The sequence below is a fragment of the Prionailurus bengalensis genome, chromosome E4, assembly GCF_016509475.1.
Source record: "Prionailurus bengalensis isolate Pbe53 chromosome E4, Fcat_Pben_1.1_paternal_pri, whole genome shotgun sequence".
NCBI classification, from domain to species: Eukaryota; Metazoa; Chordata; class Mammalia; order Carnivora; family Felidae; genus Prionailurus; species Prionailurus bengalensis.
The window spans coordinates 25,648,130-25,719,160 of record NC_057360.1 but is presented as its reverse complement, the minus strand read 5'-3'; the positions used below and the strand labels follow the sequence as shown (position 1 = coordinate 25,719,160).

General features: G+C 43.9%; 3 protein-coding genes and 1 long non-coding RNA gene across 6 annotated transcripts; 1 reads left to right on the top strand and 3 right to left on the bottom strand.

Annotated features, from left to right (window-relative positions):
• Nucleotides 1–5,659: 5,659 nt before the first annotated feature.
• On the top strand, nt 5,660–6,257 carry LOC122476239. Its single transcript, XR_006295427.1, has 2 exons — nt 5,660–5,924; nt 6,102–6,257. It is a non-coding gene; the product is annotated as an uncharacterized LOC122476239 (long non-coding RNA).
• Nucleotides 6,258–36,619: 30,362 nt separating this feature from the next.
• GLUL (glutamate-ammonia ligase) lies at nt 36,620–46,963 on the bottom strand. Of its 3 annotated transcripts, XM_043568787.1 has the most exons (8): nt 46,842–46,954; nt 45,701–45,820; nt 44,122–44,300; nt 41,990–42,151; nt 40,231–40,377; nt 39,713–39,840; nt 39,105–39,304; nt 36,620–38,536 (listed from the first exon to the last, which is right to left on the bottom strand). In XM_043568787.1, the coding sequence occupies exons 2-8, from the start codon at nt 45,805–45,807 to the stop codon at nt 38,218–38,220; spliced, it is 1,242 nt and encodes a 413-aa protein (XP_043424722.1). In that variant the 5' UTR covers nt 45,808–45,820; nt 46,842–46,954; the 3' UTR covers nt 36,620–38,217. The 3 variants fall into 3 exon arrangements, with proteins under 3 accessions (XP_043424722.1, XP_043424720.1, XP_043424723.1); XM_043568785.1 differs by lacking the exon at nt 45,701–45,820 and having other exon boundaries at nt 44,122–44,295; nt 46,842–46,963; XM_043568788.1 differs by lacking the exon at nt 45,701–45,820 and having other exon boundaries at nt 46,842–46,955.
• A 6,139-nt stretch (nt 46,964–53,102) lies between these two features.
• LOC122476286 (transmembrane epididymal protein 1-like) lies at nt 53,103–55,760 on the bottom strand. The gene has a single exon (XM_043568789.1). The coding sequence runs from the start codon at nt 54,928–54,930 to the stop codon at nt 54,025–54,027; it is 906 nt and encodes a 301-aa protein (XP_043424724.1). The 5' UTR covers nt 54,931–55,760; the 3' UTR covers nt 53,103–54,024.
• An 11,828-nt stretch (nt 55,761–67,588) lies between these two features.
• Nucleotides 67,589–69,674, bottom strand: LOC122476590 (transmembrane epididymal protein 1-like). The gene has a single exon (XM_043569468.1). The coding sequence runs from the start codon at nt 68,554–68,556 to the stop codon at nt 67,651–67,653; it is 906 nt and encodes a 301-aa protein (XP_043425403.1). The 5' UTR covers nt 68,557–69,674; the 3' UTR covers nt 67,589–67,650.
• Between the last annotated feature and the right edge of the window lie 1,357 nt (nt 69,675–71,031).

Below are 71,031 nucleotides of genomic sequence, written 5' to 3'. Positions count from 1 at the left end.
TACTCTAGCCTCAGGATTCAGCATATATTTGTGGAACGAATAAATGAAGGTGTAAAAGAGGGTTCCTCAAGACAGGGGTCACTGCACATCTCTGTCCAACTCCTCATCTAACGAAGGCATGTTAAAACCTAAGTTTTCTACCCTGGAAGAATTTGCACCATGGAAATAGGCAAATGCTACAAATCAATGCTTGATTTATTGTTTTGTTGACCTTCGGACTTAAGTAATGGAGAAAATGTTAATAATGCATCAGAAAACTCAAAGTGTATCATACCTGTAGCCACTATATTGTAAATGACAAGAAAATTGAGAGGCGCTTGGGTGGCTAGGTAGGTTAAGCGTCCAATTTCGGCTCAGGTCATGACCTCACACTTGGTGAGTTTGAGCTCCTCTTGGGCTCTGTGCTGACAGTTCAGAGCCTGGAGCCTGCTTTGGATTCTGTCTCCCTCTCTCTGCCCTTTCCCCCACTCGCACTCTCTCTCTCAAAAATAAACATTAAAACAAATTTTTGTTAATGTCACAGAAAATTGAGAAAATATTCATATATGTGTGTGTATCTATCTATCTATATATATCTATATAGATAGATCTATATCTATCTATATAGATAGATATGTGAAAAGCCAATTAGTAACCATTTAGCAGAACACTATTGGCTTGGATGCTGCCGGTTTGCAATATACTGTGACAAGTGCTGGGATGATGTATGTGCACGGGAAAGATCTATCAGAAAAGGGGGGACCAATAACTTTACCTGGAGCCATTCGGGAAGGCATTACAGAGGAAGCGACTCAAGTTTTATTCTTACGAAAGAAATTTCCAAGTTAAATAAAATAGGGATGGGAATTCCAGGAAAAGAATCCACAAAGATTATAAAACATTGTTTTGTGCAAATTCCACACCCTGCTTTGTTTGCTCCGTTACTGGCCCTTAAATCAGGGGAATCGTGGTGTACATATTCTTCTGTGACTTGTTTTTTTCAATTAGTATTATATTGTTGAATTTCACCTGTTGATGCACGACTATAGTTCATTCATGTTTGCTGCTTACAGAGTTTGATATTGTATCTACTTAATGGTCGATTTATTCTTCTACTGTTGATGTACATTTGAAAACTTACATAAACTTACAATGAAGTAAATATACAAATAAAGTAGTATTCTTCTTAATTAGTTATCATTTCATTTTACTATTTTGAGTTGCTCGTTTCAGGGTTTTGCCTATGAAACAATGCTGCCATGAGAATTCTTACAGTGTCTTTTTTTTTTTTTTTTAATGTTTGTTTATTTTTGAGAGAGAGAGCACGAGCTGGGGAGTGGCAGAGAGAGGAGGACACAGAATCCAAGGCAGGGTCCAGGCTCTGGGCTGTCAGCACAGAGCCCAACACAGGGCTCGAACTGAGAAACCGCGAGATCATGACCTGCGCCGAAGTCAGATGCTTAACCAACTGAGCCACCCAGGATCCCCTATATCTGTCGTGTGGATGGGCAAGCATTGAATAACCCTCTAGGAGGGAACTGCTGAATCATAAAGCATGCAGGCACATTTACAACCCTGCTTCGGGTGCCCCCTGTTTTTCAAAGGGGTTGAACCATTAGCAGTCTACCGGTGTCTTTATTATATACCACATGCTATTGTTGACACTTGCTATTGTCATACCTTTTAATTTTTGCCCATGTTGTAGGAGGATTCTCGCACAGAGAGTGGTGACACCGAGGCTTTTCTTTCCAGGAAGCAACTTTGTGTCGACACGACTCAGGTTCCTACCCAAAGAACTAAGCCTAGAATGCCATGTGGCATAGTTTTTTATATATATTTTTTACTTCTTTGTCTGCCATATATGGTAACACACAAACATGCAGTCTGATTAAGTGGTCTCATGTTACAAGGTCTTGAGGGATATTGTCATGTATAGTCAGATTGCCTTGAAAGGTTTTTTTTTCTTAGGGAGGGGATCCTATCACAATCTGATAGATGTAAATGGTTTTGCATTACCAGGTTAATTGCTATTTCTTTGTGTTTAATGGGTTTTGTTATTTAGCAAATTTTCCTACTGGGCCAGATGTTCTGGCCCTGGTTTAAAGGGAAATAAATTACCCCATGTTTTCTTATTACAATCGAAATTGTATGACTGACTTTATTGTGCCCAGGTGATATGTTTGTCATGACCCTGTGTATCAAAAACACCTTCATGTCCCAACCTGAATTTGGTTTCTAATCATACAATGGTGATTCTATGTTAGTTTGAATCAGATATTTGGGGAAATAGGGAGTTCCTTCAGACAGGGGTAGGTCTACCTCAATGGGCTTTCAAGTCTTCTCTCTCATCCAAGGGAGAGAGAGAAGTAGGTGGTGTCATTAACGTATTCAGCATCTTCAGTATATATCAGGTGCTGGGAATAATTAAGAATATGGCCCCTACTTTTCTGAAATCTGCATTCCAGCGACACATATGAGTCGTTAATAGTCTAACCCAACTCCCCTTCCCACCTCTCCAAGTCACTGGGCCCTTCATTCATTGAACCACCATTACTGCGCACAGGCTCTGGGCCCTGTGTGAAATGTTGGGGCCACATCTGAGGAGGCATTCTCATTATAAATGCTGTCTCCAGGAGCCCCACCTGACAGCCGGCTTCAAGGCTGGCTGAGGAACCATTAGTCCTGTAAGGGAGGAATTCACTGAATTGCTTTCTGGTGGTAGCCACTTTAAACAGCCATGTTTTTCAAACTGTAGTTCACTTGCAATCAGAAACTCTTTTCAATGCCTATTGATAATGCAAATTCCTGCACCTCTACTCAAGGAGCTACTGATTCAGCAAGTGCAAGAATCTGCACTTTCACTAGCTCTTAGAGAATTCTGAAGCCTGCCGAAGTTTGAAAACCACCGTCCTTCTAAAGTCATGCAGCTACAGAATGTTGGAACATAGAGGGCATAACTAACAGATAAAGCTACAGATCAGGCCCCATGCCTAGGAGGTGGAAATCCCGATGTTGTGGCTCCCTGTCCAGTGTTCTTGGCTCTCAGGAAACGTGCCCAGGGAGAATCTAAAGCAGTAGGCCCTGCTGTGCCCACTGTGCTGAGGCTCAGTTGGTCTGTCAGCAGACTTGGATACTGGGATTGCCGGAGGGAGATGTGCTGCATGACCATTCCACACACCTATGCTGAAACCTTCCAGCCCCTAGATGGCCCCTCTGGGTGGTTAATGGCATCAATTTACAGACACAGCATGCTTGGAGCCCCGCTGGCCCCCAAAAGGAATCTAGCCAAAGAGCACAATAGGACTGTAGCCAACATGGACCCAAACATGAACAGCTGGGAGAAGTGACCTCCTTAGGCCTAAGGCATGTAGAAGGGGGTGTTACTTCCTGAGTTCCTGCTTGGAGGAGGGGAGGATCCCTGTCTCTTAGCAGGTGCTCCATAAATGCCAGCTGCATGCTGGAAGAAGGGTGACAAAGAGCTGAAGCATTTGGGGACAGGAGGCTGTAGGAGGAGGAGGGCCTCTGTATAGATTGGATGCATCATGTCCTCAAAGAGAGCAGACCTCTCAGACATTTATCTTTTTTTTAATGTTTACTTACTTATTTAAAATGTTTATTTATTTATTTTGAAAGAGAGAGCGAGTAGGGAAGGGGCAGAGAGAGAGAGGGAGACAGAGAATCCCAAGCAGGCTCTGCACTGTCAGCATGAAGCCTGACGTGGGACTTGAACCCATGAACCATGAGATCATGACCTGAGCTGAAATCAAGAGTCGGAGGCTTCACTGACTGAGCCACCCAGGTGCCTCTATTTATTTATTTTGAGAAAGAGAGAGGGGACGGGGCAGGGAGAAGAAGTTGGGGAGAGGGGTAGAGGGAGAGAGAATCTTAAGCAGGCTCCACACTCAGCAGGGAGCCTAATGTGAGGTTCCATCTCACAACCATGAGGTCATGACCTGAGCCAACATAAAGAGTCAGATACTTAACCGACTGAGCCACCCAGGCTCCCCAACACTTGTCTTTCTACCGCACCCTCCCCCCGGGAGCCCTCTCGCTGGCCTCCTGTATGACTTAGCTTGTCCTAGAGCACTGCTTTCCAGGCACCAGCCAGTCGTGCGAATTCTAGACCCTGGTCCAGGAATGTGGGGTAAAGCCACAGATAATGAAGGTGGTGTAACTTGTATTAAACTGGCTATCTGTGTAACATTATACCTTTTGTAAAGCTTTTTTACTTTTCGTTAGCCCATAACTCTGCTTGGAAGGCTTCTGCCGGGTTGACAGCTCTAGCTTCTTCTCAGCTTGTAGGTGGAGGTTTTTAAATAAATTTCACCCCCTCCAGGTTCCTCTCATATTTCATCATGCTGTTTGTCTCCCTCAGAGCACTTGTCACATTCGGTAATTATCGTCTTTCCCTGTTTCCTTGCTAATCGTGTCCTTACCTGGGATGGAGGGAGGTGCCACGAAGGCAGGGACCATGGCTGTCTTGTTTAGCACCATATCCCAACACTGGACAGACCTGGCACACAATCTTTATTAATGCATACCAATCCTGGGGCGCCTGGGTGGCGCAGTCGGTTAAGCGTCCGACTTCAGCCAGGTCACGATCTCGCGGTCTGTGAGTTCGAGCCCCGCGTCAGGCTCTGGGCTGATGGCTCGGAGCCTGGAGCCTGTTTCCGATTCTGTGTCTCCCTCTCTGTCTGCCCCTCCCCCGTTCATGCTCTGTCTCTCTCTGTCCCAAAAATAAATAAACGTTGAAAAAAATTTTTTTTTTTTAAATGCATACCAATCCTAAGGCAGGTGTCATTTAGATGAGTCCCTGAAGCAGAGAGAGAGAGAAAGTTCGCTGCCCTTCCCTGAAAACCTGGTTAGTGGCAAACCCTGTACTAGAATCTAAGGTCTCTGGCTCCTCGTCCAACGGTTAGCAGGATGCTAGCACCCATCTTTGTCCTGCAAAGGAAAGAAAACTCAAAGACATGCCTGCAGGAGAGAGAAATGAGGCAGAGCCAGACACAAAACCAAATCCAGTGCCAAACAAACCCTGTCCTCTCTACAACCAGTGTTTGCAGCTGATTTCCTACTCTGTGCTGGGGACCTGGGGTGGAGGAGAGAGAGTTTGGGTCCAGGTTGAGCTGCACCCAAGGGTGCATCCTCACACACCAATATCGCCTCCTTCCTGAGCCCCGCTAGGACCTGGAGGTGAAGGCTCAGGTCAGTTGAGACTACCTTAGCTTGGGCTGCTTTAACAATATACTGCAGACTTAAACAGAAATTTATTTCCTCACAGTTTTGGAGGCTAGAAGTTGGAGATCAGGGGGCCAGGATAGTGGGGTTCTGGTGAGGACCCACACTTCCTGGCTTCCAGGTAGCCACCTTCTTGCTGGATCCTCATAAGAAGGAGGGCGGGGGTAGGACATTGGGCTCTAACTTTTAAGAGCACTAATCCCATCATGGAGGCTCTACCTTAATAACCTTATCTCAGTCTACCTCCCAAAGGCCCCACCCCCTAACACTACCACCCTGGAGGGTCAGGGCTTCTCCATATGAATTTTGGAAGACCACAAACATTCCATTTGTAACAGGGACCCAGGAAGTGGCAGCCTGGGGGCAAAGAGGAACCAAATGTGAAACTTCTGTGATCTGTGGCCAAAGAGACAAGGGGAGGAGAGAACAGGAAGTGAGCAGGGAGATGGAGAATTCCACCCATGGGTTCATTGCCAACAGTCCTCCAACGGTTCCCGTGGGTTTCCTGGGCTCGCCAGACACCACCGGGAGTGAAGGCGCTCAGCTGGACCTCATTAGCAGGCCTTGTTTTCCATTCCGGTTTGCCGCTGACCTGGCGCCGGTTAGCATGCTGCCCCAGGCTGGGAAGGAGCGGGGCACCACCTCACGCTGAGTCACCCAGCTCAGGGACCGGGAAACTTACATAACGAGCCCCACTCCGAGCATTGGTACATCAGGCTCAAGGTCCGGGGGCGGGAAAGAAGGAAGCGAGCCTGGGGGCAGCACGGGGGCACGGGAGGTGGAGGTCCTGGGGACCCTGAGTCTGTCCGGGACAGGAAGACACTGCGCACCCAGGCGCCCGAGAGGGCTCATGCGTGACACGGTAGGATTCCTCGTGATTACAGATGCAGATTCAGGAGAACAAGGACAACATGGAACATCGGCTTTAAATCCACACAGCCCGGTTCCCGTCAGCCTGTTCTCGGCGGCCCGGGAATCTGAAGCTGGTCCAAAAAGAACACAGGTGGCAAATGAGGAACTTAATAAAAATGTGAACTCCTGAACTGTCTAAGCTATGTCTTCAGGGTATTGTTACAGCCACAGGAGATAGCCCTGCAGTGACACAAGACGATGTTGTTTGCGTAGGGAAACAGCCCGTGGGCTAGAAAAATGTGAGTGGGCGGCCGTTTGAACTTTGTTGCAAAGCTCCTTTCAGTGGAGACCCCTTTACGGATGAAAATGAAGACACTGGCTATGGTAGGAGACATTCCTGAGAACTGGTGAAAAGGGGATACTTGCCTTTGTAAGAATTTTGTTCCACCCTAGCCCTTTGATTCCTTCTGAAAAAGCAGCCTTCCAGAACGCTGCTCACCCCAACCCCCATGCGTACCCCTATAAGATGTGTCAAAGGAAAATTGTCTACCGAGGAAGCAAATCACTCTTTCCCACCAAAAACTGAGTATCCGTTGCTTCAGTGGAACTTTTTTCAACATGCACACAATTTCTTGGCAGTCTGGGGGGCACGGTGCTACACAATGTCAGCTCTGCATAGAGAGGAGAATCACTCCCAGAGTGAGAAAGACCTCAGTCGAATCTTAGATCCACCTTCGATCATTTTCCTGCCTCTCTGAGCCTCAGTTTCCTCCTCTGTAAAATGCAGTGGTCAGAGCACTTAACCTCACAGGGTTTCTCTGAAAGCTTTTAAAGGAGCTCTCATTGGGGCACCTGGGTGGCTCAGTCGGTTGAGCGTCCAACTTTGGCTCAGGTCATGATCTCGCGGTCTGTGAGTTCGAGCCCCACATCAGGCTCTGTGCTGACGGCTCAGAGCCTGGAGCCTGCTTGGCGTTCTGTGTCTCCCTCTCTCTCTGACACTCCCCCTCCCCCACTCATGCTCTGTCTCTTTCTGTCAAAAAAAACAAAAACATTAAAAAAAAAATAAAGGAGCTCTCATTGAGAGCTTTGGATACTTGACATTTCTGGACAAATATTTGTTAATGCTTTTTGTTGTTTTAATGGTTACAAAGTGAGAGAAAGTTATCACAAAATGAAAAGAGAGCATGTAAAGATAATAAAGGGATATATCGAAAGGGCAGTGTCATTATTTTCATTAATAACTTCTTGGTCACACACACACACAAAAGAATCTGGTAAAAACTACAGCCAAAGTCTCTAGGAGAAAAATACATTCATCGAATTTTCACACAATTACAGGTTTCTAGATATGCTGAGGGCCAATATAAAGCTCAAAATAAAAGTCCTATAATGTAAAAGGATTAGTGCTCACAAGTGCCATGCCTGCCTCTTGGGAATCTACGGGGGGCAAGGGGACACTGACAGTGAAAATCTTCAACACAAACACTCTCCCCACTAGGGGACAAACACCCTTGCATCCTCCTCTCAGAGGAGGGAACTCCCTCATCTCTGGGAACTGAACAGTGATGCTATGCATAGCAGAAGGCTGGAGCTTGCAGGGGGGTCTCCACTGGTCCCCTGGCTGGACCCACCTTCTTGCCCATTCGCTTGGAGAGAGTGTTAGGGAGTATGGGCGCTGAGTGCAGATCTCTGCTTGGCTCAGAGAACCGAGGCTGGGTGCTAAGGAGGGAGCAAGGAAAACACAGGGGATGTTTCTATCACCGAGTGCTCCTGCTGCCCTTCTCTGTGGGGTGATGCAGAGGTTACAGAGACAGAGAATTCTCCTCACACACCCATGACTGAACCCTGAGTCCAGACCAGCCCTGGGAGACAGTGACCAGGTAGGTCCTCCAGATCCCAGAACAGAAGACTCTGCACCTTTATTCTGAAAAATCCCTCAGAAGGTGGACTCAGTGCCCTTTCTCCATCGCTCTGTGCTACCTTCTCCTTGCTCAATGGCTCAACAAGAAAATAACAGAGCTCAATCTACTAAGGCTAAGAGAAACAAAGGGAGGTCTGGGTAAGGGTTGAATTGGAGCAAATACTTTTGCTGTCTACAGGGCATTCATCGTGAGCTTATTCTTAGGGCAAGACTGAAGAGAGGACTTTCATTTGGCAGAGAATACAGGGCTTCCTGTATCAGCACTGTGTTCCCACTGCTTCCCCTGGGTGCCAAATGTTTCCTTCATGATTTCCTCCTTTAGATTGTGGCCTCAAAAACATTTGTGAAAATGTAAGCATTGATCATGTCTAAACAGCTCCTTAAATACCAACACTAATGGATTCAATTTTATCTATCACATGAATAGCAAGAAACAGAGGCTTAAGAAAATGGAACACAGAATAGGTAGAAAACAAGGAATAAACTGGGCGGTGGAATGCTATCTAGAAGAGATGATTGGGGTGGGGCTCTTGAGGGGCTTGGGGCATTGAGCAACGTTCACTGGATGCCTGGGGCAAGCAGGCTGTGAGGTGAGAACACATCATCACATCATCACATCCAACAATTACTGAGACTTTGCTATGTAAGAACTCCACCAAGCAGTTGACATACTTTCTCTCATTTCAAACTCACAGCGCCACAACCTTATGAGCTAGGGACCATTACCATTGCAATGAAGAAACTGAATGAGTAACACAGCCATTAAATAATTTGCTAAGGATGGCACAAGCTAGTAGGAAGAATTAGCCTCACGTCATCTGACTCCATCTGACTTTTACATGCACACGAGTACCATTTCTGTGCTATTGGCTCCCAAAGATAGAACCTCTGGCCCAGGCATCTCTCCTGACTGTCAGACTCCTGATTTTTTAAAAACAAACAAACAAACAAACAAACAAAGTTTTCCAGGACTCCTGGAATAAAACACTCAACACTTGCACCTCCAAAAGCCAACTCAAATTCAACATGGTTAATTTGAGCTCCTGCCTCCTCCCTCACACAAAACAAAGCCCTCTAATACGCATGGTGGTTCTGTTTCAGCTAATGGTAACTTCATCCTTCTAGTTGTTCAGGCCCAAATCCCCAGAATCATCCTTGATTCCTCCCCTTTCTCTCAGATCACACATCGAAACCATCAGGAAATTCTGTTGACTTATCTTCAAAATACATTCAGAATCGGACCATTTTGTACCACTTCCCTCTAGTATGACACATCATCTTCTCTCTTATCTAAATAATAGTCAGAGCCTCCCACTTGGTCTCCCTGCTTCTACCCCTGTAGCTCCACAGTTTATTCTTAACACTATAGCTAGAGTGATCCCCACCTTTTGGAGTTTTTTTTATTGTAAAAAGACAAAACATAGGTACAAAAAGCTACAAATGTCTAGTTTAGTGAATTCGTGTGAGGTAGACACCCTTGTAACTACCACCCAGATCAAGAAACAGAATGTGACACCATAGGACACCCTCTATGTGTCCCATCCCCATCACACAGTCTTTTTGTGCCCCCAACAGTAAGCATTATCCTGACTTTTATAGCACTCACCTCCTTGTTTCTTCATGGTTTCTCATCCACATGGGTATCCCCATGTACTACAGCTCAGATCTGTCTGCTTTTAAAAACTTGATACGTTTTCTAAGTCTCTTTTAATCTATAGGATCCCCTCCATTTCTTTCTTTTCCTTTTTTTTTTCTTTTTCCTGTTGAAGAACCTGGGCTGTGTGGCCTGCACACTCTCCTGTAGTGTGGGTTTTACAGACTGAACTCCATAACGTATTCAACATGCTCCACTGTCCTCTTGTACGTCCTGCACACTGAAAGCTGGATCCAGAGTCCGATCAGAGTCTGGTCTGATCCCTTTGGCAAACCGTGGTATGTGTTTCCCATTGAAAGTCTGGTGTTCATTCCTTTTGTTTTATTGTTTTTAAAAAACTTCATTTGTTAGCTTTCATTCCTTTTGATGTTAGTGGCCCATGATGCTCATTGCCTAGACCCATTAATTCATTAGAGTTCGAAAAATGCGCATACTCTAATTGCATGGTTTTGTTTCCACTTATTAGCTGGAATAATTGTATGAGGAGATGTTTCCTTCTGTTAGTATTACAGAGGAAAGGCAGGAAATGTGCTTGGTTCTTCCCATTTATTTCCTCAGTTTTCAAGATAATAAATTGATTTCCTGTGATTATCAAAAACTGACTAATTTTTGTGTCATATGTGTGTGTGTGTTTAATTTTGAACTCATAGATTTAAACATATATGATGAGTTTCAGTTCTTTGCATTTCTTATCCTTACCAAAGCTCCAAAAAGCATATATTTATCAGAAACTCCAACCAAGGTCACTGAAATGAACAGATGTTCATGACCCTTTAGTTTTCATCTTAGACTGTGACTTTCTTTTTTTCCATTTATTTGTCTGCCAATAATTATCCAAGTTGAAGAGTCTCCTCTGGAATAAAATACTTTATTTCATCCAGATTTTGGCCAATGAAAGCCTCTTCAAGTGAGTTATTTTGACGTGATCATAGCAGTCCATACTGAGTTCAATAGCATCATCCCAAAATTTGTATCCATCCAGAACCTATGATCATGACCTTATTTGGAGATAGGGTCTTGGGAGATGTAATCAAATTAAGAGGTCGTGTTGGACTAGGGTAGGCCCTCAATTCAATATGACTAGTGCCATTCTAAGAAGAAGGACATTTGGACACACAGACACACAAGAAAAATGTCACAAAATAGAGGCAGAGATTGGAGTAATGCATCTACCAGCCAAGGATTGCCAGCAACTACCAGAAGGTAGGAGAAATTCATGAAACAGATTCTTCACAGAGCTTCCATGAAGAACCACTCTTTCTGATGCATTGATTTCAAATTTCCAGACTCCAGAACTGTGAGAGAATAAATATCTGTTGTTTTAAACATTCCAGTTTCTGGTACTTTGTTAGGGTAACCCGGGGAAGCTAATACATAGTCTTTGATAATTTTTTACTCTCTGGTATGAAAAAATATTTCAGGCTCCTCTTGACCATATTATGACCCAGATATGGAGTATTTTCTTGGCCATTTTAGTAGATAGAACTAGGGGTAGGGTGAATAAAAATATTTGAAGATAAAATGAAGATAAAATTCTCATGAATGCATAATGGTATTTCCAATTCAAATTCTGAGTGTCCTAATTCTCAAGGACCTAGAGAAAACAGAATATATTAAAATAACTTGCTTTATCCTTTGTTATAAATACAACAGTCTCAGAATACCAATACTGTCACCACCAGTTATGATTAGTAAAACAATTTAAAAACTGTTGCTTGTGTTATTCCTATTCTCTTACTTTTTATTTTTTAATGGTTATACTACATTTACATTGTCAGAACATATAGCTATTACATATAGTAGGCCCCGTGCTTTTTAACTCTCATTTAATCTAATTCTACAGGTAACTATATATTTAGTACTCAGTAACAGTTCTTAATGCTGCTGCTTCTGAAGTCATTTTGTTGTCCGAAGCACATTTTTTTTCAGAAAATTCATAGAGAAGCCCTCATGGGAACAATGTTCCTTGAGTCCTTGCATGTTGATACATTTGTCAGGCTCCTTTCTACTTTAAGGTAAGTTTTGCTGGAAATAAAATCTTTAGTTCACATTTTCCTTCGTTGAAGACCTTAAACATGGCACTCAATTTGCCTCTGGCATCAACCATGGCTGTCAAAAATCTGATGATAAAGTAATTTTCTTTCCCTTATTAAGCAACATGCTCTTTTTACAGAAGTGCCCAAAACATGTTTCATTTTCTTTAAAATCTAAAAATCTATTAGCATGTGTTCATTCCAGCACATTTTATGCTCTTTCAACATGTTGTTTCAAATATTTTTCTTTCCTTTTTACAATTCAGGCCAGTTTTCTTAGGTCTTACGATTTAGTTTCATTCTGTTTCCTTGTTTTGGTGTTCTTCTTCAAGATTCCCATTATCTTTACATTGTATCTTCTTTGCCAATATGAAATACTGGTCATGTTTTCTCAAATCCTTGTCATCTTCATTCCTTTTTAGTATTTAAGAGGCTGTGACTTTTTTCAGAATAGCTAAAATCAAAAACACAAGAAACAACAGATGTTGGTGAGGATGGGGAGAAAGAAGAACCCTTTTGCACTGTTGGTAGAAATGAAAACTGGTACAGCCTCTCTGGAAAACAGTATGAAGGTTCCTCAAAAAGTCAAAAATACGGGGCGCCTGGGTGGCGCAGTCGGTTAAGCGTCCGACTTCGGCCAGGTCACGATCTCGCGGTCCGTGAGTTCGAGCCCCGCGTTGGGCTCTGGGCTGATGGCTCAGAGCCTGGAGCCTGTTTCCAATTCTGTGTCTCCCTCTCTCTCTGCCCCTCGCCCGTTCATGCTCTGTCTCTCTCTGTCCCCAAAATAAATAAACGTTGAAAAAAAAATTTAAAAAAAAAAAAAAGTCAAAAATACAACTACCCTATGATCCAGGAGTTGCACTCCTGGGTATGTATTAAAAAAATACAAAAACCCTAATGTAAAGGGATGCATGCACCCCTGTGTTTGTTGCAGCATTATTTACAATAGCCAAACTATGGCGGCAGTCCAAGTGTCCATTGATAGATGAATGGAAGAAGAAGATGTGGTATACTTACACAATGGAGTATTATTGAGCCGTAAAAAAGAATGAAATCTTGTCATTTGCAACTACAGGGTATAGTGCTAAGTGAAATAAGTTAGTCAGAGAAAGACAAATACCATACGATTTCACTCATATGTGGCATTTAAGAAACAAAACAAATGAGCAAAGAAAAAAAAGAGAGAGGGAGAAACCAAGAAGTAGACTCTTAACTATAGAGAACAAACTGATGGTTACCAGAGGGGAGGGGTGAGGGGGTAGGAGAAATAGGGGATGGATATTAAAGACTACACTTATCATGATGAAAGAAATAAAATAAAATATAAAGTAAAATAAGAAAAAAATGTTATGCCTTTTTACTTTCTATTTCAGTTAAGGTATTAGTTTGTACGTCTGCTTGCTTCTGTAGTCCTCATTTGATATTATTTTGATTTTTTTTCCTTCTGATTCCAATTCTTTCTTGAGTTTAGTCACCTCATTTCGGAACTTATCTAATTTTGATATAAGACATTAAAAAAATTTTTTTAATGTTTACTTTTGAGAGAGAGAGAGACAGAGACAGAGACAGAGCACAAGCAGGGGAGGGGCAGAGAGCAAGAGGGAGACACAGTATCTGAAGCAGGCTCCCGGATCCGAGCTGTCGGCTCAGAGCCCTACAGGGGGCTAGAACCCACGAACCGTGAGATCGTGACCTAAGCCGAAGTCGGACACTTAACCGACTGAGCCACCCAGGTGCCCCAAGACATATTTTTAGTGTCTTATTTCATTTTGAAAAAACATATTCTATTTTTTTTTTTTTTTTGGAGCAGACCTTTTTGGCATGACTTCATGATCTGTAGGGATATTATTCATTTTTTCCCATTTTTCTTATAACATTTTTACATAGATTTAAATATGGCACTTTTTGTTGCTTACTGTTATGTGAATTAAACTTTCTCAAACTGCTAGAAGGAGCCTGGATTTAAGGGAACTTCTCTAATTTCACAGAGCTTCCTCCCCCGTTCCTTTTGTGAAAAACAAACGAAACGAAATGAATCGAGGAAACGAACCGTTACAGCTCGCTGTCTCAGATCTCCTGGTTCTGTTCCCCTCCACCGCTTTTGTTCTGGGGGCTCCTCTGCCCACGCCTCTTTTGTCCTCTTTTGTTCTATTTTGAGTCCACCCCAGTAGCTTTTCCTTGGGGAGGACAGTGCCCAGGAAGGGAGCCTGGAGTGAGCCATTTCAAACGCTCAGGGGGCTGGCGTGCTTCAGGCCCCTACGTTTCTCCCCCAGTGAAATACCCTTCTCGTACTGGCCTCCTGAGCCTTCCAGTGAATGACTAACTGTTGACTATTCTGTGGCTGTCCTGTCCTCAAGTCCCATTCCTTTCTTCTGCTGAGATGCCGATACCAGGCCGGTCTTGAGGCTTTGAGCAATTGGTTTCTGTCCACTTCTTCTTTTTCTTTTTTTAGGTTTATTTATTTTTGAGAGAGAGAGAGAGAGAGAGAGAGCAGGGGAGGTGCAGAGAGCACGAGGGAGACCCAGGATCCAAGGCGAGCTCTATGCTGACATCAGAGAACCTGATGCTTAGCCCACTGAGCCACCCAGGCGCCCAGGTTTCTGTCCACTTCTATTTTGGTGTTTGTGAGGATACCCCGTCACCTAGTTTTGAGCAAAATATTGGCCAAAGGTTTCTAGTTTTCATTCCAGTCTCTCCATCAGTTGTGACGTCGGGATTCAGAAAGGTCCCAGAACAATGCTGCCACCACCATTTCAGAGTGCTCCTTCTGAAACACGTCAGATCATGCTACTTGTCAAAAGTGCTGAAACAACTTCCATTTCACGCCCAGGAAAAGCCGAAGTCTTTGCAATGGTGTAGGAGGCCCTGGAGGATCACGGCCCCTCTCCTTAGACCCTTTCTGGTGCTCCTCTCCTGTCTGCTCTCTCTGCTCCGGCTACACCTCCACTGGCTTCATGCTGTACCTTGAACATGCCACACCTCTTGCCATCATTTGCCTTTGCTCTAGCGGTTTCCTCTACCTCAATCACCCTTCCCTCAGATGGGAAATACATTAACCACTTCCTTCAAGTGTTTAAAATCTCTTTCTCGTCGACATCTGGTCTAACCACCTTGTCTGATACGGCAACCTTCCCACTAGCACCACGGTCCCCTTTCCTTTGCTCTGTAGTTTCTTCTCTCCATAGTATTCAACATCTAACATCAAACAGTTCACTAATTTATTATGCTTACTGTGTATTACCTATCTTCCCCCTGCTAGAATATAAAATCCATGAAAGCAGGAACGTTGAAGTCTGGTTTGTTCTTTTCTGTATATCAAGTGCCCAGAACAATGTCTGGAAGATGTAGCCACTTAATAAATGCATGAATGAATAAATTAATGAGCCAGCCAGGGGTGCAGTTCGCTCAGAGCCAGCCACTGGGGAGCAACTTGGGTGCCAGGTCACCACCTCCACCACCCTCCTGCATCCAGAGGGGCCAGGGTCTGCAAGCCTGTGTGAATGAGTACTGAGCACAGCCAAGCAGAGTTTGCCCTTGAGCCTCATGGATTATCAGAAGGCCAGCGATGTCAGAAACATTCTTTCTAGGACTTCTGAGTTCAGCCCAAGCCACAAATAGCACCCCAGCCATGTGCCTTCTAGCATTTCAGCACATCTGCTCCCCATCCCATTGGAAGAGCAGAGAAGCCTGGAGGGCAAAAAAAAAAAAAAAAAAAAAGGGAGAGAGAGACAGAGAGAGAGAGAGACAACTCCAGTCCCTGGCAAAGGGGCTCACAAGTAGGGAAGAAGATGACAATGCGTGACAGTGTCCCTGTCCCCAGGCGCCAACCAGCCCCAGCTGTGTTGCGCTGTGCTGAAAGCCTGTAACCTGAGTCGGTTGCGTCCTTGCCCCTTTGGATGGAACTAGGGAATATTATTTATTTGGTGTTCTCAACTTAGTCTCAGGGAACAGACATCACATCGCCCATCTTCTAGCTCTTCCACCGTAAGTAACGTTAACTTAGGACTGACCCAAGCAAGCGTCAGGCTCAAGGGTCTTACTTTCTAAGCAAACCTAAGTAGGTCTCAGGCATGCAGTGCCCCCTCTCTCCTTCCCTTAGAAGAAGGAAGCCTAAGGTGGAGGCCATCTTAACAGGGAAATCCTGCCCCAAACAGTCTCTCTGAAACTCAAATTCGTCTTGGAAAATGCTCCCTGGGCTTGGATGACTGAAGGATCATTGCCCAATCAGGAGAATGCAAGCCTGTTGCCAGGGCCAAGAAAACAGGTAAAAGGTCAAAAGTGAGGCCTTTTCCAGCCCAAGCTTAGGATCCTAGCTCTTTCCTTTGGTTCCTTTTTTATTCTTCTGGAAACTGCCAGCACAGCAGCCAAGATGAGCTCCCATACTCACATACTCACAGTATCACAGGGTGGATTGTGTCAGTCCCTCCCCTGTGCCTTCGCTGCCTTGTTTCCAGGGAAGTACAGCAGCTCTTGAAGCTCTCTCTTCTCTTCTTTCGTTCTCTCATTCCCAGTCAGTGGATGCATGGTTCTTAACCAGTAAAACTCAGTGGGCTCCACTGCCATCAGCTAAGAGTGAGGCATGAATCCTGAAATCACAAGAACCTGAAATTCACATCATCTCTCGAGTTTTCCAAGAGTTCCCCTTGAAGTTGGACCAAATATTCAGTGGTCCCTCCACCCCCACCAGGGTCCCCAACCCAGCTGAGAAAAACACTACTGTGCCCCAGCCTAGTACACATGATACCTCATTTATTCTATGTAAGCCCCTTAAGATAAATACTATCGTGCCCATTATATGCACAAGAACACTGAGTTCAATGGCTTATGCAAGGTCTTGCAACTTGGAAAAGGCCTCATCGATGTTTACTGCCTTATGAGGTTTTCCAGCCAGCCTGTACAGAGGTGTGTTCTCTGTGTTTAAAGGTGTCAGAGACAATCACCTCTGGGGTTCTGGAATGTTACAGAAATAGGACTTCCAAATAGGGAGACCGTGCATCTTGGTTTCCCCCAAGAGAGTTCTGATATCTCTGTGTATTATTAACAGGGCTCTCTTTTCAAAACTGTCTTACTTTGGACAGTAAGTTACATAGTCTTCCTATCCAAGATAGACCAGAAGCAAAGACGTAGGAAAACCAAACCAAACCAAACCAAAACACCTTGTTCACGAGGTCACTGAGCAGTCGGCATAGAAAGGCCTCATTAGGGCTTTAATATTCTCAGGGTCTGCCCCACCCCAACTTCTCTTGCTGGCTTTGCCTCAGATGTTCCCTTCCAAACTGCCCATACTTCTCCTCGCACAATGCTGGAGCTATGACCTATAGGACAGGAGGAAATGAGATCGGAATATGCCAGACGGTTCTCGGCACCCCAGAAGTCCCTTCCAGTGGATCCCTGCATTACTGAAAACAAACTAAGCCTCTGTGCAGGCGACCCATGTCTTTCCAATCCTAACAGATAAAGGACTCTCCTGTGGAGGAGAAATCTGAGAGACCACCAAGGTTTTGAATGTCCTGTGAGAAAGGAAAATAAGAATGTCTTTGACCAAAGCTTTTAGTCCACATTGGAGCTTCCCGAGACTCCCTCCTCTATCCCAGAATGGAATGACCCAGTGGAGGCAACAGATAGATGTTCAGCAATCAAAGATCCAAATTTGTATTCTAGCTTGCCCACTTATGAGCTGGGTGACCTTGGGTAAGTTTGTCAACCTCTCTGAGCTTCAGCTTTCTAATTCATCTGAAAAATGGATATAAGAAGACCCACCATGCAATGCAATTGCAAAATTTCAGATGCAATTATGTGTAAAATGTCCAGCATAGAAGAGGCATTTATGCACAGTGATGATGATGTTGGGGATGAGGAGGACGAGGAATATGAAAGTCATCTGTCACTGAATGCAACACAGCAATGCCACTCTCTGGGCAGACAGGAAATATTCCAAAAGCATAAACTCCAAAAGGAATAACCAATAAATATTTGTCAAGCAGTCAGAAATTTTGAGAAGAGAGGGTTCAATTATTTAACCAAGTCAAACTAAACTGAGATTTATTTGGAAACTAATATGTACCAAGTAAGATAATGAATACTGGGGATTACAGGGATTCCCATAAATGAGTTTATGCTCTCCAGGGGCATACGGACAAATAGAGGGTCCAAGTTAAAGAGGGACATGCATTCACACTTCAACATGATTTCAGGCAGAGGTTTTTTTTGTTTTGTTTTTTGTTTTTTAAATGTCTATTTGTTTTTAAGAGAGAGAGAGAAGTTTAAGCCGAGAAGGGGCAGACACACGGAGACACAGAATCGGAAGCAGGCTCCAGGCTCTGAGTTGTCAGCACAGAGCCTCATGCTGCCCTGAACTCACAAACCATGAGATTGTGACCTGAGCCGAAGTTGGGCACTTAATCGGCTGAGCCACCCAGATGCCCCTCAGGCAGAGTTTTAAAACACTGTCAGAGCAGAAAGGATTAAACAGGACATTTTGCTTAGCAAGGTGCAGGAACCTCACAAAAGGGTGGGCAAGGGAGCTGATCCTTCAAAGCTAGGCAGGATTTCTAGGCATCTGACAGCATGTTTACAGTCTAGGTTGGGAAAATTCAGTTCCATTCTTCCCTCTGCAAAGAAGACAAATTGTTTCTCAAAAAGGAGGATGAAGGAGACTCCTTCATACTCCTCTTTCTCATATGAAGTCAGTGGCCAAGTCTAAAATTGAATACACATTCTGAGAGCCCCCAAGACCTGAGACTGAAACAAAATTTTTGATGCAGAGATTAGTCAAGACTTGGATACAAATTCATATCACATATAAAAAATGTTTCAACTTCACAGAGTTAACTTCGAGACATTTAGTGGAAAACAAGGCATTGAATCACAAACTAAATACACAGAATATGACTTATCAGAGGTAAAAAGATAAACAGTACTTGTGATATGTCACTGCTAAGAAATATTATCAATCAAGGTCACCATCTGGAAAGAGGAATTAAATTCATTCATTAGCCTTCTGCTTTAATTTCGATTCCCAAACCTTGTTTAAACTAGTAAGTTAGAACTTCTTGGTTAAATAAACAAGCAGTTGGCTCTGGCATAGCAAATTAAAACAAATCATAATTCAGTCTAATTGTTCTTCTTGGTTAGACATTAGCTGGTAGACCGTGAGGTGTTTCTATGTCTGCTACTCGAAATGGAGGACATATTGTTGCCATACTTACATTCTAGCCTTGAAAAGAACTCATGCTACTTTCACGAACACTATTTCATTTATCTTCACAAAAACCCTGAGAAATTAAAAACGAGCACAGTGGAGTGAGGAAGCAGGAATTATAGCCTGATACAGGCTGGGCACATCATGTGAAACAGGAATTAGGTTTGTTCTCCCTGGTTCTTGGAAGTAGAAAAGAACCAAAGTGTAACATTAAAGAGAGAGAGCACGTTAGACTCAACAGAAAGAATTTTCTAACACAGAAAATAGTCTAGGGGCGCCTGGGTGGCTCAGTTCGTTAAGTGTCTGACTCTTGGTTTCAGCTCAGGTCATGATCTCACGGTTCGTGGGTTCAAGCCCTGCATTGGGCCTTGTGCTGACAACGTGGACCCTGCTTGGGATTCTGTCTCTCCCCCTCTCCCTGATCCTCCCCTGCTTGCTTGGCTATAAATAAATAAAAAGAAAGAAAAAGAAAGAAAGAAAGAAAGAAAGAAAGAAAGAAAGAAAGAAAGAAAGAAAAATAGGCTAAAGAGGCCTCAGGATACATCAAATTCCCTGTAATCTCCATACAAAATCTTGGTGGAGCATGCAATTTAACAAGAGATTATTGAGCTTAGACTGTGCTAAGTTTACAGGTAGACCTGAGTTGAAGATGGAAAAAAACCACGTTCTTGGATATGGGTATCTCTGCCAGGGAATGAGAGTCACTTGGCAGTATCTTTAAAGATTTAAAATGCCCACATCCTAAAATCCAGAAATTTCACTTTATAGTATCCGCATGTGCAAAACAGTCGTATGTATAAGGATAATCTTGCATCATTGTTTTGGAATAGCCTGAGTTGAAAATGACCTATGTGTCAATTAATAAGGGATTGGCTAGATAAACTATAGTATTATATATCCATATTAGGAAATACCACAAACTAGTTTGAAAAATAAAAGACAACTTGGGGAAGCTACATCTAATAAAAGAATAGGTTGCCAAGATATATGGTTGAGTTAAAAACAAACAAACAAAAGGCAGTTGAAGGACCATCCATATCATATGATATAAATGACATGTTTGAAAAAGCCCCATGTTTTCCATGGTTACACATGCATACATGAAATGTATAAGAAAAGGTCTGAAGGAAAAACAAAAAGTGATATCAGTATTCATTTCCAGGGATTAAGAAAAGGGATGGTGAAGAGATGGGATTGTCAAAGGGGCCTTTAGCCTTCTCCGGAGTATTTTTAATTTTTACAAAGCAAGTGAATTTATGGATCCCTTGTTTAGTTAAAACAGTTGCTTTCATACTTAAAAGCAGAGGAGAAGAGGAGAAGGCAGCTCCACAGGCTCACAATCTTTTAAATGATGCATTAAAATGTAATTCAATATGATCTGTGCAGCAATCAAATAATAATAGCTAACATTTGCTGAGCTCTTATTATGTACCGTGGGCTGTCTGCTGAATAAGTCATCAGTCCTGATCTCAACCTCAGAATGAGGACCAATTGTTACCCCTGCTTTGGAGGTATAACTGAAGCTCTGAGTGACCTGACCAAGGCCGTAATGCTAGTGAGTACAGAACAGGGGTTTCAACACATGTGTTTCTGACTCTACAGAGTCTAGACTCCTAACCTCCATGCTGTCTTGCCCAGGTGTAGAGAGACCATAGATGATCTAGAGCAGTAGAGCTGGAGATGTTTGTGAACTTGAACGGGGGTCCTCAGAGGGAGAGTACAGTCATGGCGGACAGGGCTCCCATCACAGATAACCACTTCCCCTTTCTTTTTCACGAAGAGAACCTTGACCCGGTGCTAGGGGTCAACACTCATTGAAAACTCTCACAGCCACCTTTGCACAGAGGGGCAGACTTGGTGCCCGCGGGTGAGATGTAGGCAGAGTTTGTTTGTAGGAAGACCTAGTCAAGGAGCCAGTGCAGGTGATACGTGCCACTTTGGCCTTTTGTCCATCACCCGTTTCTGCCTTCCTGATATTTTCTCTCCAGAAATATTTCTGGAGATGCAAAAGCCATCTAAAAGGAGTTTGCTACGTTAATTATATCCTGGAGCTGCTGAGTAGCCCAGCGAGCTACCTCTGACTTGTGTGGGAAAAAGAAACCTCTTTTTGGTTAAGTCCACAGTCAGGTTCCATGCTGACACATGTAGTCTAACGAACACATGGGGGTCTACACAGCCTCCTTGTGGGGAAAGAGCAGGATGCCTAAAAGGCCTTAGCCTCACCTGGTTTTGAAAATGGAAAAGATTTGCTCCTGCCACCGGCGTCCCAGTTCCCTTGGGACCACCAGGCACCGGGCATGTGGCAGCCACAGCGGGCCAGCAGACAGAGCCACAACCCACAAACACACAGGGAAATGTGGAACGGAGCCAGAGGCTCCATGGCGCTTCAGCTCCTTCTCAGCAAAAACCCAGGGCGGAAGGTCAGTCTGCTCCTGTTGCGTATCTGCAACTTGACTCCTCGTTCATGGCTATAGATCCCAGTCCGCTTATAGCAGCAGCAAGCGCCGCAGGGGGAAGGGCGGGGCTTTGGCAGCTGTTTGTTTTGAACCTGCCTGGGCAGCTCCCTGAACATTTGTTTCAAAAGCAGGCAAAGGAGGGGGACATTTCTGGGGGTGGAAAAAGGAGCTGAGGAGCAGGGAAAAGAAGAAAGGCACACGCTCTCCGCTCTCTGAGTGAAGTAGGGAGATCTAAGTCTCCAGAGGTTCTGTTCCCCAAGTCAGTTCCCTGAGCCTGCCCACCCCAAGGGCTGGGCTCGTCCAAGGCTCGGCTCCAGCAGGTGTAGAGGCTGTTTGAAAGTCAAAAGGTGGGAAAAGAGCAGAAGAAGAGACAGGGGTGTCAGTCACCAACACTAAAGGGGAGGAGCATTTTGAGAAAGAGTCAGCTGGGTGGTGCTCCTTAGAGAGACCAGGGAGGGTGGGGATGTGGCCAAGCTGGCCTGCAAAGTCGGTGGCTGGGGTTGACCATCCTTCCTTAAGGTCTGCCAGCGAAGGAACAAATATGGCAGAAGCTTACCAACATGGTGGAAAGGAGGAAGGAAGCCCTGTCTAGGCAAAATAAGTAGCTGGTAGGACTTGAAGGGGCCAAGTGAGAGGGAATTTTAGATTGGGGTAAACTGCAGCCATGCCCCCTCTGCCACTCGCCTCCCACGGTGCCTGCTCTCCCTTGTTGGTTGTTAGTGTCCTTCAATCTTTTTTGCTTTCAGGACCTCCCGGAGAATTTGAACTTCAGCTAGCAGATCTTAAAACTTTTCTAACGTCCGAAGACATAAAGTTATCACTAGATGCTGAGTGATAAGGGCACTGTGATCATTGAAATGACTTTTTTATTTAAATGACATTTTATGTAAATGATCATTTAAATCATTTAAATGACTCTCAATGGAACCTGCCCTTGATAGAAACTTGAGAGTATTTTCCAGTGACTAAAAAGAGGTCAGAAGCCTGGAACTTGAAAGTTGGAAAGGAATCTGGATCGCCGAATTCAACCCTCTTAGGTTATTAATGTCACCCCAGCTAGTTTGGGGATTATAAAGCAAATACAGAGCACATATACCAGTAACTCCTCACTTGTACATCCATTCATTCGTTGAAGTTTCACGTCAACCCTAGACATAGATAGTCTGACAGGCAAAGTCATTCACCTGAGGTCACACACAGTAAGGGACAGAGCTGGGATTTGAAGCCACATAATCTGGCTCCAGGGCGTCTGTGCTCTTAACCACTTCTTTCTATTCCCTTGGGTTTCTCAGCAGCATTTTCTCCACTCTCCCAAGCTACCCCCATTGTGCCTCAGTCCTGCCCTCCCAGTCCCCTACCCCCCACCTCCTTTCAATGTCAACAGAAGTCCTCACCTTGTTCCCAGCCTCTGATGGAGGCAGGCAAGAAGGATGGTTTTCTCTGGTGTGAAAACAATGGTAAAGGAAGAATAAAAGGGACCATGGCGGCCAGGAAGGGGCTGAGGCCCAAGCCGAAGAGGATCAGGCCCTACTGCCCCTCCTGAGTATAAGGGGTGAACTGGCCTTAGTATGGAGGTGTCAGCTGTAGCATAGAGCCTAGAGACTTGGTCAGGTGGGGAAGATGCCCCCCCCCCCAGGAAGTGGTATGCAAAATCCTGATCATACGCATTTTTAAACATCCCTCCCCTTCTGATACAAAAGCTGATCTAGAATGAACCAAACTGTTGGGGTTGCTCTCTCCCAAGTCTCCTGGCACTCCAGGAAACTCAGCCGTGATACAGAGACAAGAGCAGTGGGGATGGAGTTAGGAAACTAGAGTTCAAACCCTGACTGCCTCTTAACTAGCTGTGTGGCCTGGAAGCAAATCACATTGCTTCCTGGAGCCTAGCTTCTTTCTCTCTCGTGCAAGAATATCCTTCCTCTCCCATAGCTGTGAGAATCAGATGAAGTCTAGCTGCAAGTGAGGGCTCACCTAGCTCAAGCTTGGCAGGTAGCCTTTGCAGACTGCTGAATGTGGGGGGACTTGCAGCCCTAGTCTCAGGGAAGACCCCAGCGCGGCAGGACTCAAGGATGGAGGGTCTGTGGCAGAATCTGGTAGAAATAGAGCCTTGGGCTATTTGACTTAAAGCTGGATTTGCATAGCAAGCAGAGGGTTGTTTTTTGAAGTGAATTTTCGTTCAAAATTCTGTTTTGTCCTAACATAAACCTCCCTATTAGGACATGAATGGTAAATGTTTTCATTATAAAGTAATGCATTTTCATGATTCCACACTTCCAAAGTCTAGGAAAATCTACCTTTTGCTCCACCATTTAATTTTAACATCGAATATATTTTTTCCAGGTTTACCAAAGCATGTTTTTCTTCATTTTGACTTTGGTAAGATGTTGATAAAACCGATCTAATTGGATTTTGTTTGCTCTTGGGCCAAAACTATAAATACGAATAGAGAGAGAGAGAGGAGTGAGCAAAGACCAAGACAGGGAGAGAGAGGGAGGAGGAAGACAGAGAAGAGAGAGGGGTATTTATTTTAAGGAATTGGTTCACACTGTTGTGGAGGCTTGGGGAGTTCAAAATCTGGTAGGGTGAGCTTGCAGGCTGGAGATCCAGAGTCAGTTCCAGTCAAAGCAGAATTCCATCTTGCTCAGAAAAAGTCAACCTTTGTTCCATTAAAGGCCATTAACAGATTGGATGAGGCCAACCCACATTTTTTTAAATGTTGATTTATTTATTTTGAGACAGAGAAAGAGTGCACATGCATGCGGGGGGAGGGGACAGAGAGGGGAGGGGTAGAGACAGAGAAAGAGCATCTCAAGCAGGTTCCACACTGTCAGCCCAGAGCCTAATGTGGCTCTATCTCATGATCTCCCAGGTGCCCCATGAGCCTCTAAAGGCCAACCCTTATTTTTAAGCTTCACTCAAAGTCAACCAATTTAAATGTTAAGCTCATTCAAAAATACCTTCACAGAAAACAGCCAAAATAATGTTTGACCAAATATCGGCACCATGGCTCAGCCTCATTGATACATAAAATTAACATTTTGTAAAATAAAGGCTTTTTATAAATAAAAGTGAGAAGGATCAAATGAACCTCTCTATAAGTTGCTTCTCATACCATAATGGTCTTTGTGCCAAGCTTTGCGGAAACCATGTCAGGTGTTCAGCCCTGAGCAATTTCAGCTTAATTCCAGGAGTTTTCTAGTAGGTGATGCTGGTGGTGGTGGTGTGAGTGGAATGGGTTTACGCTCTTGGAGTGAGCAAGCACACTGCTTTTGTTTAGGTTGTATGATGGGCACGGGAGCAAGTGTGGTGGGGTGGTTAAATCACATGAATTCCCTTGGTGGGGTCACCTGGCTTGAAGGAACCGGGAGGGACAATGACATCCTGACATGCCTCTTAAGGAAATAATGAAATGTTCTTGTCTGTTTCTCTAGATCATGGCCTCTGTCCTCCAGAAAGTCTGCCAGCCCAACCCTGCGGCTTTGACAAATCTCCATCATCCTCAGGAAAGGGCTTAAGGCAGCCAAGGCAACAGTGGAGAAAGGAAATTAAAACTCTGGCAACAGTGGAGAAAGACTTCAGGCCTAGGAGGGGATGGGAGCTGGAGCCATGAGCTCTGCTATTTCTCTCTTCTCAGAGATTACCAGTCTGGCTGGCAGGCATCTCTATCAAGAGAAATTTGGAGAGCATGAGTGCCAGTAGGTCATATGGGTTTGAGGAAGGTACAGCCCCACCCCTGCCCCACCTCCCAACACATCCCCAGCAACCTCCGTCATCAGCAACCTTAGTCATCTCCAGCCTAAGATAGAGATGTCCTGGAGCCTTAACAGTAAAGGTCAGTTGATTTAAATAGCTATGGCATCTACAGCAACTTTCCTGGCCTAAGAAAGGAAACCCAAGCCACGCGAGATGATTTGCCGATGGCTCTACCTATGACAGGGGGACAGAAGGCGGGCCTGACAAGAATTTGTTAGACATTTATTGTGATCCCTACTATCGTGCTCTGGCACGTCCACATAGTGGCCTTGCTTAATCCCGAGGGCTGTACATCATTATAATCATGTTATGGGTGACGAAAATTCTCAGTACGATTAGGTGACTTGCCCAAAGATAACAGGATTAGACATCTCTCCTTTGCTAACCAAGTGTTGTAGACTTAATACCATGGTGCTAAAAAGTGTAGACCTTTTCTCAAAAGATCATAAATGCATAATTTTTTTTAACTCAAAACTGTGGGGAAAAACAACCACAAACAATTCTTACCTAGCCCTGTCTCTAGTTAAGTCACTACCATCAGTATTTGTAAAGTTTTCCAGGAATAGTCTATGAATATAAGTGTATAAGTTTGTGTGTCCATGCATGTGTATGTTACATGCACAGACACACACACACAAATCGTAGAATACAGTATACTCTTTTGCACCTTGCTTTTTCACTTAATATAGCTCCAATTTCCCTATCAGTACAAATAGACTTTCTTCATTCTTGTAAACAACTGCATAATATATATACGGATGAGCCATATTTATCTAACCAATTAGTTTCAATAGTTTGCTAATATAAACAATGTGGTAATGATCTTTCCTGCACACATCTTTTTTTTTTTAATTTTTTGTTAATGTTTATTTTTTGAGAGAGAGAGAGAGAGAGAGAGAGAGAGAGAGTCAGCGGGGGAGGGGCAGAGAGAGAGGGAGACACAGAATCCGAAGCAGGCTCCAGGCTCTGAGCTGTCCACACAGAGCCCTACGCGGGGCTCGAACCCACAAACCGTGAGATCATGACCTGAGCCGAAGTTGGACGCTTAACCGACTGAGCCACCCAGGCGCCCCCTGCACACATCTTTATGCACATATGCAAGCATATACATTTCTAGGAAGACAATGTTGGGTGTCAAAAGGATATGTGCATTGGTGAGGTGCCTGGGTAGCCCAGGTGGTTAAGCGACTTTGGCTCAGGTCACGATCTCAGCTTCATGAGTTCCAGCTCTGCGTTGGGCTCTGTGCTGACAGCTCAGAGCCTGGAGCCTGTTTCTGATTCTGTGTCTCCTTCTCTCTCTGCCCCTCCCCTGCTCAAGCTGTGTGTGTGTCTCTCTCAAAAATAAATACACATTAAAAAAATTTTTTTAAAGGATATGTACACTGGAAATCATGATTTAAATTGCCAAACCATCCTCCCAAAAGGATGTCCCAATTCACACTTCCACTAGCAATGTCTGAGAGACTGCCAGTGATTCCAACCTTCCAGAAAGGTCCAGAATCTGTATCTAACAGAAACAGTGCCCAGACCCAGGACTTCTGGTTTTAAGTCTAGCATTTATTTTTCCTTTTATGTAAAAATCACCTTCTGCATGGACAAGGTATAAAAGACACAGAGAAAGGCAGAATTTAGATGCAATAGAAGCATTACTGTCTCTACCTAGCTTAGCTCCTACAAGTAAAGAAAGCAAACCAACCTTTTGAACAAATCACTGAACAACTTAGGCTCCAATGACCAGCCCCATTTCTGAGCCCCATAGTCCAGAGCTGGCATGGAGCTACTGAAAAACGTTACCTTGTCTCTTCTGGATCTCCTGGGCTTGTATAGATAGCTGGCAATGTTTCACTATATGGATCCAGGAAACTTTTCCTTCCCTAAAGTCTGTTCTCCGAGGGCGATGTCCATTCTCCCCGTGTTCATTCTACTAGTTTGCATGATGAAGTTGCCCACAGCATTTCCTTGATTCAGACCATAAAAACAGGGCATTTTTATGAAGACATCTTAAATAATCCTTAAATGAGTTTACTTGGGATGCAATTATATGAAAGTGAGCATCTTTAGAAATACCATGCCCAGTATGTAGTAGCAGGAAGAACTCTGCTTGGCACTTTATGGATGCCATCTCATTAATCCTAATAACAACCTTGCAAGGCTATGTTAATCCCATTTTACTGATGAGAAAAGTAAGGCACAGAGAGAGAAAGTAAACCACAATATCACAAAACAGGTAAATAACGGGACCAAAAACTAATCTCCTCTGGAGATTCTAATGTAGTTAGCTCTAGGGTGAAGTCCCGGATTCTGAAAGTTTATAATACGCCCCTATGACCACCGTTGTGAAAAGAAGATGGTGCTAGCCGCCTAGAACTCTTGGTTAGTTTGGAATTTTGGAAGACCATCTTTTATACGGGTGCAAAGTTTGAGGAAAAGGTGGCATGCGAAAAGTGAGTTATAACTTAGACTAATGTCTCCCTGAGGATTAAAAAGAAACAACATACAAATAAGTCCTTTGCCTTTGGAAAAGCAACATTGGTATGGTCAAAGAACACACTCGCTGTTTAGCAATCGCTCCTTCCAGAAAAGCATTTCTCTGAGGGACCTCAGGCACATCACACTTAGTTCCCTCCCACGTTCCTTTCTTCACTAGAACCTCCTCTCCACCTGACTTTTAGGGATAGCCTAAAGATGCAGGACGCTGCCTGCTAGGGCAACTGCCTGCTAATACTTAGATGTGAGGAACCAAGTTGATGATGAGAATCACAGTGGAAAATTCCTTCATTCACCTGGTCAGTTTAGCTCCTATGCGCAGTTCTTTAAGAAGACAAAAGAGTCGCCATTGTCAGGCTTTCTTCTTGTCAGACCTATTCCCTTCAGGATCTTCCTCTGTCATCTTCTCTCTCCATCGCAGCATCAAATTGCTTCCCAATCAGTGTTAATTAAAAATATAAATTGGGAGGGGCGCCTGGGTGGCTCAGTCGGTTAAGCGGCCGACTTCGGCTCAGGTCATGATCTCGCGGTCGGTGAGTTTGAGCCCCGCGTCAGGCTCTGTGCTGACAGCTCAGAGCCTGGAGCCTGTTTCAGATTCTGTGTCTCCCTCTCTCTGACCCTCCCCCGTTCATGCTCTGTCTCTCTCTGTCTCAAAAATAAAGGTTAAAAAAAATTTTTTTTTCCTGAATATAAATTGGGAGATTGCACTTTGTAAGGGAGGAGACCGAAGGCATCAAGAAGTCAAACAACTTACCGCATCAGAGATGTTCTCCTGTGAGACAAGAAGGCAGATGAGCAGCCACCAAGAACACAGGTTCCAAAATAAAACTGTGGCCATGTCACACAAAAAAGGTAAAACACAGAGTAAGGGGTCTGTTACTCTTTATCTCTTGTATGAGAAATGTACCTTGATGCCACATCGTACAAATTACAAAGCACTTTCTGGCTGACTCTGTGCTCACAGCAATAGAATGGTGTACACAGGCCAGTGGTCATTGCCGTGTTAAAGATGAGCGAACAGGGGGCTCCTGGGTGGCTCACTCGGCTTAGTGTCCGATCTGCTCAGGTCACGATCTCACAATTCGTGGATTCGAGCCCCATGTCAAGCTCTGTGCTGACAGCTCAGAGCCTGGAGCCTGCTTTAGATTCTGTGTCTCCCTCTCTCTCTGGCCCTCCCCGGCTTGCCCTCTATCTCTCAAAAACAAACAAACAAACAAACAAACAACAAACAAACAAACAACCATAGAAAGAAAGAAAGAAAGAAAGAAAGAAAGAAAAGAAAGAAAGAAAGAAAATGAGCAGACATACTGAGCCCCAGGAAACCATGGAATTAGACGACCTGGAATCAGGTCCTGACCTGGCTTCTTACTCTTACTCGTGGCCCTTGGTAAATCACTTCATCTTTAAGGACCTCAGCCCTTTTCTCTGTAAAATGGGACTAATAATAGTAATGCCACTGCAAAGGGTTGTTGAACGCTGAAATGAGTCAACATTACCTGACGTGCAGTAATTACCAAGGCAGAGGGCAGAAAATCTTTATAGATAAAGACTTTTACGATATAGAATCTTTTAGCATTTATAATTTTTTAAAGCAGATGCTCAAAAGGTAGAAGAGGAATACAGATGAGTAGGTTGGGTCCATAAAACTCATCTATTCATTGAGAAAGATTTGTTGAGTGTTTTCCCAGAAATTGGATAGACTTTAGGAGCAGGTGCCAAAGACAGGGTAGAGGGCTCTGAATTTATTTGAAGTGACATTTTGTGGGTGTGAAGTCAGAACCCTCTACCCTATCTTTGGCACCTGCTCCTACTGTCTATCCAAGTTCCTGGAAGCGGGCTATTACTTTCTGAAACAGAGCAAAGGAAAAACGCCTAGGTCTCCAGGCCCCTTTGGAACTTCTCTCACCAAACCTCTGACTCATGTGCTAAGCATGGTATGGTGATGGAAGCTGAGTGAATGGTGACAGTGTCATGCCTGTTCGTTTTCCCGCAAGAACACTCAGTGTTGCACCATGCCAGGCTGCATATACAGCCTCCAACAGAGATACCAGTGGGCCCCAGGGTGACGCTTGCAGGCAGCTGGCACTCAGCAAGATCCTCCGCAGATAGTGAACCCAAGGAGGCCTCTTGCACAGCTAAAATGGGGGTGGGGGAGGGGAGAACTTTTCAGGTAGTATATTCTGTCACTGGAGACCAAGAACATATGAATAAGCAGTAAACATTAAATGGCCTCGCTCTGTCTCCCCTGCCCCCCATTTGTTCTCTCTCTCTCTTCTCTTTCTCTCTTCTTGCTCTTTCCTCATTCTGTCTCCATTTCTTTCTTCTTCTCCTCCCCTTCTGTTGTGACCTCTAAGTTGGCTCGGTGTCACTGTTCCAGATCTTACATAATATGGCTTATGAAAGCAAATAACCCTGCCGTCTGCCGTGCCAGGCTGGGTGAAGCCCAGAGTGAAAGGAAAACACCTGGTGCTCCTGGACTTTCTTGGACCGTTTGCCAGGAGGATGGGCAGCAGAGGGCTCATGGGCCCCAAGTCTAGCGGACAACTGAGTCTCTCCCAGGATGAACTCAGTCAGGTCTTGGAGTTTCCCAATCTGTTAAAAGGCAGAGAAAGAACATGCCAGAGACGAGGGAGGGTGGGGGCAGAATGGGTGTTGGTAGAGAGAGACCTGACTGTTAAATTACGTGACGACTAAGACAAGAGCCTTCCACCTCTGTGACGCCTCTGGAATTCTTAGTCAGCATCTCTCCCGAAAACTGCCCAGTTCACATCAGTGTAGTGGCCCCTGGAAGTGGTTCTTGCCTTTTCAACAGCTCTGTAGACAAAGGGGCAGGGCCATACTGATATTTTGAAGCTTCCCGAAGTGACTTACGTTAGCTTTGTCCCCTAGGAGATGTCCCTGGCTCCCACATCCTGATTATTGAGGCAGAAAATGTAATCCGGCCCCTTAGGCTCCCTGCCAGAATGCTAAGGCAAGAATATAGAAGTCTTTTGGGGTATCTGAATTTATATTCTTTCTGCTGAGGATTTACATTTCTTCCTTAAGAATCAGAAGAAGGGAAGCCTGTGAATTTGTTTGTTTGTTTGTTTGTTTGTCTTTTAAGATTTGAGAAAGATTAGCCTGGAGTCAAGAGGGAATGGATCACATTGTATGTATATATCTTCTCCTAACACTTTAATCCAGGTCAAATGTGGTTACAAAGACTCTCAAGGTCATCTTTGATGGGAAGAAGACTTCTTACCAGAGAAGCCCTCAGGCATGGGCTCCAAAGTCAATGTCAATGCAGAGGTTGCAAGTGGTTTTGGAAGGCCTATAGGAGTCCAGTCTAGCCATTACTTTATATGCATAAACACACACTTAGGGCCATTTTTGGTCCCTGCAGACATGGTGTCTTTCTTCCTGCTCCAGGCTCCCTGAATGGCTCCCAGAGGACCCTCCTATTGTTTGGGAGGGAGAAAGGGAGAGAAGTAATCACCATTATCCCTCACTTCCAATGAAGTACAGAAATTGTACTGGAAATCCTTAATTCTACCCTCTGACAAACAAGAGGGTGTAATTAGAACTAGAGTCAAAGGAAGGAAACCCGAAACCTTAAATAAAAGACCTTCTCCCTAGGATAATATTTTAATCTTTGCTATTGTCTCAGGGTGAAGGCTGCCCATTGTGGTGAATTTTAAAGTTTACCCACAAATTCTTTTATACTCTTCTCCAAAAGAGGTGTAGCTTTTCTTTCCTTTAGGTGTGGACTGAATTTAGTAACTCACTTCTAGCATCCAGAGTATGGCAAAAGTGACGGGCTATCACTTCTAAGAATAGGTTATAAAAAGACTGTGGTTTCTATATTCTCTCTCTCTCTCTCTCTCTCTCTCTCTCTCTGTGTGTGTGTATGTGTGTGTCTCTCTCTCTACCTCTCTCTGATTTTCTTCCTTGGTTCACTCACTCTGGGGGAAGACATGTCATGAGCAGCACTATGGAGAGGTCCATGTGGCAAAGAACTGAAGCCTCCTGCCAACAGTCATGTGTATAAGCTTGGAAACAGACCCTTCAGTTCTAATAAAATCTTCATGGGCTGCAGTCCTGACAGTTTGCAACCTCCAAAGAAACTCTGAGGCAGAACCACCCAGCTACATCACTCCCAGATTCCTGGCCCTAGGAAACTGAATGAAATCACAGATATTTGCTGTTTCAAAGCTGCCTTTTGGGGTAATTTGTTATGCAACAATAATCGATAATACACTTACGATGCTTTCAAATGATATATATCCCTGAGGGATGGAGAGCACTGGGCCGAGCCACCTAAGGATGATTGTTACCCAGCTTCGGGATGCCTGTAAATGAAGCTGGATCTTCAAACAGGGACATGATGCTCTCTAACCTGGAAGAAATAAGTTTTAAATCACTTATGGTTAAATATCCCTATTACTGCTCATACTAAAATGTCATCTCATAATTTTCCCCCCAAAGAAATGCTGTATTAAAATATGGCTTGCTCATTTCTTTCACACTTCTCTAACATATCTGACTTTCTGAATTCAGCTGAGAATCCTGATGAGAAATAAGTAATCATAAATTGGAAGAGCACTCTTCTCCTCCGAGAATGCAAATTTAAGACTGAACTGCTTCGTTTCTGTTCTGGACATGATAGTTCGCAGCATAGAATTTTAAATCTGGAAGGAATTTCATCCCCTACCAAGGGAAGAAAAGAGCCTGAAGACTCAGCTGCTACCAGGATATAACAGTTGGGATGATCACCCCAAAAGGCCCTGCATTTGGGGTCAGAGAGAAGATATATCTGGAGCAGGTAATTTGGGATTAACTGCAGCAGTGGGGCAGCTCACATACAAACCATTAACACCTAAGATTAATGCACGTGAATAAACTGCCCCGCCTCCCCCTCCAGGCTTTTATCCATTTCCTTTAGCCAGTGTTACTGGTAGTGACTTTTCTCTAACAACCTAATTCAACAAACATTTACTGAAGGCTTACTTGGCTAAGTGCCTTAAGTGGGCTAGGTCATAATGTATAAAAATGTATATAAAAATGTTCGTAGGTTGGCGGTTCTGGATCCTTAAGCCCACCTAGGAAAGAGTCTGGTGGTAGGTTCTTTGGGGAGGAGAATTCCAGTACCTTCATTTTATGACCTCTTCTAAAGGAAGGCCCAGGGAAGTGGATTCTCCTACTCTCCTGTCTCTCTGAACTTCCATCCTAATGAATCACAGATTCCTTCCCAGACACAAGTGTTTACTTCTTCCCAACAAAAACCAAAAATCAAAAACCAATCCTCTTTCCCTCCTACCAACATAATACTGTATTTCTTTATGTATAACATTATTTGAGGAGAGTTATCAAACCAGCTTGTAAAATTGTTTGAGGAGAAGCTAGTACACACAGTGACAGGACCAGAAGTCCCATATGGCTTGTCATGTCCCATGACATTCTTTTAGCTTAAGAAGAGGAGGGCCTAAGAAGATGAAGAGAATGTCCATTCATTTGACCCCCTAGCCATGTGCTTGCACCAAAATACCAAAAATAGTGCCTATTTGGTGCCCATTTTATTAACTTTTGGAGGTATGTGAATGCCTCTTCCTTTCAATGTCAATATAATAGCAGTATAATAGTTACAAGGGAAAAGTTTTTCTGAACTTGTATTGAAAGGCAAATGCAGAAAAGCTTCCAGGCAGAGTTCAGATTAGTGAGTGTCCTGAGGGACACTACAGGGCCCTGTAGTGGAGGAATTGAGCAAACTGAGACCCGTTGCAATCTCAAGACAATGCAAGTAACTCAATCTGAAATCCATGAGAAGGTGGACAATTTGCTGAGGTCCTAGGCCTCCAGACAGCAAGTCATTAAATGACCACAGGAACCGTGCAAACACTTCTCTGGTAAAATGGGACTAGGCACCAGCTCCTGACATCAGAGGGCTCCGGGCAGTGAAGCATAGACAAATACTTCTAAGCTGACAGTACCTGAAAACCTCCTTGCCATAAAGCTGAGGGGAGGGTGTTATTGGAAAGAGCTGGCTGCAGAACCATGCTCTGAGACTTACAGTTTCTATGTCCTGCCTTCCCACTGCTAGTGACCGCGTACCAGCCCCATGAATCCTATTGAGTGTGTACTGCTTCTCGAAGAGATATTCATAAGTTCCTGTCTCCTTTATGAAAGGTTGTGTCTGGGGGCGCCTGGGTGGCTCAGTCGGTTAAGCGTCCGACTTCAGTCAGGTCACGATCTCGCGGTCCGGGAGTTCGAGCCCCGCGTCAGGCTCTGGGCTGATGGCTCAGAGCCTGGAGCCTGCTTCCGGTTCTGTGTCTCCCTCTCTCTCTGCCCCTCCCCCGTTCATGCTCTGTCTCTGTCTCAAAAATAAATAAACGTTAAAAAAAAATTAAAAAAAAAAAAAGGTTGTGTCTTGGGAAAAAGTTCATGTAAGACACCTGTATTATATATCTGATGTGTACATATATGCACGTCCAAATATGGTGTATGCCTATACTGTGCCTATGTGAATGTGACTACATCTGCATGTTGTAAAACCAAGTGTGACATTTTTTAACATGAATGGTTGGTGGTTGAGCTAAAGGCTATAAAATGGCAGGGCTCTAATCAGCTCAAATTTGTTTACAGTTGCAATTTACCTGAAGCCTTTGGAATTACATAATGAATTGCCACTTTATATTAGTTATAACTCATAAAGCAACACAAGGCTCTTGGCAGCCTGACTCCAGCCGGATTAACCAAGTCACCAGTCATTAAGCTCAGGAAAACAGAATTTAACTTTAGTGCCATGGCCAGGGTTAAAATACAGCCGAACCACCAAAGACCTCATGGGTTTGACATCACCAATAGAGTTAAAAGGCTTAGAACTCACAAAACTGATACTTAAAAATAATTCATTAAGCAAGTATTGCAGGCACCGTGACAGGTCTGAGACATAGTGCTGAGAGAGAAAACCAGGATCCCTGCCTTCCCGAAGCTTATAATCATAAAGTCCTATTGAACAATGGGCTTTCTTTAGGATAGCAAGTTTCTTTCCAGACTTGATTTTATTGGTGTTAAGGGCCAAGCAGTAGTTGGAATTATGAGTGAACTCTTTGGTGAGATATTTGAAGCCTTGGTGCCACAGGTGTATTCTGGAACTTCTTTTCTCTCCTCGTGTGTGATTCCACCCAGGAGCACAGATCTGGCTTGTTAAATGGTGCCAACGCGACCATCCAAGGAACTCCTTGTGATACTCCATTTGCTCCCAGACATTCTTCTGTTAGTTTATGCAGTCATTTACCACCTACCCAGTAACTGGCAGGATGGAATTAAGGAAACATGTTTAAAATGGAGAACGCCTTTTGTGAACACTGGCCTCTGTCCCTTTAAGACTGAAGGCTTGGCTGCCATTCTGTTTAATCTATCACTGATAACTTATCATGTAACCCAGTGTCTGTTAAATGAGCTATAAAAAAACACCTTAGAAATACAAGGGGATTGCACTGTGACCTGTAGGTCAAAGCTAATTCTAGGTGAGAGGGTAGAGAAGGAAATAAACTTGTTTCCACCTAAGTTCTTGATCATATTAACTTCAAATTCCTTTTCATGTAATCTTTGCTGGGGAATTGCACTCAAGCCATTGCCTCAATCTAGTGCTTGTGTTAAATATAACACACACACCCCTGCCCTCCCCACCCCCCACCCCGAAACCCTCCTGAACCACAAGGGGTGCTGCAGTGAAAGGAAGCCAATTTCAGCTGGGAAGAGGGAAGTAGAGCTCCAATGGAAAGAACACCCCACAGTTTATCAGCAAAACCAGGAAAATGCTGACAGAGGACACTCTTAATAATCATGCTGAAATAACCAGTACAAACTAAGACCATACTCAGCAAACCGGTAAGACCATCCTACTTTGAAAACTATGTCAGGAGCCAACTCTCCTAGAAAAAAAAAAAGTATCTAGGATTGCCTAAAACTAGAGCAAAATATACACTTGCCCAAAGAAAACGGTCATCTCTAAGTTTGCTGGGATTGGCCCCAAGTACCTCCAAACTCAGAGGACATTACCTTTTTTTCTTTTTAATGTTTTATTTTTGAGAGCGAGAGTGAAGAGAGCGAGAGAGTGAGAGTGAGAAGGGGAGGGGCAGAGAAAGGGAGACAGAATCTGAAGCAGGCTCCAGGCTCTGAGATGTCAGCACACAGCCCGACACGGGGTTCAAACTCACTGACCGCAAGATCATGACCTGAGCTGAAGTCAGATGCTTCACCAACTGAGCCACCCAGGTGCCCTGGGGACATTACCTTTAAAAGACAGTAATTATTGCCCATAACACCTGGCACATCAGGTTAAAGTGTTAGATGAATATTTTTTTTTTTTTTTGCTAGAGGTACATACACAGCACTATGGAAAAGGGTGCTCCTACCTACTATGGTGTGGAAATGAACTAAGGGAAGAATGAACCAGGACTAGGTGGGAGAACTAACTTCTAGGTAAAGGGATCAAGGACAAGGGCACGGAGGTATCACGTGGGCACTTGGGGTTTTTAGGGGAAACCTAAACAGCTCACTGGGCTAGTGCAAAGTAAGGCAGGTCCAAGGCATATCTGGGTTGGCGGGGAGCACAGCCAGTCTTGGGAGGCTTCAACCAAGGTAGCCACAGGGTCAGTACCTGCTCTTCAGAGGAAGGGATACTGAGAACCCTTGATAACACCTTAATGACTTCAGGTTGCTATAAAATTAAGCCAGAGGGGCACTTAAAACAATGTTGTACCATTATAAGTCAAAGCCAAGCTCTGGAGCACAGGGAGGGGAGGGTTGGGTTTTATATTCCACTGCCAAACCCTAGGGCTGGGATATGCCTTAATCCTGAGGTTCCAAATACCCAAAGTACAGGGAAGAGCTGGTTGGCAACAAGACTTGAGATAGATTTTTTTTAATCCCTTGAATAGGTAAACCTGAGCTTACTTTGCATCTTTTCAAACCCAAAAACCAAAATTCCCCTTTCTTGGTAGGAAAGAAAAGAATGAAATGGCATAAGGAGATTTAAAAGAAACACAAAGAATCAAGTCAGAATAGATCTTATAAATGTTAGGTTGATTTATGAAAGCTGCTCTGGGCAGTTAACAGTTTGTTTACAATGAGGAGTTATCTAACTCTGAACATACTGTACATGGCAATTAGAAGTCGTCATGGCAAGAGAAAACCACAGCAGGCCTGCAGCAGCCAACATGAAAACAGCCAGAAACAGTAGGGAAAATGTAGGGAGGAAGGCAGGGCTTGCTTTTTATTACGTAAAAGAAATAACTCCTCAGGAATCTTCACAAAGGAAAGGAGCATCTCATGCTCAGAACAGACAGCAGGATACAAAGTTGTAAGTGTTTTGATGCCAGGGAGGTTCCCCCCCATCTCCTCAAAGAGCAGAGATGGGAAGGAGACAGTTGAAGCAAACAAGCGACCTTTGTAAAAGACTCAGAAACCTTACAAATAGGATTAAAGTCTAAACTTGTTTTGCTTTTAAAAAATGTTTAATATTATCAAAAGGCCTGCTTTAGTGACATGCTAGTCCCACCAAAAAGTAATCCCAATAACCCGTCAGGAACATGCTCAAGTTGACCAGCCAACTCTTATTTCTAAACTTCTGTGTGTATGTGTGTCTTTTAAATTGAAGCCACGGGGCTCAGGTGATTGCTCCTTCCACAAGGTGCTTCCTTCGGTTACCTAAGCGGTGTCCACCCGCTCCCAAGAGTGGCCAGGGCACAGAAGCCCTGCAGTGGCGGTGAGGGAACAACAGACAGCCCTAGATAGCCAACTTATTCAAGCATGCCTCCCTCACCCCCACTCAAAAGGAGATCCTTATTTCTAACCAGACTATTCACCTCAAATTTTGGACCCCAGTGACCAGAATGTTTTTTTCCTACTTTAGGAAAACAAAACAAAACAAAAAAAAACACACATATCTGCACACCCATATATATAATTTTTTTTGTTTTTACATTTAAATATAAAAATACTATTCTGCTTTGTGTTATAAACGGAGGACACCAAGCAGTAAGAACTTTTTCTTCTAAGGTAGGTCAATCCATCCTTCTGCTGAGCTTGTCTTCAGGTGAGGGCATATAGCCCCAGGTAAGGGAAGTGCTGTACCAGGAGGAGAGGGGCATTTTCCTGCCTGGTTCTCTCCTAAATCTCACTTTTAATAGAAAGCTGGTTATAACTTTATAACAAAGTGGAACTTCCCACCAAGAGAGGAAATCCTAACCTAACCCCAGAGTAAGTAACCCTCCCCCCACCCCAGCACTCAGCTACCTCGAAGAAAAAGCCCTCCCCCTCCCTTCACAAATACTATGCTCTGTCCGGATAGCTACGCCTATTGGACAAACACACCTGATTAAATGGAAACAGTGGTTATGTCTCCCCACCCCTCCCCACTAATGTACTAGACAGTTTCAGTGACAGGGAAAAAAAGGGGGGGGGGATGTAAAAAGATTAAGAACTTGACCCCTCTTATGCTGGTCAAAGAAAGCAAGAGATGTTAACTGGGCATGAGGAATAAAAAAAGACCTTGATATTCTGCCCTTTGAGTTATAGCTATTAGAACAGTCAAGAGAGGGGCAAACACGGAGGCAAGATGGAGAACTAGGAGGGGTTTGATGGCTGCAAGTCTAGTCCACTTAGTTTTTGTACTGGAAGGGTTCATCGCCAGTTTCGTTGAGAAGACACGTGCGGATGAGGGCTTCTGTCACCGAAAAGGGGTCACAGTTGGCAGAGGGGCGACGGTCTTCAAAGTAACCCTTCTTCTCCTGGCCGACAGTCCGGGGAATGCGGATGCTAGCACCTCGGTTGGCCACACCAGCAGAAAAGTCGTTGATGTTGGAGGTTTCGTGGAATCCAGTTAGGCGCCGGGCATTATCCAGGCCCCCTTTGGGATCGTAGGCTCGGATGTGGTACTGGTGCCGCTTGCTCAGTTTCTCGATGGACTCCTCAATGTACCTGAAGGAAACAGACAAGATGGGAGTCCAACCTGGCACCAGGAAATCTGCCCTTCAAGGGCAAGGGAAGAAGTATGGATCTAACAACAGAGGGACTCCTCTATCAAAGACTGTTTCCAATTCACCAAAATCTGTGATCTCCACAAATCAAATGTTCCACGAGGCTAGCAACTCTTGACGTGTTACCTGTGTGTCCCACCCAGTGCCTCAGAATGGTGGTGGACACTCAGTTGATGGTACTTATTGAACCGAAAAGACCCTAATCAAAGACTTTACCCCACCCCTAAGCACTATATTCATTCACATGCTTGTATTGTTTCTATTTTATATTGAAGATTTTCAAACACACTAATTTAAGTCCTCTTTTCCCAATCACAATCTTTGAATTCTATTCCTAGGATATTTTGGGGTCCTCTTCAAATAGGAACAAAACAATAGGACTGGAAGACAATTTTTGAAGCCAAGTGCTAAAAAGCTAAGACATAAACCAACAAGTCTGGCTTACTTGGACCCAATACCTCAAACCCTGTGGCAAAGAAAACAAGATGGCTCTCTCAGAAGGCACTCACTTCAGACCATTCTCCTCTCGCATGGCCTTGGTGCTGAAGTTGGTGTGGCAGCCGGCACCATTCCAATTCCCAGGAATGGGCTTAGGATCGAAGGTTGCTATCACTCCAAAGTCTTCACATACACGATGCAAGATGAAACGGGCCACCCAGAGATGATCTCCCATGTCGATTCCTTCACAGGGTCCTATCTGGAATTCCCACTAGAAAGAACAAGGCTGGCTTTTATTTTTTTTTTTAATTTTTTTTTTCAACATTTATTTTTGGGACAGAGAGAGACAGAGCATGAACGGGGGAGGGGCAGAGAGAGAGGGAGACACAGAATTGGAAACAGGCTCCAGGCTCTGAGCCATCAGCCCAGAGCCTGACGCGGGGCTCGAACTCACGGACCGCAAGATCGTGACCTGGCTGAAGTCGGACGCTTAACCGACTGCGCCACCCAGGCGCCCCAAGGCTGGCTTTTAAAAGAAAGCCAACTGCTTCCCCCAATTCAGAAGCTCCAAAGCCTCTTTTCTCACCTCTATTCCAACCCACGTAAGATTCTGGTTAATAAGGGGCACCAGCAAACTCCCCACTTGTCCACAGGTCCTATAGACAAATGAGCCACTTACCTGGGCAGGCATGACCTCAGCATTTGTCCCGGCAATCTTGATGCCAGCGTATAAGCAGGCCCGGTAGTGAGCCTCCACGATGTCCCTGCCATAGGCTTTGTCTGCTCCCACACCACAGTAGTATGGACCTGGAGAGGCATTAAGATGAAATGTCAAGAGACACGAAAACCAAGAAATCGCTTTCCACAAGTCAGAAATCAGAAAGCTCTCAACGCTTGCTCTCTGCATCACTATGCCTGCCTTCACCTGGGGGTGGGTTGTGGCATGCAGGGGGCTCCTCTTGGCCATAACCTCAGTGGAGCCAAAGGGTTTCTCTCCATGTTAATGTTGAAATATCCATGTCTGGATTTGGGTAATAGGAGGTCTCTTTACAGTATTATTTCAGCCAGCCTCAGGGATGGATACTCCCACAGCTTTTCTGATCCGTAAGAGTCACTCCCAGTTCTGGGGAGAGGGAATTTCCCTGGCAATTAAGCAACTAGGGAACAGGAGGTTCATCTCTCACCAAGGGGACTTACCTTGGGGCCCAGGGAAGCCATTGGAAGGCCAACCAAAAGGGTGCCCATCTGTGCCCATCAGAGTATATTCCTGCTCCATTCCAAACCAGGGGTGCTGATTGCTCACCATGTCCATTATCCGTTTACAGGTATGCCTTAAATTGGTCTCTAGAAAGAAAGAGTCAATGTGCCATTAGAGACATATGGACAAACACGCTGAATCCTGGTGGTAATGGGAAAAAGGTCTTCAGATTCCATAAAGCTCAAGTGTAAACTATAAGCTGAACTGATGAAGAGTAAACCTTTTTTTGTGTCCCATCAACCCAAGTGGGAAAAATGGGAGAAGCAGTAAATCATACATCTGTAGGGATACTGCTGGGTCACAAACAATCACATGACAGTAGATGCAGAACAGAGCAAATTTGCACCTTATCTGCATGCTGGCCGCCTCCCAAGTACCACATGTCAGGCACTTCAAACTCTCTATTCACAAGACAGCTCTTTTTAGTTGTCAGACTTATTCCTAGTTTCTCAAGCATTTAGAGCCAAACTTACAATTTTCATTGAGAGAATCATTTGTCTGTTAGGGGCCTCACATTCTAGGTGAGAAAGTTAAGGGCGAAGTTGGCTAGCACAAAAATAAAATATTAAAATGAAATGAGCTCACCTGGAAACAATTTCTAAGCTAGAAAAGAACTTTAAAACAAGTAAACATATGGGCGCCTGGGTGGCTCAGTAGGTTAAGTGTCCAATTCTTGATTTTTGGCTCAGGTCATGATCTCATGGTTTGTAAGATAGAGCTCTGCATTGGGCTCCACAATGGGCATGAAGCCTGCTTGAGATTCTCTCTCCCCTTATCCCCCACTCTCTCATGCATTCACTCTCTCCCAAAATAAATAAATAAACATTAAAGGAGGTAAGTAAATATAGACTTATCAGCTTTACTATATATATCCCAAGAACCATTTCAAGACCTCTACCTTATGGAAAGCCCACAACCACATCTTCCTAGCCACCCTGGGGTGGGTATGAGAAGCCTCCAACTTTTATGAAAGAGAAAATGCAGCTCAGCTCTGAGACATCAGGGCAAGTAGCAGAGCTGGGAAAGCTATGGTTACTTGGGCTTCAGAGCTCATGCCCTTTACCACAACATGGTACACTGCCTCTCACAACAAAGGAAGTTAAGGTCCAGGCACTACTAGAACCTGCTGCAAGCACAGCGGGAGACCTAACAGTGGTGGGACTTCAGCTGAGTTTAAAAAGATGAATGGCTGAGAATCAGATCAATGGCCACATCAGGCAAAAACCAGTTACAGTGACCCTTGAGGCACATGTATGTTACCAGTGAACCTAGGCAGGAGATGGATTTTTTCCCCCACTTTAAAATCAGGGAAAGTAGGAGGATAAATATCTTGATAAGGCTTACAGCCAGTAAGTGACAGATCCAGAATTCAAACCCCACATTCTGACTTCAGAATCCAGGTTTTTCAAATCTACAGGTCGGCAGGAGGGCTGTGTTATGGGGGAATTCTACTGGAAAACAGATTTAAAGGAATTCACTGTTGTTCTATAAAACAAATAGGGAGACCGTGGGAGGATGGGCCACATACCCTCTTTGAATGAGGAAGTTCGGGGTGGAGATGTATGTCCAATTGCCCAGACCCCTGGAACAGTTCTGAGATTATCTAGTGTTCCCAGTACCAATTCTGGAATACCCTGTCCTTCCCCTTTACAACACTCATGGACTGGGGATGAACATCCATACCTATACTATACATACCTGCAGGCTTTCGGTTGTACTTGAAGACTTCACAGAACACCAGCTTGTTGGGGTCCTTGCGGAAAGGGTCCCGAAACATGGCAGCAGGGACAAGATACATGTCACTGTTGGAGCCTTCAGACTGAAAAGTACTAGAGCCATCAAAATTCCACTCAGGCAACTCTGGGGTAAAAAGAGAAGGGACAATTAAGTTACAAATGCATGGCTTTTTGGATAAGAGTACAGCCCCTCATTGACCTTTCTATCTCTAAAGCTACTCTTTTCCCCAGGAACTCAGTGATGCATTAATATGCAAACTCTATTCATAGACAACTGCACAGAACTTTAATGTCCTTCCCGTGTGAATTCTAAGTTAACACCACTGCATCACTTCCTCAAGAAAAACAACAGTTACAAAAACAACCTAAGAATGACTTATCTTGACTAAGTAGTCTACTGGACAATAAGGAGACGAATTGAAATATTTTGGGGGCGTCTGGGTGGTGCAGTTGGTTAAGCGTCCGACTCTTGGTTTCAGCTCAGGTCATGACCTCATGGTTCATGGGTTGGAGCCCTGAGTGGGGCTCTGCACTGACAGCGCAGAGCTTGCGTGAGATTCTGTCTTCCTCTCTGCCCACCTCTCAAAAATAAACATTGAACTATTGTGACATTTTAGTTATCATTTAAAAAACTGGAATAGGAGAAACAAGGTTCTGATTCACCCACCAGGCCACTGTATTGCTTCTTTAAATCTTCTCCCCACTGAGTCTATGGACTGTGTCCTTATTTTATAGATGAGGAAATGGACAACAGGATAACTTACTCAAGAATGCTCCCATTATCATTTCCCCACTAGGTTTTTTTTTTTTTAATGTTTATTTTTATTTTTGACAGAGAGAGAGAGAGAGAGACAGAGAGAGAGCGCGCGCGCATGAGCGGGAGAGGGGTAGAGAGAGAGGGAGACACAGAATCCGAAGCAGGCTCCAGGCTGAGCTGCCAGCACAGAGCCCGACGCGGGGCTCGAACTCACATTCCAAGATCATGACCTGAGCCGAAGGTGGCCGCTCAACCGACTGAGCCATCCAGGCGCCCCTCCCCACTAGGTTTTTAAAAAAAATTCTTATGTTTTATTTTTACGAGAGAGATAGAGTGCAAGTGGGGGAGGAGCAGAAAGAAAGGGGGAGACACAATCTGAAGCAGGCTCCAGGCTCTGTGCAGTCAGCACAGAGCCTGACATGGGGCCTGAACTCAGGTACCTCGAAGTCAGACGCTAAACCAACTGAACCACCCAGGTGCCCCTCCCCACTACGTTTTAAAGGCTGGTTTCTTCATCTCTCAAGTTGACTACAAGTTCTCTGAAGGCACAGAGACCAGCCTCTCACCTTGTACCCCCAGTGCTTGTCTAATACCTGCCATGTAGCAGACACACAATATATACTTTATTTTATGGTCATGCATTCATTCCTGTGTGAATATTATCAAAAGAGTAAACCATTCTAAAAGTAGGCAAGAGGTGGTATTTTTTTCTCCGGTCCTTTTCTAGAAAGAGGGCTATGGCTTGCTCTATACTGAAAAATGAAGGACACAACTCTTATTTAATAAATAGCTCAGAGTGTGATAAACAATCAGGTGATTTAGGCAATCAGGTGATTTAGGAATTTCCAAAAGTGGCATCAACTAAAAACAAATGAATGGCTAGTCCTATTTAGAAACCACTTTACAGAGTTTGCTTTGCATCTAGAACCTCACTGATAAGGAACACAAAACAGTATTCAAAGAGTTCGTAAAGCAGATGGCATAATCAGGTTAGAGCGGTGGTTTTCAAATCAGGTTCTTGGGGACGCCTTAGAGCCAACTAAGTAGGGATGCCCAAGACAGCAAAGTCTCCAGCCCCCCTGGTGCCCCAACTAGACTTTTAATCTTTTTTCTTCAATATACTGGCTTACATGTGAGCTTCTATTTCAATAAAGGAGTCCATTGTTGCTATGCTTTGAGGCAGGAGTAGGAGCTTAAAGTCGACTGAATGAAGTCTGAAAAACCCTGCCTTAGAAAAGCTTCACAAACAGAATAATAAAGTAGCCAAATCTGGAGGCTTGGTTTCAGTCTGTTCCCACCCCCGCCCCACCTGGTTCCCAGTCTGCTCAGTCTCTCACCTTCTATACACTTGGGTTCACTGTCCAAGGTCCGGGTCTTGCAGCGCAGGCCTTCTCCAGTACCATCAACCCAAATGTACATAGCTTGGACTTTCTCGCCCTGAGGCAGGGACATGTACACCTGCTTGATGCCTTTGTTCAAGTGGGAACTCGCAGAGGTGGCCATGGTGGAAGCTGTTCTGCAGAGAAAAACCAACAAAACCAAAATTAAGATCCTTGGCAGGAAGGACTCAATAGGGACAATCAAATCACAAAGTGATTAGAAGGTAGGAAGGTTGCCTCCTCCCTTTGGAAGGAACACTCTTAAAGGTACATTTTATTCATTCCGCTTTCAGCGGGATTTAAGTTTTGATAGTAGACAAAAATCTCCTTACAGGCTTCCTCAAGCTAGAATCTACATTTGTGAGGACTAAGCTTAATTTCTTCAGGGTAGCTAAGGTAGAGGGAAGTCCTTTATTTTTTATACTAAGACACTGGGTGGGAGGTAACCCAAAAAACAAAACCACGCAAGGTGTCTTGGGCAGTCTTGCCTTTTCTTTGCATCCTAACCAGCATCTCAAAAAAACCCTTTTTGGAAATTCCTCCACTTTTCCACAAGGCACCCCACACATTGATATGGTAGGAAGAAACAAGGGGCGGAGGGCTAGCTGGAAGATTTAAAAGGCTGGGGGACTTCCGAAAAGCAGCACAGTTATTGCAATTCCCCAATCCCCAAAACATCAAAAGAGCTGATGTGTTGGGATTCTAAGATGCACACTGCCATCATTTCCATAGGTCTTCTCATTTAGGAAGGTAGGTTTAAGTTTGCCAACGACCTTCTCAGATTCCACCAGGGAACTTTTCAAGTAATGAGGAAATTCCCACTTGGGTAACAAAAAGAACCGGGTTCTTAAAAGCTGAGGCCTGCTAAATCTGCAAGCCACTGCCACAAAACCTCTGAAAGAAGAGAAAGCCAACACAGGAGGAAATGTTGTACCCCTCCCTCCCAGCTCAGTGGCCCACAGTGGCTGGAAAGGGAACATATTGTTCTCCAACGACTTGGGCAACTTTCTGAAGTACAGTGGCTAAGTTTCTATGGGCAACCGTCCATGTTTGCCCAGCTGAAAACAGAACTGCCTCTCCAAGAGCCTCACCCCTTCCCTTGGGGAAGAGCAGAACCTCCTCTTGTCTGGTCTCCTGTATTGGAGAAGCTTTGCATACCTCCTCCAGAGGTCCAGGTAGGTCACATACCTCCCCCACCCCTTTCCCACCCCCACTCCAGCCTTTGAAGGCCAGAAGAAACAATACTTGATCCCTTCAGCTCCCACTAAAGACTACAACCCAGTCTCTGGCCTTCCTCCCCAACCTGTTACACCCCCAACATCAAGTCACACTTTCTCCCTTTAAGCCTCAGTTCCAGATTTCCCGCTCTTTTCCATGAGACGATTTAGATGCCAACATTCTAGTCTACTGTCATAGACTGGTGCTGCCTTGGTGCTGTGTTTACACGCTTGGGGGGTAAAAATGGGATTCTGCACTTTCTAGTGGTTTCTGCAGCTGTCGCCGGTTCCGGGGTCCTCCTCCCTGTCTCTTCACTCACCCCAGCCACAGAAGGTCAATCGGATCGTTGGGGTTGCCCTCCTTGGCCCTTCTCCTTTTGGAGTGGCGTTCTCGCCTCTCCTGGTTCACCAGCTCTCGCTGGTCCATGCACTGGAGCTTTCTGGGTGAGGGAGACGGAGAAGCGGTCGGGGAGCGATCGGTATCGCACCGGGACGAGCAGAAATACGAAGGCTGTTGGGTCACGGTCCTAATCTTGACTCGTGATTTCTCTCCGGAGTTCATGGAGTAGCTGACGAAGCCAAAGCAGTTGGAGGGGGACTCCGAGGACCGCGACTCCAGGTCGTCTTCATCTTCGTTGTTTGAGGTCTTCGCGGATTTGCGGGTGGGGGGGGATCCCCGCTTCCCGCCCCCGGGGCAGTTGGGATAATCCACTTTGAGAGCAGCCCTTTCCCACTTTAATGTCCCAGAAGTCGGCGCCCCGCCCCTCGGGCCCCCGACCGGATCTCAGGACCTAGTCCCGGGGGCCATATCCCTCCGAGGGCCGAGGCTGGCGGGGTGTGGGACAGTCGGGGGAGGGACAGCGCACCGCCCCTACCTCTGCCCGGCCAGGCCTCTCCACCGGCCACGCCGCGGCCCGGACTCCCCATTGTTCAGTCACAGTGCAGGGCCCTCGGGACTAGCGACGCTCACCGCCACTCGCCTCAAGGTAGGCGTCTAAAGATCCTCAAGACCACGACGGTCCCCCGAGACCCGCCACCGCGGAGCAGAGAGCCAGGTTCCCGCGAGGCCACCCGGCCACTCCATCCACGGCGCACACAACACGGAGCGCCGGGCCCGGGCAGTGGCTCCACCGTACGCCTCGCCTAGCGACCTCCAGGGGCGGCGCTTTGGGCCGCAAGCAGCGAAAGAAAGATCAAAACAACTCCCCGCCCTCCTCCCAGCCAGGCGACCTGCGCGCCCCACAAACGCCAGCCCAGAGCCGCCGGGAGCCGCGGGCGGCGAAAGCACGCGGAGGGCGCAGGGGTAGAGGCGAACCGTAAGGGCTGGAGGAGGAAGGGGCTGCTCCGAGCCCCAGGGCCGGAGGACGAAGGCGGGGAGGGAGGGGGGGGGTGTCGGGCGATTCGGGGGGCTCGGAGGACGGCGCGCACCACTTCGAGTCCCCGGGCCGGCGGCGCGCTTACCTGGGCTGCGAGCAGGCGTCAGGGCGGGCGGGCCACGAGAGCGAGGTGCGGCGAGAAGAGGAGGCCCGGTGTGCAGCCTAGACGGCGCGCTCTTCTCCCATTCTCGGCTCTGCCAGGCTGCCGGCAGCCCCGCTCCCTTTATCGGCGGCCCGGACCGCCCCCGGCGCCCTGATTGGCTCCCAGCGGCCGGGAGCCGGGGCGGATCGGCTGATGCACGCCCGGGCCCCGCTGCCATTGGGCGAGCGGCCGAGCGGGCGCCGCCGGGGTGGGGGCGCGAGGACCGGGAAAGAAAGAAAGGGAAAGGGCCGTGGGGGGAGGGGGTGCGCGGGGGGAGGGGAGCAGAGGAAGGGTTGGCCCGCGGCGCGCGGACGGGCGAGTTCCTGCCAGGAAGGACCCCGCCTGGCCCGGCTGCCGCTCTCCTCCGCAGGCGGTCCCCGCAGCCCCCACCCCCGGGCCCGAGCGAGGAGCCCAGTGGATCTCCCAGCCTCCCCCCTTGCCGCCTTCAGGTTGGATAGTTTTGTGCGAGAGGCCTGTGTTTTTCGAGGTCGTGCCGCAGACCCCACGGCTCCCTGGGGACCTTCCGACCCCCCCCCCCCCCCCGCCCCCAGGAACGTAATTTTGCCTTTTGTTGTTAGAGAACCCCCGAGGCGCGGCGTCCGAGGGGGCGGCCCGCCCTCGCGGTGGGACTGGGACGCCAATGGCAGTCGGCGGTCTCACGTCTGTAATCAACGTGCTGAGACTGCCATTCCCTAGAAAGGATCCTGGCGGGCCTAGCAATGGTCAGGAGACCTGTCAGATTCCGCCTGCCACTCCTGAGACCAGTCTCTCAGCGACTCTCTGGGCCCAGGTTTCCTCATCTGCAAATAAAGCGATTCAAGAGAGCACCTTTAGAGCTGCCCACCTGATTTGAAATTCTGTGCGCAAGCTGTTTCCCTGAGGGAGGGCGGCTGAAAGAAAAGGGAGGTCTTCTGGAGCCTCCTTTGAAGCCCAGGGTATGTCAACATTTTAGAATTTTTTATATAATGCTTTGTTTTTGTTTTTCAAGTAAGTTCTTGTGCCTTTTTTCTTTCTTTCTTTCTTTCTTTCTTTCTTTCTTTCTTTCTTTCTTTCTTTCTTTCTTTCTTTCTTTCTTTCTTTCTTTCTTTCTTTAGAGCATAAGCGGGGGAGGAACAGTGAGAGAGGGAGAGAATCCCAAGCAGGCTCTGCACTCTCAGCACAGAGCCCCATGTGGGGGCTGGAACTCACAAACCCTGAGATCATGACCTGAGCTGAAGTCAAGTGTTGATGGCTTAACAGACTGAACTATGCAGTTGCCCCTTGTGCCTTCTTTTTAATCTGGAAAATGAGTCGGGACCCCTTCCTTCTCTCAGCCTTTCTGTGATGGTTGAGAAAATAGGTATGTGAATACAATATTGAAACGGATGCTTGTTTCAACACAACACATATATGATATTTTCATTGCTACCTGTGCTCCTTGCTTGACTTCTTTATTTTTATTGCCTGAAATTCACCACCTGATGGTGTCTCACTTTTATAGCATCTTTTTAGGAGCCCCAATATTTGAGACTTTGAGATTTTTCTGTGTAAAGACTGAGAAGGTAGGCTTCAGTGCCTTTGGAAGAGGAAGGGAAGAAGTTTGTTCTTGCGGTTATATTTTGTACCACAAATATGGAAAAGAAATGTTGGCTGTGACCACACACACACACACACACACAAACACACATAACTTGGCTTCTTTGGTCAACATCCTTCCATCCCAGAGTGTGTCTGACACTGTAATGCTTTTAAATGACAGATGCAGCTTTCATCTCCAACGGGATTTTGTTATATTTCAGACAGGTGACATTCTGCACTGGGTAAGGTGTCTTGCAAATGTGACATCTTAAGTTTCAGTGTGTGTTGAAGCGTTAGGTATGGTGGTTCAAGGCTGGGCTTCAGGTCATACAAACACAGGTTCAAATCTGGGCTTTACTTCTTACCCACTTTGTGTTAGCTTTCTTAGCCACATGAAATCACAGTTTTCTTGCCTACAAAATAGGGAGATCAGCCACCTTGTAAGGATTAATTCTGATAGCATATACACTATATGCATAGAGTAACTTAAAAAACAGTGATTGTAATTATTATAGATCAAGGTAATTCAAAGAGATTGGATTATTTTTATTCCCCGTTAAGTACAACTTTCTAACTCAGTCTCAAGGTTAAATGGTTGAGGAGGGGGAGAAGAAAGGTGATGTTTTTATTTTAAAAGATGTTAATTTTCAGATGCCAAACTGCCTAAGCATAAACCAGAGCCTCTAGGCTCATCACCACCAGCATCTGAGATGCATATAGTAGGAAGAGAATGCAGTTTTTAAAACTTATGGTATTATGTTTTGCTATGTGAGTACCTGCTTCATTTGCTAGGTATCTTCACCTCCTTGAGCAATGCATTCATCTTTCTATCCCCCAATGGTGTCCCGAGTGAGTGTTCAATAAATGATGTTTGTTGATCACACAGAAATGACAGCGGCATCATCAAGGGAACATGTGCTTTGAGCTGCTTTTCCAAGAATGGAAATGGATTTGCTTTGATCCATTCATGTGACCAGAGGCATACTTTGTGAAGGTTAGAAACGTAATACATGACCACTGAGTCTTTCAGGAGGGAACAAGAGGCCTTGTCCTTGGTCAGCCCCATAGTTACTTAAACCAACCCAATTAGGGCTCAAAGGAGTCCAAGGACTGATCAGGGAAGCTTAAAAGAGTACGAGGGAAGAAAAAGCAGATGAAGTTAACTGGTTCACCCCCAGAAACCCAGACTGTACTTTTAAAGAAGTTAAAAGTAGGACTGTCTGTTCCAAACTGAAGTTTGACTTTGTTCTGTCTGCTGCCCTTTGTTCTCCCCCCTTCTTTTCTAAATTGCCACTCGCCCCCATTTCCCACCCTCTCCATAAAAGGGTATTAGAATGCTTGAACCCGTGAACTACTGCATCTCTTGGTACACCCAGTATCAAAGCCAACTGCGGGTTCTATTACCTGTGCTTTGAAGTCTGGTTTTTCTCTCTTAGTGTAGGGTAGTTGCATCCACCAGGTAAGTGGAGTGGGAGAGCAGTATTACAGGTAAAAATTGTTCCTTCCAAATCTGCAGAACAGGCAGGGGACTGAAAGCATTTCTTCAGTGTTGTTCTCTAACCTTCAGTAAAGGCTTTGTCTTGGGTGGGCTTTACCTGTGAGTTCTCTCAATTTCTTTCTCTCTCTTCCAAAGGACCCGTTTTCACTCTGCAAGTTGTAAAATTCTCCATCTAGTGATCTGGAAGTGCTTTCCTAGGGCCTGTATGGTTGTTTTGCACTCATTACAGACAAGATTTGGTGTAGGGCTCAAACATAATCAAACCTTCAGCCATAACAGGCAGTTTGGGAAATGGAGTTGTCCCTATATAGACATTAGTTTTCCCTAATAGACATTCAACAAAACTCTTAGCTCAGGCTAAAGAAACATAGCCAAGACCCAGGCTTGAGGAACACCCTGGAAACCCAACCCCAAATTATAAATTCCTTTATTATCATTATTTTTTAAATAAACCAACACCAGTTCTTTCCAAAAGAATAGACTATAATATAATCTTAAAACCAAAATAAAACAAGAACAAAAGAAACAGCCTTGGAAGTTGATGTCATTACTCTTAAACCAAATTTTGGGGAGAAGCTACAGTTGGCCAAGCTTTCCAGTTTCACCTATATAATGAAAGAAGGAAGGACTAGGTTTTACCTCAATTCAGTACCAAACACTGAACATAGAGGAATTGTTCTTTATGTCCTTTCTGATTGTTTGATATTCTTAAGCTCCGGATAGGAAACTAGAAGTTCAGGTCTCAGCTGTTTGTTTTTTAGCCTAATAGGCGTTTTGTTGAAGGCCCCTCAAAATCATTGGAATATAGGGAACACCCCCATTTCCCAAATTGCGTGTTCTGGCTGAAGTTTGGGTGTGTTTGAGCCTTATCCTAAATCTTGAGTCAAACAGGAAACTAGCTGGGAAGAATGAAGTTCATCATAGCTAACAACATGGAAAATAAGCCTTGCTGAGAAAACTGAAGCTGTGCAATTCTAGAACTAGTCTACACATCATGCTACAAGATGAGGAGGCTGAGGGAGGCTGCTATCACATGTAGTCACTTGCTGAGGTCACCTTAGGGCAGCCTAATGCATTTCACAGGTGTGACTCCCTTGAGAGCCTTTTGTGTTTCTCCTCCAGTGTCCTCAGGTCTCGGCTGGTGCATTCTGGGGCCACCACCACCGCAACGCTGCCATCCCTCTTGTCCCCATTAAGGAAAGGACTCAGTGAGGGGACCGACCAGTTTACCTCTGAATCCTACATTGTGGCTCACCCAGTGCCTTCCGTATATATGGTGGACATTCAATATATTCTTCGTGAGTAACTAGATGACCAGGGGAAAAAAAATGCTTTATGTCAGGTTCTCTTTAAAGGAATCTTTGGAGATGATTTTTCATATTTAATAATCTGTCCCAGTTGCATTATTTTGTGAATCTGAAATTTTCATAGATAAATCTTGTTCCTTATTCCCAATATATGTATGGATCTCTCTCTGTTCTCTGGATTGATTTAAACAGTTGTGAAGCTTAATTTTAAAAGCCTAGGAAATTTAGCATTGTGGTAAAAAAAAAAAAAAATTGCTTGGGCCAGAGTGTGTCCTTTAGTTGGTACCTTTCCCAGAGATATCCTCAACTGGATCCACAGTCCTGCCTCCCTCACCTCTAACCCATTAGTTGATTGGAATCCCTGTTTACTTCACGTTCATATGCCAAATTTTAATGGGAAACAAACAACCCTAAGATATGTTCTCTGGAAGCTTGGGCAATACTTAGACTTAGTTCTGTTTTTCCTGACCTCCTCCCCCCCCCCCCCCCCCCCTTCTTTTAAATCAGTTCTGAGAAGACTTGTTTACCAGGTTGGAGAGCCAGAGGCTTGGCTGGGGCGGTGTGATCGTAGCGCCCTCTGGTGTAATTTTTGAGAATTACAAACATCTTCCCCAAGCTTAAGAGTGGGTGGGAATTTTTTTCCTGACTGGCCTTCAAGGGGATAGCCTCTGTGTTATATCTCAAATACAGTAAATTAATAACATGCACGTTTATTACCTACAGTGGATATTTAAGAGATACTATGTTGGGAGTATCAACTCCAGATTACCAGACATTTGTTTATTATAAAATTAGGCTTCAAATGACTAGAAAAGAGCAGCTTAACAGTGTTTTGTGCTTTTTCATCATCTCCCACCAGTGTGTGGAAGAGATAAAGAGAAAGTCCCCCAAGAAGGGTAACGGAAAAGGGTGTAGTGCCCAAGAGTTAAGGGGAAAATGGCGAGGATCAGAAAACGTGGTTACAAACAAATCTTATCCTCAGCCCTCACTCAGATCTGAGCCCAGAAATTTAAGACTCAGCCAGAAGTTGAGAGTTGGCCAGACTCTCACTCAAAGGGGAGGCTGGGGTGGGGGTATTGGGTGGTGGACAGAAAGTCTGACAGAGACACGCACTGTAGGGGGCGTCTAGAGTATGTACACGCACCACTTTGTTCTAGCTGGGCCTTCTGGGTGGCCATTTTTCCTTCCTCCCTCCCTCCCTTCCTCCCTTTTTTTCTTTCTTATTTTTTAAAACAATGTCAATTTGGGGCGCCTGGGTGGCTAAGTTGATTAAATGCCCGGCTTCAGCTCAGGTCATGATCTCACTGCTCGTGAGTTCAAGCCCCACGTCGGGCTCTGTGCTGATAGCTCAGAGCCTGGAGCCTGCTTTAGATTCTGTGTCTCCCTCTCTCTCTGCCCCTCCCCTGCTCACACTCTGTCTCTCTCTCTTTCAAAAATAAATAAACATTAAAAAAAAACTAAAAAATAAAACAATTTCAATTTGAGGATCATTTCCTTCACCATTGCCATTAGCAAAGTCACTGTGGCCCAGAGGACACAGTCACTGGCTAGAGTCAAACATACCTGCACTCAAATTCCTGTCTTGCCTTGTACCAGCTATAAGATGGGTAAATCAACCTGCTGAGTCTCAGTTTTCTGGAAGTTCCTTATGGATTAGAAAGCACTAACAGAGTAAACAATTCAGAAATAGGTTAGTGGATTTTATTTCCCCAAGAATGAGGAAGAGAGTGGGGTCGTGACTAAGGAGATGATTCAGGTTTTAGTACTGTTGGTGTTTCCCCAAGGTTCACAGAACCTTGAGGCTGACCTGAAACACATTTAGAAGCAACGGGTAGGCAGAGATTCTGGAAGCAAACAAGCCTTTATTAAGCATTACCTACACTACATTTTTGCCACATACATAGGAAATTATGTAACTTGGATACAGCAAAGTCCTTACCCTTTGGGAGTCTATGCTTTAGGTGGTGAGGAAAAACCTCCCCCAAAACCCAAGTATATGACTCAAGGATACAATCTAGGAAACTACATGCGCAAAGGTGGTGATAGTGAAATAGGTAAGCTTTGGTTGGAATAGGAGTAGTAAAATATGAAGTTGGAAAAGCACTGAGCATTTGAATTCTATATTTGAAGTCTGCACATTTGAAATATTGCTATGTTAAAGCATTAATAAAGTCTCACTTTATGAATTTGGATTTGAAATGAAAGCAATCCTTAAAAATGGGAGGGGGTATAAAAATAATAATTTCAACATGTATAAATTAATTATAAGTTGTTTATATTACTTCCACATGTCAGTGCAACTTTAGTGAGCAAACTGAAGTACTCACTTTTATCAGGATAAGACTTGAATGATTCCAGTTTTGAATTGCGACAAATCATTATACTTTCAGGTAAAAGGCAATCACTTGTGCCTAGAGAAGTAGCTGGTGGCGGCATGACTGCTAGACTCTGCTCTCCTCCCTTTGAAGGCCTCCCTTCTATCGCATCCTCTGCCCCCCATGGCTTTTACACTTTCCTACTCCCCTGGTGCTCTCTCTACCACCCCACCAATCCCATCAGCATCTCTTTCTCAGGTTCCTCTCTCCTCATCTCCTCAGCAACTAGAAGATCAAGGGCAGGAGATGTACCAGCAGATGGAGACCAACTGCTCTCCTTCATGGCCATTACCTTCACTGGGGACCGAAAAGGGTACATTGCACATGTCTGAGAGAACACACAAGGGAAAAGATGAGTGGACAATGTGCCAGGCATTCTAGGCCCTGTCTCAGGGAGAGCTCTTTGAAAGGAGAGGAGCCTGGTCATCTTTCTCTGACTGTTCCACTTCCCGCAGCAATTTGTAGAGGGGTCCTGTAGTGCCCTTGTGATGTGGAGCTTCTTTGGATTCCATCAGCTTCAAGCTGGGATGGTAACAATGATGCCAAAAGGAAGAGATTCCATAGATTCCCAGCAGACACAAAGCATTGATCATCACATGCCAACAGAAGAAGGTGGTGATAAACATGATGTCACTGATGTCATCATCCTGCCATGGGTAGCCAGTGACTGGTCTGTACAGAATAAAGCCCCCGTGTATCAGCCAGGAGCCCATCGTCAGAAACAGAAAAGTCTCAATCAGCAAGAGGTGAAATGTGTCAGGAGTCCAGAGCTCTATGGTCAACACCAGCATCAACAGGAACACCACCACGATGAGCAGATAATGAATCTGAAGCTCTATCCTGGTTGAGTCCTGGACGTGTGACATCAACAGCAGCAGGAGCACATAGAAGGTCAGGACCAGGGTACCTTTCTCTAGGACCACACACCTCTGAGGTAGCAAGTTCTTGCTCATGACATCTACACAGCCATTGAGGGTGAAGAGGGTGAACATCGTGAGGTGCTGCCACTCTTTGGGGTACATAAATCTTGGTGGAAGTTCTCTGTTCATTAGTATCAACCCTCCTTTAATGCAGCTGATCTCATAAGCTATCAAAATGGAGCCAGCCAACATCTTCAGCAAACCTCCATAAGATATTTTCCATAGCCGGGCCCATCTTGTCTTATTCCTAGGATGGCATGAAGGATCCAGGAGAGAGTCTTTGAATATCATAGCTTTGGAGACTACTATTGCCTGACACAGTCCATATGAGATTAGAAACAGCCCTGGGTACACATGACCAATAAAGGTTCCCATTGAGCTACAGATCTGTCTAATGAAGGAGAGAAGAGCAAATTTTGGGCAAGTCCACAACTTCCGGGGCTACTTCAAGGTCTGGGCTTTGGAAAGAATTGCCTTCCACCAACTTTTATCATCCCACCCCACCCACTGCTCCCACACAGAGGAAATGTTTCTTGAAACAAGCCTACATATTTGGTGGAGTAAAGCCTCATTGTTCCATTCCATTCTGGAACATTGAGAGCTGACTTATGCCAAAGAAGAATACTTGTGAATGTAATTTTAGAGACTCCTCTCTATGGCCCTTGATGTACTTCTGTTCACACCTGTCCCTTTCTCCCATGGCTTCCCTCCCCTTGTGTTGCCCAGCACTCAAACAAGGAGAGGAGCATGGGATGGGGGTAGGGGTTGTTGCTCTGGTATCCTGAGGAAGCCTGGGCACTCACAAACCCTACAGTATTCTTCAGTTCTCAGACGTAACTTCGGTCCAACTGTAAGGTTTCCTTTCTGGACACATGTATTTATAATAAACATTTGGATATGTGACCATATAATATACACCTAGTGTCTGCTTGGGTTTTCTCTTCTCTTATAGACACATTCTAAAGATCACCAAGAAAGCTTCCTTCACCACCGCCTCCTCTTCAGATCTCCATTCATGCCCACACCCCTACTTCAACATCTCAACTGGCCGATAAATGGATCTGAAAAGCTATCTTTTGGTATTGATTTTCAGGGATTGTGGTGGTTTTGTAGTGTGTCATCCTAACTATGCTTAATCCATATTTTCTGGAATTTCCTTGTTTATAGACATTTTCAGGATGGGTTGGCTACAGGAGAGGTATACATGAGAAGGTGGAAGTGAAGCTGCAACCTAAACACGCTCTGAAGGCATAGAGTGCCAGGCGCCACTGCCATGTAGCTCATGTGTTCTGTTACTGATGCCCATCTCCTTGGCATGGGCAGCAGCCAGGTCTATAGCTCCCTCAGCTTGTCTTCATGTCAAGGGCACCAGCTTCTTCTGCAGGTCACTTGCCGTTGAAGTATGGGGTGGTGAGAGGCACACATGGGCTCAATTTTGTTCTCATCTGTTTTCGTTTGTCCTTGATATTCCCTAACTTCATGCAATATACTTTTCCTGACTGCTGCCATATTGACCTGAAATGACCTTAGGCCTCATCACATAGCAGAAAGGCCACAGCCTTCTGTAGACTTCTTTTACAAATGTATAAGGTCTAATATCCATAAGAAAACCATATTTCATACCCTTTGCTCCCTTGATTCATTCTTAACTGATACAAGGGATTAAGGTGTAATTCTTCAGATGCAGATACTGATGAGTGCGTGACTCCAGTGAATTGGTGTTGGTCGTTTGTATTTCAGTGCAAATTAGCCCATCAGCTTCATTTATCTGTTACTCCACTAGTGTCTAATGCACCTCACAAGACAGAGTATAGGAACTGGGTAACAGGGAGCTGAGTATAAGGCAGAGAGGATGGTGGAGAGAAAGGTACAGGGAATGTGAGGCATGCCCTAGGTCCACACATGGAGTTGGGTTTATTGCAGGAGGTATTGAAATAGGAATTTTTCGGAGTGTGGCAATTGTGCTAAGTGGGGAGAGGAAGTCCATCACTCAGCATGAACCATGCTGACATCACAGTCTTCTGCCATCAATCCTCAGAGTACAAGCATAGTTGTGGGGAAGAGAGGCAGCACCTGTATGCCTACAGCACCTCTAGAAGAGAGGAGGTGAATTTACACCCAGGTCATAGCACTGCCTCTGAGCCCTCACCCCCATCCAAATACCTACTCTTTCTCAAGTGCACTTAATTCCAGAAAAATTAAATCTCTCTCTCTGCTCTTGAAGATGGCAATAATTCAGATTGCTTCTTACTATTGAGAGATTTGGCAGGACTAAGATTTGAGTGTAAAGGCAAGTTGGAAAAATGAAGCTTAATTCTGTTTTATTAAGGGATTTGCTTATTTTAAAATTTATTTTTAGGCATATTTTTCAATTCATGTATAGTCATGTCAGAAAAATCAGGTAAATATATAAGCAAAGGAACAACCTTAAAAATGTTCTTTAATCTTATAATCTGGAAGTGACCATTGCCACCAATGAAGTTTAGAAATGCAGTTTTAAGAAGGAAGCCTAAGGAAGTGGAAAATGCATCGACTGGGAGTCATAAATCTGGGTTCTAATTCCAGTTCTCTCTTCATTTGCTGTATGTCATACCTCTTATGTGAAAAAAAAATTGAATTTTGAACTGAGTTTTCTACTGATGTGGAAATAAAAGAGCATGCCTGTTGTCACACAGAGTAAGCCTGTTTATCTCCTGTTTCTTTCTCTCTTTTGGTGAATTAACAAAACGCTTGGAGAGAATGGTAGAGCTCAATGCTCAGAGGAAGGAGATTCAAAGGGAAAAGGTGCATGACACATCTGAGGTGAGTAAGGGAGGAGGGGACCCCAGGGATTCTCTTTGGTTTTTGGATTTGCTCTGGGGAGAAACACAGGGTTCATCACTCCCCTAAGTAATAGGAGGACTGGCTGGGGTGTGCATGGTCCACAGGCCCCAGGGAACTGCATTCAGTCACTTTTAATGTTGCTTCTCATACTTCAAGGCTGTGTTCCAAATGAAGTAGGGGCAGCAGAGTTCAGGCCAGCTCCCACACTCATCTTCCCAGTTGTTTCTGGCAGCCGTGAGCCAGGTGCCAGTGGTCAGAGGAGAAGGGAGATTAACAGCACTGACCCATCAGCAATGCGAGGTTGAAAGTGGCACATATGAGGACAAGTAGCCCCCGTTAAGGTCCCATCTGGAATGCTCAGCCCCCCCCCCCCCAACCTTGGCCAGGCACCAGCACTACATTTTGTTCATTAAAACATGGACATCCTGATCTCAGACTTTGAAGATAGGAATCACCTGTCCCAAACCAGACCCTGCCCACAACTAGCCGAGAAGGAAGCCAAAGGTGGTGAATGATTAGCAGAACTGGCAGACAGCTCCAGAGTCTGTGGACAATGAGTACCTGGACAGCTGTCTCATTAGGGAAATTTTGCTTGACCACAGACCTACCTTACCCCCCTCCCCACATTCTAGTGGGTCCCCAGGCACAGCCATTGCCGACTGTTTGGCATAAAATGCTAGAATGAGCAAGAAAGTCTTCAAATTCCTGAGGAATTTTCTACTACTATGGATTCTACTGAATATAATAGGGCATATAAAAAAGTATATAACATAGTTCTTCCCTCAAAGAGCTTATGATTTAGTTGAAGGCACACATCTCTACACACACACAATACAGACATTAGAGAACTATTTAGACTACCTCTCTTTCATAGAAATCAAATATGACATGTAATTTTAAATTTTGAATTTTGCACATTAAAAACAAAATGGTGAAATTTAATGAAGTAGTATTTTTACCCAATGTATCTAAAATGTTATTTCAGCAAGTAATTAATATAAAAATTAAAAATGAAGTATGTTAGATTCCTCATTTCATGCTAAGTCTTCAAACTCCAGTCTATATTTTATACTCATAGTGCATCTCAGTTCAGACAAGCCATATTACAAGCACTCAATACCTATATGTGGTTAGTGGCTGCCATATTGGATTGTGCAGATTTAGACAGTACGGAGTGACATGTTGAGTGAATTTTAAAGTTTTAGTGAAAAGAACAGATTATGGAGGAGATAGAAGTCTGGTCAAAAATGGCATCTAGAGAACTATAGTATAAACTTCTTGATAGCCATGGGGTTTTACTATGATGCTTTCCAAAAGCATCTTTTAATTTACCTCCTTTTGTTTATGAGGAACATCATCATAAACAACAACAAAAAATGATTGCAACTCACCTTGCTGCAAGGCAGAATACACCACAGGAAGGAAGAAAGACGGAGGCTGGGAACTCAAGCAGAACAACACAGGAAGTGGGTCCATGAAAATAGGCATAAGGTCAGAGATAGCCCATTGTTCATGGGCCTAACTTTCATCTTATTTCTAGTAAGAGTTACCAAACCTTGGGGTTTGTCATTGACTTTTCAAAACAAGGCTCACAGAAGATGGAAAACAACATTCTAATTTCTTTGTTTGAAAGGATATATATACTTTATTTCTCTTGGCACACCAGCCTATAATTTTCCTCTTTGAAATTTTCTAAAATGTGAGCTTTATACCTCATTGCATAATTATGACTTAGGTTTCACAGTTTATGTAATTGATTTCAGGTATTTTTTGACGATCACATTTCAACAGCTGCAAATTTATTTTTCTTCTGGAAACTTTTGGCAAGGTAGAAGTATATACTCAACTTACCTCTGTTATACCTGTTTATTCCTTTATGACTATGCTATTAATGCATACCCATGGCCAAGGATAGAACTCAAGGACCTTGAGTCTGTTTTGTTCCATAGATTATTTCTCTTCTAAACCAGAATATGCATACCCCAATTAGGAGTTAACCTTTGCTCCCTCTTGTTCAGAAATCTTAATTCTGCAATTTGGGAACCTCATGGTAAATCTCAGATTTCCCTGTGAGAGATACAGCTATCTGAACACTGACTCTTGCTCCCTTCCCACAATGTAGAGTATTGCTGGGACCACACTTCCCAGCCACTCAGTGACTGAGTTTGGGCCAGTGAGATGTGTGGGGAAGTGATGTACACCATTTCAAGACAGGACCTATAGAAACTTCCTCCTATTCCTCACCTTTTCTTTTTCCATATCTGCTGGCTGAATACAGAGGACTGTGAGGCACTAGAGAAGGACAAAGTCACAAGATGAAAGGAGTCACATCTGAAAGACCAGGTAGAAGACTTATGAGTATGGGAGAAATAACCTTCTTTTGTGTTAAGCCTACAAGATTTAGATTTATCTGTTCTAAATCAGTTAGTGTACATTGTCTGCCAGGCCTCCAAGAGGACCCTGGAAGCTCATGTAAATTCAACACTTGTCCATCAACATTAATGCGACAAATTACCTGAGGGGTTAAGTTGATTTCTCCCAACCAACTCCCTTCTCTGCTTTCAGTATCTTAAAGTCTAGAATTATTCTCATGTGCCCTGTTCAAGCCAGTGTTTCTAGGGCTCAGGAAACTAAATTCACAAAGGCTGCCTTGTAATTAATTATAGACTTAGAGCAAAGGAACTTCATGGTCCTGAAGCTTCTCATTCTCATTAGGATCCCTGTTTCATTTTGGTTACAGTCTTCCGCTAATGGGGCCACACATGTTTTTTGTTTGTTTGCTTGTTTGTTTTAATTTATTTTTTTAATTTAAATCTAAGTTAGTTAACATATGGTGTAATAATGATTTCAGGAATAGAATTTAGTGATTCATCACTTACATACAACATCCAGTGCTCACCCTAACAAATGCCCTCCTCAAATCCCATCACCCATTTACTCCCTCTTTCGCCCCCCCTCCCCCATCAACTCTCAGTCTGTTCTCTGCATTCAAGAGTCTCTTATGGTTTACCTCCCTCTCTGTTTGAAACTATTTTTACCCCTTCCCTTCCCTCATGGTCCTCCATTAAGTTTCTCAAGTTCCACATACGAGGAAAAACATATGGTATCTGTCTTTCTCTGACTTATATAACAGCATAATACCATCCAGTTCCATCTACATTGTTGCAAATGGCAGGATTTCATTCTTTCTCATTGCCAAGTAGTATTCCATTGTGTATATAAACCACATTTTCTTTATCCATTCGTCAGTTGATGGAATTTTGGCTCTTTCCATAATTTGGCTATTGTTGAAAGTGCTGCTATAAACATTGGGATACATGTGCCCCTATGAATCAGCACTCCTGTATCCTTTGGATAAATTCCTAGTAGCACTATTGCTGGGTTGCAGGGTAGTTTTATTTTTAATTTTTTGAGGAACCTCCACACTGTTTTCCAGAGCAGCTGCACCAGTTTGCATTCCCACCAGCAGTGCAAGAGGGTCCCCTTTCTCCACATCCTTGCCAACATCTGTTGTTTTCTGAGTTGTTAATTTTAGCCACTCTGACTGGTGTGAGGTGATATCTCATTGTGGTTTTGATTTGTATTTCCCTGATGAGGAGTGATGTTGAGTATCTTTTCAAGTGTCTGTTGGCCACCTGGATGTCTTCTATGGAAAAATGTCTATTCATGTCTTCTGCCCATTTCTTCACTGGATTATTTATTTTTCATGTGTTGAGTTTGATAAGTTCTTTATAGATTTTGGATACTAACCCTTTATCTGATATGTCATTTGCACATATCTTAGCCCATTCTGTTGGTTACCTTTTAGTTTTGTTGATTGTTTCCTTTGCAGTGCAGAAGCTTTTTATCTTGATGAGGTCCCAATAGTTCATTTTTGCTTTTATTTCCTTTGCTTTCGGAGATACATCAAGCAAGAAATTGCTGTGTCTGAGGTCAAAGAGGTTATTGCCTGCTTTCTCTTTTAGGGTTTTGATGGTTTCCTGTCTCACATTTAGGTCTTTCATCCATTTTGAGTTTATTTTTGTGTATGGTGTAAGAAAGTAGTCTAGTTTCATTCTTCTACATGTTGCTGTCCAATTCTCCCAGCATAATTTGCTAAATAGATTGTCTTTTTTCCATTGGATACTCTTTCCTGCTTTGTTAAAGATTAGTTGGCCATGAATTTATGGGTCCAATTCTGGGTTCTCTAGCTATTCCATTGGTCTGCATGTCTGTTCTTGTACCAGTACCATACTGTCTTGATGATTACAGCTTTGTAGTAGAGGCTAAAGTCCAGGATTGTGATGCCTTCTGCTTTGGTTTTCTTTTTCAACATAACTTTGGCTATTTGAGATCTTTTGTGGTTCCATACAAATTTTAGGATTGTTTGTTCTAACTTTGAGAAGGACGATGGTACAATTTTGATTGGGATTGTATTGAATGTGTAGATTGCTTTGGGTAGTATCAACATTTTAACAATATTTGTTCTTCCAGTCTATAAGCATGGAATGTTTTACCATTTTTCTGTGTCTTCTTCAATTTCCTTCATAAGTTTTCTATAGTTTTTAGCATACAGTTCTTTCACATATTTGGTTAGGTTTATTACTAGGTATTTTATGGTTCTTGGCACAATTGTAAATGGGGTCTATTTCTTGATTTCTCTTTCTGCTGCTTCATTATTGGTGTATATAAATGCAACTGATTTCTGTACATTGATTTTGTTTCCTGCGGCTATTTAGGATTTTTGAATACATTAATTAAATCCTTTGGTTGTCTTGATTGAAGTTGGAAGACCCCCTTAATTATTACCCACATGTTTGGAAATTAGTCTCCTTCATTATATGTTCACTTTTGTGAAATTTGGTTGTAGTTTTTCTCTTGTCACTGTTCCAGATATCTGGAAGGAGAATTGTATTTAAGGATTCTGGCCTCCTGTACACTTACTTCACTGATGTTTCAGATAGGGTCCCACTAGGAAATAGATGGCCACACACACTGGGATAGTTCAAGAAAGGTTTAATAAAAGGTGCTTCTTATATATATGTGTGCAGGGTGCAAGGAGATCCCAAGAGAGAGCTGAGTAACAGTAGGAGCTGTTATTACCTCTAGGCACCAAAGTACCTAAGTAGGAGAAGTTCTGGCATATGCTAGGACTGTGTAGTGGGTTGAATGGTCACTCCTAAAAAGATACTTCCAAGTCCTAACCCTCAGGACCCTGTGAATGTGACCTTATTTGACAAAAGCATCTTTGTGGATATAATTAAGGTAACAATCTTGAGATGAAATCATCTTGGTTTTAGGGTAGGGTATAAATCCAATGACAGGTAACCTTATAAGAGAAAGTCTGAGGAATATTTGAGACACAGAAACACACAGAGGAGAAGACAATGTAAAGATGGAAGCAGAGCTTGGAATGATGTATCTACAAGCTAAGGAATGCCAAGGGCTGCCAGCAGTCATCAGAAGCTGAGGGAGAGACATGTGACAGATTCTCCCTCAGATCCTCCAGAAGGACTCAACACTGCCTTCACCTTGACTTTGGACTTCTGGCATGCCAAACTGTGGGACTGTAGATTTCTGTTGTAGGCTGCTTAGTTTGTGGTAACTTGTTATGGTAGTCTAGGAAATGGATACTGATGGTGTCATGGTGGCAAGATACTGCCAGCCTGATGTGACCCCAGAGGCAGGAGCAAAAAGAACAAAAAACCAAAACCCTAATCTCATTCTCTTAACCATCCTCCTGTTGGGGCTTGTCATTGGCCAAAGGTTGCCTGAAGTCAAGGGTAAGGAATAATGATGTGCTACAGACCAGGGCAGTCACCTGGGAAAGAGCAGGATGGAAGTGAAAGGTGGATTTGGAGGGGCAAACTTAAGATAAACAGTATGTCTTTTTTAGGTTATAGGTAAAGTAACCAAGAATCCCAATGTGTCTGTTGGAGTTTGGTTTTTACCTGTTGTCCCAGTACAAGTATTAATTTTGCCTTTTCTTTCTCAAGGGTTCAAGTTTCAATGGTAAATTACATGGTCACATTAGTTATAGGCTAAAATCCAATTGGATTAGTATTCAGATGGATAGAGAGTTTTCTGCACAGTATGTTAAATGAAGCAAGTGTCCACACCATCAGGATGTCATCTCTCCCGATTGCCCTGTGGTCCTGACTGCTCTTGGTAGGTGTAAGAAGAAGAATTAAGACCTTCTGAAGTTAACAAGAACATAACTGTGTCCAAAACCTGGATCAGATGCTCCATATTTTCTGAAGTTAGCTTTTTTCATCTTGGAGATCTTTTTTGTCAGGACATACAGATCTCCCCTGTTCTTTTTAAGTCCTGTACAGTACTCCCTAATTTATTGAACCATTTCCCTACTGGTGATAGTTTATTATTTAAAGTTCCTCATGGAAAAAATACTTCAGTGACCATTCTTGTATATGCTCTTTGTATAGATGTGTGAGTATTTCTAGAATAGATACTGTGTCAGAGCTATAGACAACAAGAATCTACTCTGGCTAGTTTAAGAGAAGGAATTTGTTTAAATAGATAAGTTAGTTCACAGAATCATTAGGATGGCTGGAGAAAAAGACTTCAGGTTTAAGTGTGAAGGGCCAATGCTCAGAATTGCACTGTCAAAATGGGCTTAGGTCGCTGCTTTTGACACTGACCCCAGAACTACAGGGCAGACCAGTGTGTTGACAAACACACATTGACACTAGTCTCCTACAGAATAGCAACCCTGTGCACAGCCAGTTTCCTTACATTGCTCACTTGTGAGGTGAAGTCTTAAGTGGGTGCGTCTAATTGGTCACATGCCTGTACCCTAGCTAGCTACAAGGGAGACCAGGAATTAAAAATAAAGATCTACCAGGAAGGCAAGCCTGATAAAGTGGAAATTGTTCAAATGTTGGGAAGCTCTTTTCATGAGTGTAAAGATGGTGTTAGACTCATATGACACATGTCTACTGCAGACGGCATAAAGTGGAGCTGTCTGTTGAAGGATATGTACACTTTAAATTCTGGCACGCTCTGCCAAACTGACTTCAAAGAAACGTAGACCAATTCACATTGCCACCTGCAGTGTATGATAATTCCCTACATCTTTTTTCCTACATGGTCTCCAGCAACGGATAGTATTATTTCTTTAATACTTTTGACAATTTTTGACAATCTGATATTAAATAAAGATCCTACTTTTTAAAAATCTGCTTTTTCTCAAAATTGGTTAATCAATTTTTAAAACATTTTTAAAAAATTTATTACCCATTTGTTCTTCTGAGACATAGTCATTTATATCTTCTGCCCGTTTTTTTTTTAATATTATGTTGCTTTTTTGTTTGCTAATGTTTGAACATCTCTGTATATTCTGAGCATCAGATTATTTTTCTCTGTTCCATTTGTTGAAAATATCCTTCACAGTATCTCTTTTATCTCTTTTGCTTATGTCTTTTAGTTATGGTAAATTTAAATAAAATGGGTAATCTTTTCAGTTTTTTTCCCAGAAAAATGTTCATGTCTTTTAATATAAAATATCCTCCTTTAATCCCTTCAAAACATTTTTCTAGGCTTACTTGCTCATGTTTATTTTCTTCAGTCTATCTATTATTGTGTGTGTGTGTGTGTGTGTGTGTGTATGTGTGTGTGTGTTGTATGAGATACAAACTAGGCTATTGTTATTTGTTTGTTTTGTTTTTCCAAGTGCAAAGCCAGATATTCCTCACATTTTTTGAAGAGCCCATTCTTAACATGTATTTAATTTTTCCACTACGTATTTCTGTTTCTGGAGACTTTGTCACATTACACAATGTTGATTTAAGGCTCTATGATGATACTTGCTTTCTCCTACACCACAGTTTTAATGACTGAATTCTTATAGTGTATTATGAAAGCTGGTAAAGCAATTTATTCCTCATTTTTTTTCTTCTAGGAAAAAAAAAGACCTAGGGTTTTCTCTATGTTTCTTTCCCAGATATATTTTAGAATAAGTTTACTGAATTCAATTAAAATAACATGGAGAATTTTTTGATTAGAAGTATATTTAATTTAAGTAGGTTTCCGGGGTGCCTCGGTGGCTCAGCCAGTTAAATGTCTGACTCTTGGTTTTGGCTCAGGTCGTGATCTCACAGTTTGCAGGATTGAACGGTGTGAGGCTCCACACTGATAGCAAGGAGCCTACTTGGGATTCTCTCTCCCTCTCTCTCTCTGCCCCTCCCCCACTTGCGCGCACGCTCTCTCTCTCTCTCTCTCTCAATCAATCAATCAATAAACTTAAATAAAAATCAATTAATACATAAATACATACATACATACATAAAAACATTTCTGTAAATGCAAGTATGTTGCCTGGAAGGTATGTTTTATGATGTATTATGTTAGGAGAAATTCATTTATTATTAGAGATTTCCTTAGCAGTTTAGAAATGGGGCACAAATAACTTGTTAAGACCAATGAGTCGTTTTCTGTATTTCTTCATCATTTACCATGATTATATTAAAATGGCAATAAAAAAATTGGGAGCCCCAAAGAAAACTAATGGGAAAGCACTCAGGAACTAAGTGTAACAGGAGAAACAAGAAGGATTAGAAATACTCAAAGAAACATGTTGTTCCTGGCTGTGCTCTGGCCTGTTTCTAGAAATATAAGCCCCAGCCAGAAGTGCAAGGGCCTATCAGCCTCTTCATACCCCAAGGAGCCAAGGGGGTAGAGACAAACATACTCTTTAGGAGGAGGGGCATGGGTAATTGCACTGTTCTACTCATGCGCAGTGGGTATCCTCACTGCCAACTTTCTGCCCATTCCTTGTCTGGATCAGTCAACCCCTCCTCTGCAGAGAAGTCAGTGGAGCCCAGGCTACAGAAGCAGGCACTTGACTTTCAGACCTGCCAGCTTAGGTTTCTGTCCTGACTCTGGCCAGCCATGAGTCTTTGGGCAAATTAGCCCAGCAGAGTCTTAGTTGTAGAAACTTCTGGAAAGCCAACAGGGGGTACCTTATGCAGATAAACTAAGCAATAACATACAGAGAAACTTTTTCAAATAGGTCAGTGGAGGTTTTATTTTACACACAGAGCAGGAAGTGAGTGGACACACTGCTTAGATGATTTAGACTTTAGACTGTAGATGCCTCCCTGAGAGTTCACAGAGCAGTCAAACATTATATTTAGGAGACACAGGAAAAGGAGGCTCTGGAAGAAAATGAAACTTCCTTAAGTATCAACCACATAGAGGACAATGTTATATCCTGGAATATGCAAAGCAAATTAGGTAACTAGGATATGACAAATTCTCCATTCTTAAGGAGACTGCCTTTCAGTGAGGCAAAACTTCCTCATGAGAAATAGGACAGAGCTGAATGTATCAGCAGTGTGGGCAAAATCACAAAGCACAATTAGATGAGTTGCTGAAGAGTTACAGGTCAAAGGAACATAACAAATGTTTCTGGAGAAGGAATTCTTGGTGGTAGCAGTGCAAGGAGATTTAATGCTGGGTAAAAAAATAACTCTGTGTACTAAATATGTGACCGGCACTGGCATTTTCTAAATTGTACACCTTATTATTTGGCAAAGGCACAACAGTAGTACATAATAAATTAGGATCTAGTAGATTGCTGGTGGGACTGGTGGTAGTTAAACAAGTAGCTTATAAGCTTGCTTTGCCTGGATTAGAAGTCAGGAATAAGACATGTGGTGGCATTTAATGAAAATTTGGCTTATGGAAATTTGAAAAATTGTGATATGAAATTACTGATTTTCACTTTATGTGCAAAATTTGAAATGATATGAATCTACCCAAATTCAAAAATATATATGAGGTTCTTACCACTTCAACGAGGTGGGATAAGTGAATTGTACTGCATCTGTTTCCACATGGTGTTGTCACTTAAGCTGGAAAACAGAAACACCCAATATTGCAGTTTTGATTTATGAGAAGTTTTTATTCCTTGAGTAAAATCCTAGAGAAGTAGCTGGTGGCGGCATGACTGCTAGACTCTGCTCTCCTCCCTTTGAAGGCCTCCCTTCTATCGCATCCTCTGCCCCCCATGGCTTTTACACTTTCCTACTCCCCTGGTGCTCTCTCTACCACCCCACCAATCCCATCAGCATCTCTTTCTCAGGTTCCTCTCTCCTCATCTCCTCAGCAACTAGAAGATCAAGGGCAGGAGATGTACCAGCAGATGGAGACCAACTGCTCTCCTTCATGGCCATTACCTTCACTGGGGACCGAAAAGGGTACATTGCACATGTCTGAGAGAACACACAAGGGAAAAGATGAGTGGACAATGTGCCAGGCATTCTAGGCCCTGTCTCAGGGAGAGCTCTTTGAAAGGAGAGGAGCCTGGTCATCTTTCTCTGACTGTTCCACTTCCCGCAGCAATTTGTAGAGGGGTCCTGTAGTGCCCTTGTGATGTGGAGCTTCTTTGGATTCCATCAGCTTCAAGCTGGGATGGTAACAATGATGCCAAAAGGAAGAGATTCCATAGATTCCCAGCAGACACAAAGCATTGATCATCACATGCCAACAGAAGAAGGTGGTGATAAACATGATGTCACTGATGTCATCATCCTGCCATGGGTAGCCAGTGACTGGTCTGTACAGAATAAAGCCCCCGTGTATCAGCCAGGAGCCCATCGTCAGAAACAGAAAAGTCTCAATCAGCAAGAGGTGAAATGTGTCAGGAGTCCAGAGCTCTATAGTCAACACCAGCATCAACAGGAACACCACCACGATGAGCAGATAATGAATCTGAAGCTCTATCCTGGTTGAGTCCTGGACGTGTGACATCAACAGCAGCAGGAGCACATAGAAGGTCAGGACCAGGGTACCTTTCTCTAGGACCACACACCTCTGAGGTAGCAAGTTCTTGCTCATGACATCTACACAGCCATTGAGGGTGAAGAGGATGAACATCGTGAGGTGTTGCCACTCTTTGGGGTACATAAATCTTGGTGGGTACTTCTTGTTCATCAACACCATCCCATCATCAAGACAGAAGACTACATAAATTGTTAAGATGGAACCAGTCACTATCTTCAGCAAACCTCCGTAGGATATTATCCACAGCCTGGCCCATATTCTATTATGCCTGGGAGGGCATGAAGGACAGAGGAGAGAGTCATTGACTATCATGGCCTTAAAGACCACTGTGGCCTGATACAGTCCATAGGAGAAAAGATACAGCCCTGGGTATATATGCCCTATAAATTTTCCCATGAAATTATAGGTCTGTCTTCCTAAGGAGTGAGGACAAAACTCAGGACCTCACTGCTCTCCTCTCTATTGAGGGCCCTTCAAGTTGTAGGCTACATATACAAAGCTAACTTCTACCTCTTTTTATCATCTCTCTCTGCCCACTGCTCCCAGAGAGAATTCAAAGTTCTGGACAAGAGCCTACACTTTTGGTAATGAGTCTCATTGTTCCATTCCATTCTAGTACACTGGGAGCAAACTGACTTCTGCCCAAAAAAGGAAGGTGAATATTTCCTAGTATGTACCTGTGAGAATGTGCACTCTCCTGAGCTCTGTGTTTGGGCCTTTGAGATGCTCTGGTCACACTGTCCCTCTCTCCCATGACCTGCTTTCTTCTGCTCCTGTCCAGTGCTTAGAGAAGCAGTAGAGTGGTTCATGAACTGTAGATTATCCAGAAACAGCCTTGGTTACTCACAAATATTTGTGTATTTTTTAAGAACGCTTACTCACATCTTTGACCGTATATTGAAAGAAAATATATTCTCCCTGAAAATAAAAATTTGTAAACATTTGGGGATGTGCTCACATACACGCATACTAAGTACCTACCTGGCCACTTCATTTCTCTGTAACAGATTTGGGGACCCACCAAGAAAGCCCCTCATTTGCCCCCAAATCTCTCTCTACTGGATAGTAGATAAACTTGAAAAACCACTTTTTGAGATGAATTTGGGAATGTTAAGGTGTACTTTGTTGTTAAAATGCAAATATTTTCAGACATAGATTCAGTGAGCTATTTATATTTAATGTGAATAAGTTCATCAACTTTATTTTTTAATTACACTTGCTATATGCCTAATACTTATAAGTAGGAAAAGTCTATCGGCAGTGGTTGATAGCCAGCTGCATCTGAGGTAATACATCCTGGGCAAGTGTCTTCATATAGAGGGATGGTAAAGAGCAAGGTACAGGGAACATGAGTCAGGCCCTTGGGCACACAGTGGTTCTGGATTTATTGCAAGAGGTACAGGGAATAAAGTTACTCTGACAATGATATAGGTGTGTGGAAGAGGAGGAAGTTCATCACTCGAGATAAAGAATGCAGACATCACAATCTTCTGCATAATCAGAGTACAAGCAATACTGTGTACAATACAGAGTACAATACTGTGGGGCAGAAAGATACCTGACCAGTATCTCTTTCCTACACCCACTTAAGATCAGAAAACAAAAAAACAAAACAAACAAAAACAAAAACAAAAAGACAAAAACAAAAAAAACAAACCCAGTCTGTCCATGCCCTTGAGGATGAAGGCCATTTCTTGACAGTGGGAGAGTGAGGATTTGAGTATAAAAGTGCTGTACGAGAGAGAGCTGAAGATTACAGAGGGATTTGCCTTCCTTATTCCATTTTAATTTCAACTTTCCTTTCTTACACAAGTGTGGCATACATTGGCCAGCAAATCACTATATTCATATCCTTTTCTTCCTTTGCATACTGATAAACTACATTTCCTACCCTGCTTTGCAATTGAGTTCTAGCCAATCAGGGTATAAATGGAAATGATACAGATTACTTCCTGGTCTCACTCATTAAATTCTCCCTTACATACTCTTCCATGTTATTTTCCTTTCTCTGGCTTTAGACAATATCACAGCTTACTATATGTTGTTGAGAATAGAAGAACTCTAGGTTAGAAGGAACAGGTTTCCTGGACTACTACTTCTAGGAAACATATACTTTTGTTCAGGAACACTCATTTTGGACTATAAATAAACAAGGAATAAGCTATTTTTCTTGAGCTATGGAAATTTTCACATGTGTTTGCTATTGTGGCTAGAATACCCAAGCTAATGCAAAACTAACACACAGACTTCATAGAAAAAATTTAGAAAAATTCATAAGCAAAATGAGAGAAAAATAAGTGCCTGTAGTTCCAAACTTGATGATAACCACTGCAAAACTCCAGCTTTATGAAAGCAGGGCTGTGAAGTGGAAAAAAAAAAAAATGACGAAACTGAGAAACCAGGATTCCAGTCCCGATGTCCACCTAATGAGTAGAACTTTGGCTTCTCTATTAATGAAAGGAAAGAACTGTGGCATCTGTATTCTTTAAGTTGAGAGAGAGAGAGAGAGAGAGAGAGAGAGAGTATGGATGGGGAGGAGGTGGGAGGGAAACACTTGGGGGGTTTGTATAGGGAATGATTTTGTCACCCCACAATTTTTCCTTTTTAGCTAGTGGTCAAAACACCCAGAAAACTTCAAAGAGCTGGAATGGTCAAGGAGAGGAAGTATAAAGGGAAGCAAGAGTATGACATTGTGATACAGCGGACTAGGGAGGAGAAATCTCTGGTACTCTCTGTGGTTCTTGTCTTGACCTGGGGAATTGTTGAGCTGCTCTGAGGGGAATTGGCTCTCAGTACAGCAAAGCCCATTTCTCCACTGAGTATTTACCATCATCAAAGAGCTGGTGTGTTTTTTTGAGTAGCTCAATTATA

Excerpts from the sequence above, each read along its gene's own strand:
- GLUL (XM_043568787.1), bottom strand. The coding sequence starts at position 45,807 with ATGGACCAGCGAGAGCTGGTGAACCAGGAGAGGCGAGAACGCCACTCC. Across the intron at positions 44,301-45,700 it reads ATTGACCTTCTGTGGCTGGG|AACAGCTTCCACCATGGCCA; the intron begins GTGAGTGAAGAG and ends TTTTCTCTGCAG. Across the intron at positions 40,378-41,989 it reads GTACAACCGAAAGCCTGCAG|AGACCAATTTAAGGCATACC; the intron begins GTATGTATAGTA and ends CTTTCTTTCTAG.
- LOC122476590 (XM_043569468.1), bottom strand. The coding sequence starts at position 68,556 with ATGGGAAAATTTATAGGGCATATATACCCAGGGCTGTATCTTTTCTCC.
- LOC122476286 (XM_043568789.1), bottom strand. The coding sequence starts at position 54,930 with ATGGGAACCTTTATTGGTCATGTGTACCCAGGGCTGTTTCTAATCTCA.